The 61,838-nt window shown below is 35.4% G+C and overlaps 4 protein-coding genes and 2 long non-coding RNA genes across 8 annotated transcripts; 1 reads left to right on the top strand and 5 right to left on the bottom strand.

Annotated features, from left to right (window-relative positions):
- Positions 1-1,102: 1,102 nt before the first annotated feature.
- LOC117336374 lies at positions 1,103-4,187 on the top strand. Its single transcript, XR_004534590.1, has 4 exons — positions 1,103-1,158; positions 2,193-2,261; positions 3,259-3,339; positions 3,987-4,187. It is a non-coding gene; the product is annotated as an uncharacterized LOC117336374 (long non-coding RNA).
- A 1,275-nt stretch (positions 4,188-5,462) lies between these two features.
- On the bottom strand, positions 5,463-9,873 carry LOC117335773. Of its 3 annotated transcripts, none has more exons than XR_004534494.1 (4): positions 9,228-9,873; positions 7,404-7,541; positions 6,967-7,228; positions 5,463-6,935 (listed from the first exon to the last, which is right to left on the bottom strand). XR_004534494.1 is itself a non-coding variant. In XM_033895955.1 (4 exons), exons 1-3 carry the CDS (start codon positions 9,448-9,450, stop codon positions 7,017-7,019), a joined length of 573 nt encoding a protein of 190 aa, XP_033751846.1. In that variant the 5' UTR covers positions 9,451-9,873; the 3' UTR covers positions 5,463-6,966; positions 6,998-7,016. The 3 variants fall into 3 exon arrangements, 2 of the variants coding, with proteins under 2 accessions (XP_033751846.1, XP_033751844.1); XM_033895955.1 differs by having other exon boundaries at positions 5,463-6,966; positions 6,998-7,228; XM_033895953.1 differs by having other exon boundaries at positions 5,463-7,228.
- A 2,284-nt stretch (positions 9,874-12,157) lies between these two features.
- Positions 12,158-17,258, bottom strand: LOC117335895 (sporozoite surface protein 2-like). Its single transcript, XM_033896154.1, has 2 exons — positions 17,245-17,258; positions 12,158-13,253 (listed from the first exon to the last, which is right to left on the bottom strand). Exons 1-2 carry the CDS (start codon positions 17,256-17,258, stop codon positions 12,158-12,160), a joined length of 1,110 nt encoding a protein of 369 aa, XP_033752045.1.
- Positions 17,259-21,394: 4,136 nt separating this feature from the next.
- Positions 21,395-27,028, bottom strand: LOC117335772. Its single transcript, XR_004534493.1, has 2 exons — positions 26,699-27,028; positions 21,395-26,310 (listed from the first exon to the last, which is right to left on the bottom strand). It is a non-coding gene; the product is annotated as an uncharacterized LOC117335772 (long non-coding RNA).
- A 7-nt stretch (positions 27,029-27,035) lies between these two features.
- Positions 27,036-32,430, bottom strand: LOC117335771. Its single transcript, XM_033895952.1, has 3 exons — positions 32,318-32,430; positions 28,004-28,501; positions 27,036-27,562 (listed from the first exon to the last, which is right to left on the bottom strand). Exons 2-3 carry the CDS (start codon positions 28,491-28,493, stop codon positions 27,246-27,248), a joined length of 807 nt encoding a protein of 268 aa, XP_033751843.1. The 5' UTR covers positions 28,494-28,501; positions 32,318-32,430; the 3' UTR covers positions 27,036-27,245.
- A 26,056-nt stretch (positions 32,431-58,486) lies between these two features.
- LOC117335894 (C-type lectin domain family 4 member M-like) lies at positions 58,487-59,878 on the bottom strand. Its single transcript, XM_033896153.1, has 3 exons — positions 59,779-59,878; positions 59,086-59,256; positions 58,487-58,737 (listed from the first exon to the last, which is right to left on the bottom strand). Exons 1-3 carry the CDS (start codon positions 59,876-59,878, stop codon positions 58,487-58,489), a joined length of 522 nt encoding a protein of 173 aa, XP_033752044.1.
- Positions 59,879-61,838: the final 1,960 nt, after the last annotated feature.

Raw genomic sequence — 61,838 nt, 5'->3', positions numbered from 1 at the left:
CAATGTAGAGGATAAGATTGCTTCTGATTGGAGTGATAATTAATGTTTATGAAAAGCAGTAAGTCTTGAGAAGTTGAAACTGGACGTTTGAGCTAAAGATGGTGCTATTACTATAAAATCATGAATCCCCAGGACAATGGCGATGTTGTATATCATAGTAAATTGGTGATGTTGTATATCATAGTAAATTGGTGATATTGTATATCACAGTAGAATGACAATGCTCACGTACGTGAAGACATTGTTTGATTTGTTTACCTGTTTTCCCTTTGACAAGGCGATATAAGAGATTACAATAATACTATATATTACACATCCGTTTTGAGTATTATCAGATGTTATCTTACGATATTTCATTTCTTAATAGATGATGACGGGATACAAACAGAATTAATGAAATGCACGCCCAGTGCCTTGCCTGGTTACGGTTAGTAAAACTAAAACACAAATAGAATGATTGACAGATACATAGACAATATTCCAAAAGTCCTCGAAAAATAATATAGCTTCTGTTCATAATTTGCTCCAGTTTTCTTGCTTTTGAGTAAGAATAATAGATTTCCTGATATTTTGCAAAAATAAAAATAAAAAATGTATTTCTTTTTCTTGCGGGGGTGGTGATGGGGAGGGGCGGCTGACTTTAAGTCTTTGCACTCATATATCGAAGAAAAAACCCTGAATAATAAAATCCGTAAATGTGTTTTGTATATTTGTAGAGCTATATAGTTTACCTGTTAATTGCTACAAAAAAATGACAAGAAGTAATCGGGCGAAACTAGAAACCTGCAAACTAGTTTAAAATGAAACAGCTCTATAGTATTTTATCGATTATGTTACATTATTGCATGAAATGCCAAGATATTTATTCATGTTTTATTTCATGCGACGGTGACCTAGACGGAGATAAATTCCTATTACAGCTGAAAAGGAATGTAGTGGACAGGCGCGACCTATCCATCGACGATTCCTTACAAGGTCATATATGAACAAGTGGCAGTAAAAGGACATTAGGAATGTCATATTAAGATATCAGTGTAAAGATAAATATTTGGATCAAGGGGATGAGAAAGATAACGACTATATATATATGTGTTATATTTGCAGGAAAGGACGATCTACTCCCCAAGAGAAGAGTCGAGAAAAGAGACGTTTTAGATGGTAATAATACCGTTGTAGTATACCATCACGGCCAATTAAAACAATATTAAGTAATATGGCGTTTGATAAAAAAAAAATATGATTTTCAAAGAGTGCGATGAAAATAGAAGCGAATGTTATATAGCCCTGTTCAGAATTAGGAGTATATATATGAATAAGAGAAAGGGGTACGGAGTGTCGCTAAGGTAGCAGTGAGTGTACAGTAAAAATGCCCAATTCTGAAAAATATGGCACATATTTTAAAGATATGTAAACATTGCCAGTTAACCCTACATATTAACCTCTAATAAAGTATATATATTTGTAATTCTTTACAACATTTGCAATTTCAATACAGCTCTAAAGGATAAGTAAACTTATTTTTTCTGTGATTTTTAGAGCTTTGAATACCATGGTAACAGCTTAAAAAGTGCTCAAAAATTGCAAAATATTATGATATATGACCCAAAATGACACAATTCTCTACACAATTTTTTTTCTGAAACCTATTTAAAATTAAATATCTCTATCTTAAAGACAGAATTAATCTAATTCAGACATATGTTGTAAATTAAGTTTTCCTGCTATCATACCTCTTCTGTGGGCTTCCATTTTTCGCTGTAGGCTAAACTAAATTTCCTATGTAAACACACCTTCGGCAAATCCGGAAATTTAAAATCCGGAATCAATTTATTAATTTTTGTTTTTACAAATGTGAAGCCTGTATGTACTACCTAACACTGAATATACCAATTATAGTGTACATTTTTTTTTCACTTGTTATGCATATCATTATACATGAGTTATTTACTTAACAAAAAATTTGCCCACGGCCAGCCTCTACTACTGTAATCTGCCACCTAAATGGTAGGACTGGCTACGAGGAGTAATGACTCCGGGTTATGTGAGGTGGAAGGTCGGTCGGTCCGGTTTACTCCTCTTGATATCATTACCTCAACAATAGACAGAAGATTAGTATTTTAAGATCAAGAGATACGTATTGTTAAGACAAATAGTAATCTTCGTTTTTAATCATGTATTTCTATGTATTATAGGAGAGGAGCGTTGGAATCCAGATCTTAAAGCTGAAATAGTCAAGGAAAAACACGATTCTGATTATGAAGGTAAAACAATTTATATACACGTATACTAACTGTTAAAAAAACATATAGCGAGAAGAGCAATGGCATCCGAAACTGAAAGCTTCCAGAGGCAAAGAAAAACGCGAATCTGATTACAAAGGAAATGCAATGTGTTTATAATAATAGCTTAAGTTATTTCAAGGTCAATAACAAAATAATCGATATAACAGGGATAGGTAATTGATTTCAGATTTTGTCATAGTTTTGTTATATCAATGTTATTTGAGGACAGGACTCTGCAAACTGTCACGTACTAATGTGGCCGTCGTTATGTCGATTGGAAGTGATCAATAGTGGTTAGGGACTGTGGTAGGTCTACTATGACTATTGCAGGGATGTTTTTCTATTACTAAAAATTGGGTTATGGAAAGGGGAAATATGTATAACCTATTACACGTAGGTATTATTGAAAATTAGAATGTGGATTATGGGTAGAGGGAATCTGCAGTGTCTACTACAAGTAGATATTATTAAAACTAGAAACCTATACATGTTGTTTTAAGTCCGATTGTTGTGCCAGTGCCAACAAAAGTATTCAATAGCCATTGGACTGGACATCAAATGTGTCCTATTTAATAGCACAAACAATACAGTTGACATGATAGGTGATATTGGAATTCGGTTTTGTCTGTTTACTTATCATATTTAACTGAACCTCACCATAATCAAACATGCGCTGTTTTTAAAGGACACTAGTAATGATGGATATTACATTTTCTGATTTTTATGCATTTTGATTCTTCGATTACAAACAGAGAGGCGCAATAATAATAATAATAATAATTCAGCAATAAGATTGCCCTTAATTAGCTGGACTGGATATGAGGAGCAATGACTCCGGGTTATGACAGGTGATAGGTCTGTCTGTCTGTCCCGTTTACTCCGCTTGGTATTACGTACCTCGGCTCCAGAATAGAGATAAATGGTTTAAGATAAGGTGAAAGACAAATAATAATGTTTGTTTTTAATCTTTTATTAGTATTTATCATAGGGGACAATCTTTGGCATCCGAAATTCAAAAGTGTCAGAGGCATAGAAAAAGGCGATCCTGATCCACAAGGTAGGGAAATGTATATACACTTAGTGCTTTAGTTAGTTCTACTCCATAACAAAATAATCAATATATTATGGGATATGGTAGTTAATATAAAGGTTTTTGTTTCAAATGTGTTTTCGCTCCTTCGCCATCGTGTTTTCGCGCCTTCGCTCCTTTGCGTTTAGATCAAAGGAGCGAAGGTGCGATATTGGAAATTTGGCCCTAACGGAACACCATAGATATGGTAGTTTATGTAAAGGTCTTTTTTCAAATGTATTGTCCCAGGAGATATGTGAAGGGAAGTGATTGTGTACCGTGACTTTGTGATTGGGCCGTTAATTTTTCAACTAGAGGTGATACATGTAGATATTATTTACGGACGGTGGTAGGTTTACGATGCCTATTACAGGTAGGTATTAATGAAACAATAATTTGTATTATGGGGAGAGGAAATGAGTATTTTCTATTACAAGTAGGTATTATTGAAACTAGAATTTCGGTTATGGGGCATGGAAATCTGCATTACCTATTACAAGTGGGGGGTTGCAAGGGGTAGTGGGAGTCATATAATGATACCTTTCTCATGACACAGTTTATACATATAACAGAAATATAAGACGTCATCGAACAACACGTGTATAATTTATTTTTTTTTTTTTTTTTGTTGACAGTATCAAGAGGAGATACGGAAACACAGGGAGCGATACATTGAGATGGCTTGTCATATTGACAGCTATGACCAGTTACTGTCATCAGCTGAAAATAAAATCCTGTCAACAATATCGAAGCTTGTCAATATTTGTTTTATAATTGGAAGTCATAATCTTTCTCAAAATGTTCATAAACGCCATCTTCAAAGATTTCAAAATTGATTGAATCATGGGGTAAGTGGTTCTCTACTTTACCGTTTATTTTGTCCAACATAGTCTATCATTAAATCTATTTTGGGTTTCCTTACTTTTGCCTTTCTTGACGTAGTTTCATCAATAGACATATACTGTTTCTATAAATAAATCCATTTTGTGACGTAGTTTCATTATTAGATATATACTGTTTCTATAAATAAATTTATTTTGTGACGTAGTTTCATCAATAGACATATACTGTTTCTATAATTTAATCCATTTTGTGACGTAGTTTCATTATTAGATATATACTGTTTCTATAAATAAATTTATTTTGTGACGCAGTTTCATCAATATACATATACTGTTTCTATAATTAGATCCATTTTGTGACGTAGTTTCATTATTATACATATTATACTGTTTCTATAAATAAAACTATTTTGTGACGTAGTTTCAGACGTAGTTTCATCAATAGACATATACTGTTTCTATAATTAAATCCATTTTGTGACGTAGTTTCATTATTATACATATACTGTTTCTATAAATAAATCCATTTTGTGACGTAGTTTCATCAATAGACATATACTGTTTCTATAAATAAATCCATATTGTGACGTAGTTTCATCAATAGACATATACTGTTTCTATAAATAAATCCATTTTGTGACGTAGTTTTATCATTAGACATATACTGTTTCTATAAATAAATCTATTTTGTGACGTAGTTTCATTATTAGACATATTATACTGTTTCTATAAATATATCCATATTGTGACGTAGTTTCATCAATAGACATATACTGTTTCTATAAATATATCCATTTTGTGACGTAGTTTCATCATTAGACATATACTGTTTCCATTACTAAGTCAAATGTTCCCTTCACGTGTGTGTTTTGTGTAAAACAACCTTTTGACGTAAAATAGAAAATTTTGATTTGAATTTTAATCACTCGACGTGGTTTTACACACGTTGTCTAAATATTTATTCACCTATTCATTTATTATTTATTTATTTATTCATTTATTAGATGATGATGTTATCTGGTTGTCAATTCTAAATAAGTTTGTTCGACACATTTGATATAAGTATTTTAAAATATGTACATATTTGTAAGTTGTTATGTTTAAACTATAGTAGAGTGGCTGCAAATCTGGAATAGTACACTGTATGTCCCTCATTGGTTCTCTCCCCCCCCCCCCCCCCCCCCCCCCCCCTACCTTTTTTTTCTTTCTTATTACAACTAGTGACACAGATAAGCTATGTCTGACTACAAAGAATACACAATAAAAACATTTCGTGTTAAAATCCAGCATTTTTGTTTATTGACTTATGCATTTAAACCAACCATGTAAACAATATATGAGTTAAGCAAGCGTACACATAGGAACATTATTACTACTTTATAAACTGATCTCAGTGTAAACCGTACGTTGTCAAGTTCACTGTCATTGCCTTCAGTGTATCCATGTTCATCATCAATGTTCCGGATCAATATCAGGCATAGGATAACACAAAACGTGATCATTACACAGTTATATTTATCAGGCATGGGATAACACAAAACGTGATCATTACACAGTCACATTTATCAGGCATGGGATAACACAAAACGTGATCATTACACAGTCACATTTATCAGGCATGGGATAACACAAAACGTGATCATTACACAGTTATATTTATCAGGCATGGGATAACACAAAACGTGATCATTACACAGTTATATTTATCAGGCATGGGATAACACAAAACGTGATCATTACAGTTATATTTAGAGTCTGTACATACAAACTTATTGACTTTGAAGGGTCATGATGATATTTAAATGCCTTACCACCACTAAGGTCAAAGTTCATTTGAAGCTACTCACAAATCCATAGAAAATTAACAGCAGCTTTGTGATATTTAAGTACATACGTATGTAAAAATGCACTCCATGTTTCATTACATTGTAATACAATGTTTTACATATACATGATGGAATATATTTCTCAGATAAAATCGTCTTAGATATTAAGGGCTTACAGCGCGTTTTTGTACAAAATTATGAATTAGAGCTCAAGTCTACAAATTACAATGTAGTAGCAAGTGGGGAGAATTTATTTGTGACTTTGCACGCACCAAAGAACCTGTCCAGAACGACAAAAAAATGCATCGATTAACGTATTTATAGACTAAACACCCTAGACTTCAAAAGTGTCAACTTTGACCTTTGACCTTAAACCGTGACCTAAGACCATCGCAACCTAATCTGGTGGTCTTTAATACAATGAATCGTTATAGCTCGTCATAATGACAGTACCGATATATATACAGTTCTATATAGTAATACATACATGTATGTACAATATGCACAACAATAAAAAGGTCAACCAGGTACATCACAAATGGCATAAATATCATAAAACATTATTAAGTACTAAGTGCTGTCCATTTAATTCGGTTTTGTTTTGTTTTTATATTTTTGAAGTGTTTTTGTCCAAAGATAACTGAATTACTGGCCAAAACGTTCTAATGGTACCATTTTGGCAAAATTCATTTCAAGTGTATTAATCAAGTGTCGTTCATATATAACAAACCATTCAACACACAACAGTGATAGGCTATCTAATCAATTATGTTGTGATAATAATGGTTATTTAGTTGATTACATTACAAACACTTGTAAAGGTAATGCCAGCAATGTATTGATCGATTAAATACATTACCATGTAAATGAACTAATGACTGATAAAGGTTACACCGGTTCCGGTTAGACTATTTACCAGGTTACACTGGTTCCGGTTGACTATTTACCAGGTTACACCGGTTCCGGTTGACTATTTACCAGGTTACACCGGTTCCGGTTAGACTATGTACGCTTCCTCAATGTCCCCGCCTTGTCTAGCTGCCTTCACAGTCGCGACGGCCGTCAAGGCTGAAGCCAGTATGTGTAGAAACCCAGTAAGGATATTTATTCCGAATGGGAAGTTAGCCGAGGCAGTGCCTGGTGCCAGATCGTTACTTAGGGAGTCGTACAAGGCTGCGAACACGAACGCGCCTCCAAGAGCGAACAGACCTGGAACAAGTCAAGGATAACTACAGAGTACCACTACTTTATACAAATACAAAACACTCATAACAAATGAAGACAAGCATAATATAGAAATATAGAAAACTCACTGAACTATGATGCAACGTAAGTGATAACAGATCAAACAGAAAACGAAAATAACCATTTTAGTTGTACTTACCTGCCGCGCCAAGGAGATAAATGGCGGACGATCGGACTCCTTCTTTCCTTACGGGGAGATACAACAAGTGCAGAAATAGTGCCACAATACACAAAAAGCAGGCGAACACTTCAAATATCCTGGATATGAACAGCCATTCTGTAATAATTAAGTATATCCCAATAAAGGTACGTCGACAAAACCGTGTGGCACTTAATAAGTTCATTGTATATATCAGATAAATATGCATTGACGAATCCCTAGGACAATAAATGGTTATACAATATATCTCCCAGATAAATGTTTATTGATTACATGAATTCATGATATAAATGACACTTACCGTAGTCTCTCTCGATAGAAATCACACTTACCGGAGTCTCTCTCGATATGAATAACACTTACCGGAGTCTCTCTCAATATAAATGACACTTACCGTAGTCTCTCTCTCAATATAAATGACACTTACCGTAGTCTCTCTCGATATGAATAACACTTACCGGAGTCTCTCTCAATATAAATGACACTTACCGGAGTCTCTCTCAATAAAAATGACACTTACCGTAGTCTCTCTCAATATAAATGACACTTACCGTAGTCTCTCTCGGTTTGACTGACACTTACCGTAGTCTCTCTCGATATAAATAACACTTACCGTAGTCTCTCTCGATATAAATAACACTTACAATTCACCGTAGTCTCTCTCGGTATAAATGACACTTACAATTTACCGTAGTCTCTCTCGATATTATTGACACTTACCGTAGTCTCTCTCGATATAAATGACACTTACAATTTACCGTAGTCTCTCTCGATATAAATGACACCTACCGTAGTCTCTCTCTCGATATAAATGACTCTTACCGTAGTCTCTCTCGATATAATTTTACACTTACCGTAGTCTCTCTCGATATAAATGACACTTACCGTAGTCTCTCTCGATATAATTGATTCTTACCGTAGTCTCTCTCGATATGAATGACACTTACCGTAGTCTCTCTCGGTATGACTGACACTTACCGTAGTCTCTCTCGATATAAATGACACTTACCGTAGTCTCTCGATATCAATAACACTTACCGTAGTCTCTCGATATGAATGACACTTACCGTAGTCTCTCTCGATATAAATGACACTTACCGTAGTCTCTCTCGATATAAATGACACTTACCGTAGTCTCTCTCGATATAAATAACACTTACCGTAGTCTCTCTCAATATGAATGACACTTACCGTAGTCTCTCTCGATATAAATGACACTTACCGTAGTCTCTCTCAATATGAATGACACTTACCGTAGTCTCTCTCCATATTATTGACACTTACCGTAGTCTCTCTCGATATAAATGACACTTACCGTAGTCTCTCTCGATATAAATAACACTTACCGTAGTCTCTCGATATGAATGACACTTACCGTAGTCTCTCTCGATATCAATGACACTTACCGTAGTCTCTCTCGATATAAATGACACTTACCGTAGTCTCTCTCGATATTGAGCGTTGAACCACACACTTGAGTAAAGCATTATTTGAAGCTTTAAGTAAAAATGATGCTTTCATGCGGATTATTTTTATTTTAGAATTTCCCTAAGGACAATTGATGAAACTGTGGTCTTTGGTATTAATAAGAATCTCGAATTCTCCTACGTATGTCAAAGTTTCGGTATTTGACTTGAGTGAAATGTAACAAAATTTGCTTGGCACTTACCGTAATCTCTCTCGATGTTGACATGGTTCGGTATGTGACAGAATTTGTTTGCCATTTACCGTAATCTCCCTCGATGTTTACATGATTTGTTATTTGACTTGAGTGAAATGTGACAGAAAATGTTTGGCACTTACCATAATCTCCCTCGATGTTTACGAGAGATTTTATTTCACATTTTGGGAGACACTCCACTGTCTGGTACATTCCCACAGTCTTGGTTCTGACGACAGAAGTGGAGCTGACATGTCTATAGGACCACCAGTCAGGGTAAAAGAAGGCCAGGTATTGTAGTGTCACGGAGACAGCAGTCACCACCAGGGCGACGATATCTAATGCAGATGGACGCAAGAACACCATTGTACTCGGCTTACAAAACACGGAAGTAGAGGTTTCACCGGATAAATCCTTCTCCCGTGGAATTTAACGGAGAGTTTTTATTCTTCTCCGTCGTGTTTCACTGGTTTAAATTCCCACCGATAACTTTTGCTTACCACGTAATTCCAAATATAATACCTTTCAAAAAATAGTACAAATTTACACTCCACTTGTGCGGCGTTTGCAAGTTTTTTTTTTCATCCAACATGTGATCGTGCTTGAAAATGAACGTGCAGATAGAGCTATATGCAATTATGTTAGTCAACAGGAGTTATCCGACAGGAAAAACCTTTACAACGCGAGAATAAATCATTTTATATCCGTCGTTATTTTCTGTCCATGGATAAGTGTGTCCTTGTCCCTCGATCGTTCCCTAACTTTATGACGTCATCCCGGACTAGTCGTATTTTGTAAACAATGCTCATTTGTACACAGAGTATACACAAGTGGATCGGAAGTCTAAGTAAAGACCTCACCAAGTTATATATTTGTTTTGTCGTTTTCATGTAAAGGACGGCTTTATAGGTTTTCTTAGAACTCGGAACTGGTCTTTTCCTTAAATGGGTCATTTTCCTTTCGAGTTTTTACGTTTATATTTTGTACATAATGTTTTGATGTCTGCGAATACAGGTTTGATGTCGCTAAATCGTTGATATGTCCGGGTCGACTATTCTGTCATTCGTTGTTGTATCAATCGAGCAAAAAATAAATTTCACTTGACATACCGAAGAAATTACCCGAAGTTACATGTCGCCATCCCATCCTCCCCATAACAGCAGTTAATTATCGATTAAAACTTGTCCCAGCGTACGGGAATCAAACATTTCTCTGTCTTGGACCTACACACCAGGGTTGAGCTAGTATCGGCGAAGCGGAAGTTTGGAAACATCGCGACATTGTTACCGTCCACTCCAACTTTCCGGAGTATTAAGTGATGAGTAACAGAGCCGGAAGGTGTTCGCGTTGGCAAGGAGACGTTAAAACGGAGAAACAAATCGTAATATCTCAACATTGTCGATATATCATTATAAACAATAGAAATGTAAACTTTGTTTATTGTACAGTACTACGAAGTTATAACGAAGTTATATAAACTTATATTAATCACTCTTGTTGGTCCAGGTGGAAGATCTCGAGGAGTCGTACTGCGGGAGTAAACCGGAGAAACCCGGAGAAAACCGACCTGGTGGACACCGTACCTTTTCACGTCCGACTGGGGAATCGAACCCCCGGCCGCCTAGGTGAAATGCAAGTGTATTACCACTGTGCCACCAATCCACCCATAAGCAGTGTAATCAAGATATAAGCAATACGCACTTAAAAGGGGAAATAAGCCTTTGGGGCGGTGAGGGTCGATTTTATTACTGTCTCGGATTCAGGCAAAAAAATAAAACCTATTACCGTACTAATCATAGCGATTTCTATAACGAATTACCTCAACATTCGCCGTCAGAGTAAACTATCAGCGCATTTTGTGATAGAATGATGGTATTATTTGAAAAAAAAAAATGTACGTATATAGCATTACAGATGATGTATACTGTCCGGTAAATGACGAATCACGATACATATGAGTCCACGTGACATAATCGAAGTAAAACATATCGGCGTGACCCGTTTTAATGTTGGTTTGTATAATGATAGATCAGGCAAACAACCCCCACCCCACCTCAGGGAGTGAGTCAACCCCCACCCCCACCTCAGGGAGTGAGTCAACCCCCATCCCCACCTCAGGGAGTGAGTCAACCCCCACATCATGGAGTAAGTCAACCCCCCCCCCCCCCCCCCCCCCCCCCCCCCCCCCCCCACCTCACGGAGTGAGTCGCCGGGATCTCCCTAGGGAACGCTAGACCGTGCTTACACATTAAAAACCCTCCACTTAACCGCCGTCCCCGCACTCTCGCTCCCTCGCGTAAGGATACAGTACGCTAGATGTTTATATATAATTACGCGAGGAAGCGGGAGTGCGAGGAAAGCTGTTAAAGGTATAATCTCGCATTCTCGCTGTCGAATTTTCGCATTCTCGTTCTCTAGTCGTCGCGTTTTCGCATTCTCGTGTAAAAGGTCGAAAACGCGAGAATGCGAGATTTGATATTTGACCCTTAGGAGCCTCCATACTAACGAGCCACTTCTGAATATTGTACGTAAGGAAAGCTGAAGGTTTTTGTTTCCGGATAGAAGAAACAATGATACGGTGTTAAACCTGGTTAAACCAAGTATGGGAGTATCAAATATGATGATATAAAAACTGGTCGATCTAAGTAAAATTAGACTTGTAATTTCCATTCATCTACGATCCTCTACGATACACTGCAATACACGTACAAGTACCGTAAAGGAGCGATACTTTCAAGTCTAATCTTAATTTGATTAGAAATCTAGTATATTTATATATATATCTTTTTTTTTCTTTTTTGCGTTTGTTTTGTTTTTTATCCGTTGCTTTATAACATAAATCTGATAACTCTCAGTACTGTTATGAAAAGACAAAGAGCTCGCATAAGACAAGTGGAGTCGTGATGTTATCAAGTTAATGAAGTAGAATCTTATACTAATGTAAAGGATGCATGCTTTGTTTATAACATCCGGATACAGCGATGATCCATGTGACGGTACATTGTACGTAGTCACCAGTTCATTGTTATGTATTGTGTTTGGTTTACTGGGATAGCGAGTCACCAGTTCATTGTTAGGTTTTGTGTTTTGGTTTACTGGGATAGCGAGTCACCAGTTCATTGTTAGGTATTGTGTTTGGTTTACTGGGATAGCGAGTCACCAGTTCATTGTTAGGTATTGTGTTTGGTTTACTGGGATAGCGAGTCACCAGTTCATTGTTAGGTATTGTGTTTGGTTTACTGGGATAGCGAGTCACCAGTTCATTGTTAGGTTTTGTGTTTGGTTTACTGGGATAGCGAGTCACCAGTTCATTGTTAGGTATTGTGTTTGGTTTACTGGGATAGCGAGTCACCAGTTCATTGTTAGATATTGTGTTTGGTTTACTGGGATAGCGAGTCACCAGTTCATTGTTAGGTGTTGTGTTTGGTTTACTGGGATAGCGAGTCACCAGTTCATTGTTAGATATAGGTTTTGTGTTTGGTTTACTGGGATAGCGAGTCACCAGTTCATTGTTAGGTATTGTGTTTGGTTTACTGGGATAGCGAGTCACCAGTTCATTGTTAGATATAGGTTTTGTGTTTGGTTTACTGGGATAGCGAGTCACCAGTTCATTGTTAGGTATTGTGTTTGGTTTACTGGGATAGCGAGTCACCAGTTCATTGTTAGGTATTGTGTTTGGTTTACTGGGATAGCGAGTCACCAGTTCATTGTTAGGTATTGTGTTTGGTTTACTGGGATAGCGAGTCACCAGTTCATTGTTAGGTATTGTGTTTGGTTTACTGGGATAGCGAGTCACCAGTTCATTGTTAGGTATTGTGTTTGGTTTACCGCGATAGCGAGTCACCAGTTCATTGTTAGGTATTGTGTTTGGTTTACCGGGATAGCGAGTCACCAGTTCATTGTTAGGTTTTGTGTTTGGTTTACTGGGATAGCGAGTCACCAGTTCATTGTTAGATATAGGTTTTGTGTTTGGTTTACTGGGATAGCGAGTCACCAGTTCATTGTTAGGTATTGTGTTTGGTTTACTGGGATAGCGAGTCACCAGTTCATTGTTAGGTTTTGTGTTTGGTTTACTGGGATAGCGAGTCACCAGTTCATTGTTAGGTATTGTGTTTGGTTTACTGGGATAGCGAGTCACCAGTTCATTGTTAGGTATTGTGTTTGGTTTACTGGGATAGCGAGTCACCAGTTCATTGTTAGGTATTGTGTTTGGTTTAGAACCTTACTGTAAACACTACCAAAACTAAAGTAATGGTTTTCCGAAACGGTGGTAAATTAAGAAAAGAAGAAAAGTGGTTATATGACGGATGTGTATTAGAAACCGTAGATGAATTTAATTATCTGGGGATACAAATGAATTTTAATGGTAAATTTAAGAAAACTCAACAAAAAATTGCTGAGCAAGGAAGAAAAGCATTATTTTCAATTTTTTAACGTTGAAACCCAACTACATGTTTTTGATACATACGTCGGTAGTATATTTAACTATGGGGCTGGAATTTGGGGTTTTCATAAAGCACCGGATATAGAGAAAATCCACTTACAGTTTTTAAAAAGATTATTGGGGGTTAAGAAAAGTACTTCTAATTGTATGATTTACCAAGAATTAGGGAGATTACCTTTTGTAATAGTGAGAAAATTTAGAATTTTTAAATATTGGTTGAAATTAAAACAAACCGATAACTGTGTGTTAAATGTTTGTTATCAAGATATGTTAGAAAACGGGAATGGATGGTTGAATGAAGTAAAACAAGAACTGTATAGAATGGGTGTTGGGTATATATGGCAAGATGGGGATATTTATACAGCTGATTATATTATGAATATTGTTAAATGTAGACTATGTGATATATTTATACAAGAATGTAAAGAAAAAATCAATTCATCTTCCAAGTGTTCACTGTACAAGTTTATTAGTGAAAAGTTCTACTTACAGCCATATTAATCAAAACCAATAGGTACTTCTAATTTAAAAGAAATAGCTAGAATTAGATTGTCATCACATAAATTAAATATTGAAATTGGTAGATTTAATAACTTAGAAAGAAATCAAAGAATTTGTTCCTATTGTAACAGTGGAGACATTGAAGATGAATTTCATTTTATTATTAAATGTGAATTTCATTTAGACCTAAGAAAACGTTTTATTAAGAAATATTATTATAATAAACCTAGTATGTACAAATTTATTCAACTTCTAGAAACAGTTAACAAAAAAGATCTTTCAAATTTAGCAAAATATATAAAATACAGTAATAAACAAAGAACAGATTTTTTATTAGTATAAAAAAATGTCCTTCTACACTCTACCTGTTGTACAATGTATGTGTTAGTCCGGTTGTGTGTGTGTGTGTGTATGCGAGTGTGTGGTTTTTTGTATTGTATCATTTCTGTACATGTATATATTTGTTGAACCGATGAGCCGTAAGGCTCAAGGAAATAAAGAACTTGAACTTGGTTTACTGGGATAGCGTTGGGTATGGCGTATATAGAGGACATAGGTGATTATATTTATTGAAATTACTGCTCGCTGAAATCAACCAGAATAAACTTATAAAACTTTATTAACCTTACCTGAATCCACATCCCCAAGATAATGTTAAGTAACTTTACCTGAATCCACATCCCCAAGATAATATGTTAAGTAACTTTACTATTATCAACATCCCCAAGATAATATGTTAATTAAGTAACTTTACTATTATCAACATCCCCAAGATAATATGTTAAATAACCTTACTATTATCTACATCCCCAAGATAATATGTTAAATAACCTTACTATTATCTACATCCCCAAGATAATATGTTAAATAACCTTACTATTATCTACATCCCCAAGATAATATGTTAAATAACCTTACTATTTTCTACATCCCCAAGATAATATGTTAAATAACCTTACTATTATCTACATCCCCAAGATAATATGTTAAATAACCTTACTATTTTCTACATCCCCAAGATAATATGTTAAATAACCTTACTATTATCAACATCCCCAATAATATGTTAAATAACCTTACTATTATCAACATCCCCAAGATAATATGTTAAATAACCTTACTATTATCAACATCCCCAAATCATCATGTTAAGTAACTTTACTATTATCAACATCCCCAAGATAATATGTTAAATAACCTTACTATTATCAACATCCCCAAGATAATATGTTAAATAACCTTACTATTATCAACATCCCCAAATCATCATGTTAAGTAACTTTTCTGCAATCCACAAATTAACCTAATAATCGAGGAAGTTCAAATTATTCAAATTGTCGTCATGTGAAAACGCGTTTTTTGTTTTTGTTTATACTGTATATAATCACCGTTGCTCCATCAAGCAAAACAGACCAGACTTTCCTGTGGCAAGGCATTTCAATTTACCTAGTCACAGTTGGAAGGATATGCAGGTGGTCGCCATTGATCACGGTCTTACCTGGAATGAAACGAAACGTCGTTCCAGAGAAAGATACTGGATCACCAATCTCCAAACCTGCTACCCTCGGGGTATGAACGAACGTTAAAGACGTCTTCTGGATATACTCTCCATCTGACCATTATATCTGACTATTCATGTAGTTAATTATTCAATTTGTTAAATTTTTCATAATTGCTGTACTTTTTGGGGCATCTATTCATTGTTGTTCTTTGAGACTCACATTTAGTCGCCTCCCGCCATCATGCAACAGCATCTTGGTCCGAGTTGGTCCGAATCGTCTGTTTCCCGTAGCGTCCTGTAGGGACACTTCAGCATTCGTATTTCTTATATTTTCAGTCTTGATAAATATTTGTAGCAGTTTTTTCACACCACTCTCTATAATTCTTATGATCCAACACATATTTTTCTAAAGTTTTTCAGACTTTGTACACGATATTTAATCAATCACTGTAGAGACGATAATGCAACATTTTTTATATAAATGCAATGTCGTCCACTAGCAGTGTTTAGGGACGAATCGTCTTTGAACTCTTCGGAATACTTTCACGTGCGGGGGAATTCAAAATATCTCTGCCGTTGGTCGCATAGCGTCTAGTGTTTGAACATGATGCAGTCACACTAGTATCCGCCTTCGGCCCACGTTTGCCTAAGGGTTCATTGTGGTTTCTCCAGTTACTAAAACATTGTATTTTATTGTATTTCCAGTACTTCTTATATATATTATGTGATTGTATTTGTGATTTTTTGTGTTTTGATAAAGGGGCGGATTGCCTCGAAAATTTAACAAACCTTATTGTTAACACTGTTTGAATTACTTCTTTGCCCCATATAGGCCTATATATATGAAATACTCAGTCACGCACAGTTTTAATGTCTAACGGGAAATGAACACTCACGCCTAACGATAGGTTTTGTTAACCTCCTTGTTTAAACGTTTTCGTTATAGGGAGCCCCTCCCTGTATGAAACAAAATGCGACATAAGAATCATACTGTAGAAGGAGAGGCGGAATTATATTTCTACATTTTTCTCAAAGTCGCCCAGATAACCTAGTTCAACATTTGCCGAGATTTGTCACTATGGATGAAACATGGGTCCATCATTTTATCCTAGAGGCCTAACAACAATCGAGGAACTCTGTCCCTCCCCCGTCAAAGAAGACAAAAGCTGTTTCATCAGCTGGGAAGGTTATGGCCTCGGTTTTCTGAGATATACATGTAGATGGTATTCTGCTGATAGATTATCTCCAAAAGGGACAAACAATTATATGCTTCACTTCTAAGGTGGTTACGGGGAAATATTAACTTAAGCTCACTAGGGGTGCGTTATTTCACCAAGCGATTGCTCCTGTTCACAAGTCTGTCATTGACATGACTGTCATTCATGATTGTGGCTTTAAATTGATTGAGCCTTATTCACCTGATCTCGCTCCATCAGACTTTCATCTATTTCCAAAACTGAAAGCAGCTATTTCAAGCACCCACTTTCAGTCCGATGATGACGTCATACATACAGTAGATGACTTTCTGAACAGCCATGAAAAGGAGTTCTATAAAAGTGACGTAGAGACCCTTAAACAACGCTGGCAAAAACATAGAGATACCGAAGGAGATAATATTGAAAAAATAATACAATATGTCCAGCAAAATTCGAATCCTTCAATATGTGGCTCAAAACATAGCAACCAGCCCTCGTATATCACCTTCATTCCAAACCTTCGTTCGGCCATGGCAAAAGGCGTTAGACAGTCAAATGTCTGGTACAACAAAAGTCTGGTACTACAAGAAATATAGGTGATGTACCTGTGACTGGTGTCAAAAACAATACCCTGGTATCACAAGGAACGTATACCAATTTCCTGTCTGGTATCAAAAAACTCCAAAAAAGCCTGGTATCACAAGGAATGTGTGCCAATTCCCTGTGCCTGGTACCAAAAAACCAGAGGGATCTTGGCGCCCACCATTGAATGATCTTTATAGGTTCCATGTCAGATTGATCTTTTCTCTACTTTTCCCTTCCTCTAAGTCTTACTAATCTGTGTAAATTCAGAAACAGCCCTCTAGTACTTTTCAAACAAGGGGAACCTATATATAAAATTTAAGATTTAGCGATAATGGCTGTCTGTCGGCCATGTTGCTTTCGGATTGGTACCAAAATGCAACACCAGGGACCAAGGGGAACCTACATATGAAATTTGAGAAAGATCCCTTCAGTACCTTCTGTAAAATAGTGATAACAAACTTCAATTGTCAAAATACAAGATGGCTGCCTGTCGGCCAGGTTGTTTTCTGACTGGTCTCAAAATCCAATATGCATAACTAGGCACAGAGGGCAACCTACAAATGAAAATTCAGAAAGATCCTTTCAGCAATTTTTGATAAATGGCGATAAAAAACTTCAATTGTTAAAATCCAAGATGGCTACCTATCGGCCATGTTGTTTTCATATTGGTCCCAAGATGCAATATGCAGAACTACAGACAAAGGTGAACTTACAAAAAAGTTTGAGAAAGATCCCTTCAGTACTTTCTGAAAAATATCGATAACAAACTTCAATGTCAAAATCCAAGATGGCTGCCTGTCGGCCATGTTGTTTTCCGATTGGTCTCAAAATGCAATATATATAACTAGGCACCGAGGGAAACCTACATATGTAATTTGGGAAAAATCCCTTCAGTACTTTCTGAGAAATAGCGATTACAAGTTTCAATTGTCAAAATCTAAGATGGCTACCTGTCGGCCATGTTGTTTTCCGATTAGTCTCAAAATGCAATATGCATAACTAGGCACTGAGGGGAACCTACATATGAAATTTGAGAAAAAATCCCTTCAGTACTTTATGAGAAATAGCGATAACAAGTTTCGATTGTCAAAATCTGAGATGGCTACCTGTCGGCCATGTTGTTTTCCGATTAGTCTCAAAATGCAATATGCATAAGTAGGCACTGAGGGGAACCTACATTTGAAATTTGAGAAAGATCCCATCAGTACTTTCTGAGAAATAGCGATAACAAACTTTAATTGTCAAAATCCAAGATGGCTGCCTGTCGGCCATGTTGTTTTCCGATTGTTCCCAAATTGCAATATGCATAACTCGGTACCAAGGGGAACCTATATATGACATTTGAGAAAGATCCCTTCATTAGTTTCTGAGAAATAGCGATAACAAACTTCAATAGTCAAAATCTAAGATGGCTACCTGTCGGCCATGTTGTTTTCCGATTAGTCTCAAAATCCAATATGCATAACTAGGCACAGAGGGCAACCTACAAATGAAAATTCAGAAAGATCCTTTCAGCAATTTTTGATAAATGGCGATAACAAACTTCAATTGTTAAAATCCAAGATGGCTACCTATCGGCCATGTTGTTTTCATATTGGTCCCAAGATGCAATATGCAGAACTACAGACAAAGGGGAACTTACAAAAAAGTTTGAGAAAGATCCCTTCAGTACTTTCTGAAAAATATCGATAACAAACTTCAATGTCAAAATCCAAGATGGCTGCCTGTCGGCCATGTTGTTTTCCGATTGGTCTCAAAATGCAATATATATAACTAGGCACCGAGGGAAACCTACATATGAAATTTGGGGAAAATCCCTTCAGTACTTTCTGGGAAATAGCGATAACAAGTTTCAATTGTCAAAATCTAAGATGGCTACCTGTCGGCCATGTTGTTTTCCGATTAGTCTCAAAATGCAATATGCATAACTAGGCACTGAGGGGAACCTACATATGAAATTTGAGGAAAAAATCCCTTCAGTACTTTCTGAGAAATAGCGATAACAAGTTTCGATTGTCAAAATCTGAGATGGCTACCTGTCGGCCATGTTGTTTTCCGATTAGTCTCAAAATGCAATATGCATAACTAGGCACTGAGGGGAACCTACATATGAAATTTGAGAAAGATCCCATCAGTACTTTCTGAGAAATAGCGATAACAAACTTTAATTGTCAAAATCCAAGAAGGCTGCCTGTCGGCCATGTTGTTTTCCGATTGTTCCCAAATTGCAATATGCATAACTCGGTACCAAGGGGAACCTATATATGACATTTGAGAAAGATCCCTTCATCAGTTTCTGAGAAATAGCGATAACAAACTTCAATAGTCAAAATCTAAGATGGCTACCTGTCGGCCATGTTGTTTTCCGATTAGTCTCAAAATGCAATATGCATAATTAAGCACTGAGGGGAACCTACATATGAAATTTGAGAAAGATCCCTTCAGTACTTTCTGAGAAATAGCGATAACAAACTTCAATTGTCAAAATCCAAGATGGCTGCCTGTCGGCCATGTTGTTTTCCGATTGGTCTCAAAATGCAATATGCATAACTAGGCACCAAGGGGAACCTATATATGAAATTTGAGAAAGATCCCTTCAGGACTTTCTGAGAAATAGCGATAACAAGAATTGTTTACGGACGGACGGACGGACGGACCACGGACCACGGACGCAGGGCGATTTGAATAGCCCACCATCTGATGATGGTGGGCTAAAAACACAAACGTCTGGTGTCACAAGGTATAGGAATTGAATGGTGATTTATATCAAACACGTCTGGTGTCACAAGGTATAGGAATTGAAAGGTGATTTATATCAAACACGTCTGGTGTCACAAGGTATAGGAATTGAAAGGTGATTTATATCAAACACGTCTGGTGTCACAAGGTATAGGAATTGAAAGGTGATTTATATCAAACACGTCTGGTGTCACAAGGTATAGGAATTGAATGGTGATTTATATCAAACACGTCTGGTGTCACAAGGTATAGGAATTGAATGGTGATTTATATCAAACACGTCTGGTGTCATAAGGTATAGGAATTGAATGGTGATTTATATCAAACACGTCTGGTGTCATAAGGTATAGGAATTGAAAGGTGATTTATATCAAACAAATCGTTGAAATACTGTAACAGTTACTAAGAAAATAAAAGTCGAGATGTGTTGCGACGTCGGTAACTATGGCAGCCACGGTTGCTAAGATAATATAGCTCCAGTAAATCTACGTAAAGACACCAGTATAGTTAACAAATTTTAAAGAAACAACTCAATATTTTTGCTTAATATATTTTACGTTTTCAACATCCATAATTTCCGTTTCGGATTAACTAAGGTTCTCAAGCACAGCGGGTATTGACATAAATTTAGTAGTAATGTAGTCGAATGTTCAATACGAACTTGACGCTTCAGCCATTTGTTATTAGCTTACCTCCTGGAGAAGTTCAATATTTACTCATTTCCGCAATCTTCAGTTAAGTTTTTTGACAAAATGCTCACTTGGCATTGTACAGAGATCAACAGGTAACAGGAGAAAACGCTAAATGGCGCCGTCTAGTTGACGTCCGGTAACGTCACAAATAGACGACGTCATGATTAAGTTACCGATTCCCGCGCTTATTAATTTGCTGAGCCTTTTTTAACTGCTTTACGCTAATTTTAACGCAGTCAGAGTTTTCTAAGCTGAAGAGGGGAGAAATGTAAATATACATATTTGAAACCTGTGACCTTGAAAACTGGTCCAGACCTTGAACCCCTCTATCCAAGGACGCTACTTGCACTATATCATGACAATATGGGCCTCTTGGTAACTGAGAAGTTGTTTAAATGTATTTAACACATTTGACATTTGTGACATTGGAAGTAGGTCAGGGTAATTCATTCAACAAACTTGTCCTTCATTCAAGCAAACTATGGCCCAATATTGTGACCCTAATGTCTTAAGGTTATTAAAAAGATGTTTCAACTGGAAAAGTTGATATAAAGACAGCCAACGGATGCCACACCATGGCTAGGTCTACTTGCCCTTAGTAGGAGAGCTACATGTATCTAGAGGGTGTACAAAGTAAGCAACAAATCCAAAGCTAATTTAAAAACATTTAATGGAATAAAAAATATTGCCAAGATAATTTTGTTGCATCATTAAGTATTTTAACTTTAAATTATCAATGATCAATCATACATCCACAAATCAAAAATTGTGATGAAATTGGAACAAATTTTAACTCCAACAATGCCTTCAAAAATGACACAATATGGATTAAAAAAATAGAACCTTCCATAGTGTGGTGACAAATGCTGTAGACAAGACAAAATTAATAACTATAACCATATATGGGCATCTTATGTCCAGTCTTCATAATACAGCATATTAACTCTACAATTCAACAGGACTTTGATCACTTGATATTGTAGATACCATATGACCTTATAGTTCAGAATTAAAAACAAGAGACCCCTGGGGGAAGTTGGCGCTCACCTTTGAAATATCATCCTTGGGTCCACGTAAGACTGTTTGTTCACTACCTTTTGATCTTTCTTCCTCATAATTAAACAATGGAAAGCAAGTGGAACATACAGATATGTAAGCAAGCTGAGGAAAATCCATCAAGAACTTTTTGAGAAGTTATTACAAACATCCTTAAATACCAAAAAGTTCACCTGTCAGCCATTTTGTTTCAAAGGTCTACCTGAAAAACAACTTTGTAGAAAACCTTTCCTTTAATTCCTAGAAATAGCGATAACAAACTTCCAACATCAAAGTCAAAGATGGCTGTCTGTGGGCCATTTTGCTTCCCTGATCAGTAAAAGTTGTTCAGGGACAACTAGAGATCAAGGAAAACCTACCAATGAAATGTTGGAAATAGGCTTCAAGTATGCCTCAGATATAGTAATAACATGTACTAAAGTATTGTTTACAGGCAGACGACGACACACAGATACATATATGGCGATCTGGATAGCCCATGCCCTGATGATGGTGGGCTATATAATTATGTATTATAATTGCTTCTTGGATTTATTACAAAGACTACAACTACAACATAAGGGTTGGTTAGATCCAAACAAATAGCACTATGGCCTAGTATTATTGTGTTTATTGACACAGTATAGCACCATCAATCGTTACACTATCTACACGTACCGGTCACAGTAGTGTGACCTTCTTCTGGAAGACAGCTTCTAACATTAACAACAAAAACATTAAACTACAAATGTATGAAGATATTTCTTTCAATATCAGGAAAAATAAAAGGTACAACTGTAAGATGCTTTCTTAAACAGTGAAAACTTAACACAACTACACTAAAACTAAGATTAGAGTTTGTGTGTCACAATCCCCTTCTGCCGCTCCATTAGATGAGAATGAAATCATATCAGACAAACCTATGGTCTAATAGCTATATATCTAATGATATCAACACATACTGTCACATAGTAAGATTCAGCTGTGACATGTTCCCTTACATTAAAGATCACACTTGATCAAGTCAAATGTAATTTGTTAAACATATAGGACTTCTCTGATAAAAACGTCTCGCATCAAGTGTGACTCGCATACCTGGTATGTATTATAATGAAAATGCAACTTTTAAATAACTGAATATTAGAATCAAATCAAAAAAATAATCCACTTTTTCTACAGAAAATAAATCATGAACGGGTGTCACATACAGGTTTTCAATTTTTTAATTTGAATGAAGGGAAGCAACTCTTTTCACACAACCTTCTCATAAATTGTGCATAGTGGCATTTTGAAATATGGAGAAATAAATGATAAGCAATGTCTTCCTATGTGGGCTTGAACCATGTGACTAGTGACAATGTCAACATTGATAATTAATTTTAAATTTAAATGTAGGTAAAACTCATACCAGTCACGTGCACTTAAACACATAATTGAAATCTGCTGTGAATATCTTAAAATCAATAATAATATACAGAAAGATTCTAAAACAAGATACATACCTGTACAGTGAAAAGGTGTTTGGTTACCTCTACCTTAACAATTAATAAATTATTAATATACAAACTGCTAATTGTAATTCAACAACATATTTAAGACTTACAACAATATAAGCACATACCATAATGCAGTATACTTTAATATAGACACCTTGGCAAAATAAATGAACACAACCAAAGTGGACCAGAAACAAAACTTATGAGTTAGTGAGTTCATATCCCTGTTAACATAAACACAACTCATATCCCTGTTAACATAAACACAACTCATATCTCTGTTAATATAAACACAACTCATATCCCTGTTAACATAAACACAACTCATATCCCTGTTAACACGAACCTGTTAACATAAACACAACTCATATCCCTGTCGACATAAACACAACTCATATCCCTGTCGACATAAACACAACTCATATCCCTGTCGACATAAACACAACTCATATCCCTGTCAACATAAACACAAGTAATATCCCTGTCAACATAAACACAACTCATATCTCTGTTAACATAAACACAACTCATATCCCTGTTAACATAAACACAACTCATATTCCTGTTAACATAAACACAACTCATATCCCTTTTAACTTAAACACAACTCATATCCCTGTCGACATAAACACAACTCATATCCCTGTCAACATAAACACAACTCATATCCCTGTCGACATAAACACAACTCATATCCCTGTTAACATAAACACAACTCATATCCCTGTCAACATAAACACAACTCATATCTCTGTTAACATAAACACAACTCATATCCCTGTCGACATAAACACAACTCATATCCCTGTTAACATAAACACAACTCATATCTCTGTTAACACAAACACAACTCATATCCCTGTTAACATAAACACAACTCATATCCCTGTTAACATAAACACAACTCATATCTCTGTTAACATAAACACAACTCATATCCCTGTTAACATAAACAAAACTCATATCCCTGTCGACATAAACACAACTCATATCCCTGTTAACATAAACACAACTCATATCCCTGTCAACATAAACACAACTCATATCCCTGTTAACATAAACAAAACTCATATCCCTGTCGACATAAACACAACTCATATCCCTGTTAACATAAACACAACTCATATCGCTGTCGACATAAACACAACTCATATTTCTGTTAACATAAACACAACTCATATCCATGTTAACATAAACACAACTCATATCCCTGTTAATATTTAAAAACACCTCATATTCAAACAAAACCATTGTGTGCATTATTTTGCATTGCTGTAACTAGAGAATAATATTTACACTAAATGAGAGTAAACTCAGTGAATTAATTGTCAAGAAATGTTTAAACAAGCAATTTAGGCAGATAGTGTGAGCTAAGTTACCTTTGATAGAAATGGTGATCGATAGTGGTAATTTACCCTGTGTATATAAAATTAAATATTTTGTAGCTATGACTTATAAATATTCAGCATTATTTTCAGATCAGTAATTTGTGTAGCGTAAAACATAGCATGTACATCTAAAATTAATGAGATTAAACTCCTTGCAAAAAATACATATAAGACAATATTGTTAACGTGAAAAAAAAAACAATTAAATAAGAACTACCATTATGTCAGGATTAATATTTCTGAAAACACCTTCAGAACGTATAATAATCTGACCCAAGCCAAATTTACAAGTCTTCCCTAAATGAATGTCCAAAATCAAATGAACATCAACACTAAACATCAAAATGATAAGACCTACATGTTTTGGCTAAAATGAAAGATATTCAAGAATTAAGATCATTTTTGCTAATTTGAACTAGGATTTTACCTTTTGTTAACTTCAGTTTGAATATTAAGAGAAAGGGCTTGTTAATATCTAACAAGAAATATCTTTAAAAAAGATAAACGACATAGTTTTAATGCTGGTGGTATAATGTCAAACTGCTGGTGAAATAAATTAATGAACTAATTGCGTTTCAGCACAGATAACACAATTATATCAGTTTGAATCATTTTCGTTGATAATAAGACAACATTTGAATCAGGAATATAATTTTATTATGTGTCATTTGAAAAGATACATCCACTTATTCAGCTTGAATTCAATCTTAGCTTTGTTTCGTTTTTTGATTGCATATCTGCATTTCGCATTTACCGCTACATTGACCAATCACATACTTCATCCTGACCAGTAACGCCACCTGTCGCGTCATATCCGGGCCAAAGGAATATTAAACGGCTATGCTGAAAAACTGAAATATTTCTGTCACAACTGTCTATATTTCATTGTTAGTTAAGAGTATAATTATGCATCAAATACAAGAAACCATCAACACATAATAAAATACCCTTAATAAACCTGAAACAGTGTGAAATTGTGAAGGATGTAGTGGAAAGGAAATGACATGCTGTATGAAAATTCTGGACTATCTTCTGACATTTCTAATAAATCATGCAGCGGATCTGGGTCTGGATAACAAAGTTGGTAGAGCATTAGGCTAATGTAACACGTTAAACACGAGTAACAGATCGGAGGTTCACTCCACACCTGAGTTGGTTTGTGTTTCTTAGATTGATAAAAGATAACAGACCGTTCGTTGCTGTTATGTCCTTGGGAGAGACACTTTACCCTGATTGATCTGTATAGTTGTTTAATGAAGACACCACAACTACAAGTAGACACCTGTTTAAAAGTGACCCTGGCTGATGACGGTGATAAACCTGGCAAACAACCAGAAATCACCCTGACTGTTGACACAGTGATCAACCTAGCAAACAACCAGAAATCACCCTGACTGTTGACACAGTGATCAACCTGGCAAACAACCAGAAATCACCCTGACTGTTGACACAGTGATCAACCTAGCAAACAACCAGAAATCATCCTGATTGTTGACACTGTGGTCAACCTAGCAAACAACCAGAAATCATCCTGACTGTTGACACAGTGATCAACCAAGCAAACAACCAGAAATCACCCTGACTGTTGACACAGTGATAAACCTGGCAAACAACCAGAAATCACCCCGACTGTTGACACAGTGATCAACCTAGCAAACAACCAGAAATCACCCTGACTGTTGACACAGTGATCAGCCAAGCAAACAACCAGAAATCACCCCGACTGTTGACACTGTGGTCAACCTAGCAAACAACCAGAAATCACCCTGACTGTTGACAGTGTGATTAACCTAGCAAACAACCAGAAATCATCCTGACTGTTGACACAGTGATAAACCTAGCAAACAACCAGAAATCACCCTGACTGTTGACACAGTGATAAACCTAGCAAACAACCAGAAATCACCCTGACTGTTGACACAGTGGTCAACCTAGCAAACAACCAGAAATCACCCCGACTGTTGACACTGTGGTCAACCTAGCAAACAACCAGAAATCACCCTAACTGTTGACAGTGTGATTAACCTAGGAAACAACCAGAAACCGGCCATAGACAGTGTATTCAATCCTGCAAACAAAATATTAAGTCACTTTTGACCTAAATTGATCTGTTTGTGGAAACCCTTCAAATGCATTAATCAGACTTGACATTTTTGTTTTTATGAAAATTTAAAACAAACATTGATAAATTAACCCGAAGATTTTGAAAATCATACAAAACAAGAATTATGTGTAGTCCACCTGCAATGCTGTAGCATGTATGCAGCTAATTTTACATTAAAATATATCTCTAGCTTAACTAAGACTTGTTCATACAATTATAATGTCTCTCTGACATAACACTAAGACTTGTTCATACAATTATAATGTCTCTTGGACATAACAAACTTAACCTCATTCATTTCAGCTCTCAGAGTAAAAAATCATTGTACTTGTATTATACAAAGTCTTGAATTTTTCAACACACATACTACCTCTATCATTTAAACATATATACACTGTTTTCCATCTCCAATCAAACACTCTAGAGATCTTGACTTTAAGGTCGGATTTCTTATCATACACATAGAAATGTTTCCATATTTTAGACATCCCCATCGGGTGTCTCTGGAATTGTCTGTAGATGTCCCCTGACCCCAGATGTCCTTGACCCATCACTATTATCTGATTCAAACACATCATCAACATACTCATTGAGAAGTCTTCTCTGAGGGCGATAATTGTTGCGGCGCGGCAGTCTCGAGTATCTGTCAGGCCCCCGGTGATAATTATTGTGGGACAAACTTTCTAGGAGAGGCGACACAGGTGAACCTTCCGAGATCTGGTTAAACTCCTCTAAAGATGTGGGGATGTATCCAGAAGGACGTCGATGTATAACAACATATTCCCCCTCCATTTCACCTGTAAAAATATTAACTGATCAATGTATTACATACGCCATGCATACCTGCATGAATTAAAATACATCTTGAAATAAGTCGTGATCTAAAATTATCTGGCCTCAGTTTCATTATCCTTTAATATCAGGAAACTCAAACTAAAAATTTTCTGTAGGTCCATATATATGGGAAAGCATAAAAGAATTAGGAAAGTTCCTTGACTAAGAGTTTTTCCTTAAATACAATAATGTTTTCTATGTTCCCTTAAATTGAAACTCGGCCTGTTATATAAGTGTGTTCACCATATTTAAACACACCTGTCTACACATATACCAGCTGATAATCAGGTGTTACACATAGTCATGAAAAGCAATTCTTTGCTCTTATGAAATTAAAGCTATTAATGATAAATATGACCACATTATCACTCCAACATAGAAATAGTCTAATAAGTAACAATTACCTCTTTCTGAAATTGATTGTCGCCGTGTCTTAGCCTGACGATACTTCAGAAATCTAGCGTATGTCACAAATACGATAACAGTAGCTACCACAACCAGTAAACACAATACCCCTATGAGGGAGAAGGCCAACTGGCGCCAATGTTCCATGTCACTTTTCTCTACGAGGTCAAACTTCAGCAGTGTTTTATTATTATATGCATTGTCTTCTGGCAGCACTTGCTGGGATCTTTGTGATTCCTGGAAAGAAAAGCCTAAAAATGGCCCACATTTTGTGTCTGTTTTTGGAGAACACAATTTAATGACGATCAGATCTGGTGGACATTCAGTGCAGTTGACACAGTTTTTATCATGGGTCCGATAGCGATTTCCGCTGCATTCTACCGGAGGTCCTACATCAGGTGACTCTCCCAACTGTCCAAGCACTAGTGACGTGTCCAGGACGCCCAGGAACAGGACTAGCAGGGCAGCCATTTCAAGTACACTTCTCATTTGGTATTCTAATAAAAGAACAATAGGTTATCATAGTCATATAAATCTTTAACAGAGATATTGTTATTGGTTATTTTATCACATTATCAGTATAAGTTATAAGTGGTCTGAGCATGATCTACCCTGTAATATGTCATTATGTCACAAATTTGGTAGAGTACATGTGCAATAACACTACTGTTACTTCACCAATAATGGATGTTACAATTTTAATGTCACACAATTATATCTCTGTAGATAAACATGTCATCTAAGTCCAAATTTTCCTGTCTTGCATTTGAATTGGATGGAGTTTTTATTTACACTCTAATATCATATAACTTACACCTGTGGCTATAAACTTTACTGAACTCATTTAAATAAATTCCATATACAGTGCATTCCGCTTAATCGGGTTGCCTATTTGCGGGGGCTTTTTACCCGATTAACCGACTTACCCGATAAGCCGAAATGCACGTCGCCATCTTGGATTTGGTCCGTAATGGTTGTCAGACTTGGGTCGATTTTGGATGAAAATATTTGCGTTATTATTGTTAATAAACGGTGTTTTTGTTTGTGCTTTTACTGATGTCAAATTGTCAGATTACTATTACTAATTGTATAAAAATGTGTGTATTAAAATAACAAAACCTTAATGATTTTCTTATTCGCGGCACAGTACAATCGTAGCACCTCAAATCAGGGGGTCATACATCCCTATTTCATCCATGTGTTCCTAATTTGACATACGATCTAAGGACTCGCCGACAATTACAGCTAAAATCATTTATGTTTATCATAGACATTCTTATGTTCGCTTTGAAGTTTAAAATATTCCATATTATTTCCAATTACCAAAGCACAGAGATCGGAGAAACCGAGTTTATACGTCGTTTCCTGTGGTATAAATTTATACGAACTTGACACTGGCAGTCACTGATAAAATAACACGAAATCCAAGTAATGTTTTTTATTAACCAGTTCCAATCCTTACCTGAATAGGAATTATGCTCGCTACCGATTTTTAACTCACCTGTGTACCGGTGTCGTCACATTTCCCCGTGGCGAACCCCTCACTTTGGATTCGCCACATACAGTTAGCGGTGATATCAATCGATCTGTATCAATGTCAGACCCAGGTCAAAACCTATTGTTTTGGTTTCTGCTTCGAAGAATTTACATCCCAGACGTAAAAGTTTAATTGTCTAGTCGCTTAATTATGCTTTTTAAACCCCATTACGTTTTGCCTGCTGCTGACTCTAAAAATAACATTTAATTTTACCCACAATTCTTAGTCGACTTCCTGTTGGGGAAAAACCACACGAGGCAGAATCAACAACAACACAGTTCTGAACATGACAAAACCCCGACATAACATTACCGTTTACGGTAATATTTAATCGTTTTTTGACATTTTAACCATCAAAATTACACTATTTGTTGATAAAAGTCTAAAACTTAAAGAAATACGCGATGACTTTCGTGAAAATCGGAGCATTTCAATTTTTTGTCCCGATTGTTCTATTCGAATAACCGAAAAATACGACTTTTCCAACCCAATTAAACGAATTTTTTTAACATGATTTAAGAGAAAATGGTTTTGGTTTTTGAAATTTTACCCAATTAAACGAAATACCCGATTAAGCGTTACCCGATTAAGTGGAATGCGTAAATGTGTAAATGATAACATTGCCACTCACATCAGATCAAATTTAGATTTGCACCAATGATTTAAAGCACAACGCATAATTCCAATGTTTCTGTTCAGTATATTAACAAATCCTCGGAATATGTGAATATTATGACACGAGTCCCTTTAACTAGAATCATACACTGACCAATATCTACTGCAACAATGTCAGAGGTTTTACACGGCGAGATACTTTTGACAGGCGCCGTGTAACGTCGCAGTCGGCAAAATAATATCCGATAGAAAAAGAGCCGACCAGCGGCCTCTTATGTTAAAGGAGTAACACTGACCCAACTTTTCAAGCTGGCCAGCCCAGCTGCCTGCAGGTTTAAACTGAATGTTGGACAAAGATGGCTGTACGCGTCAGCTTAGACTGGCCCCGTCTCTAGAATATTAAAATTATAAATAAAATGGAGCTTTATGATTTTGTTCCCTTGCATATGTCTGATTCTATACTAACATGACCCCTTATGCATTAATGCCGTTAGATGTTCATGTAACGTAGTGAGAATGACCATCTAGATTTTAATAAGATTGTGTTTTTCCTTAAATATATATGGTGGATATATGTAAAGAGTTAAATTGTTTGGCAACAATCAGATGTTTACAATAGGATGCATATGTAAAAGTTCAAGGAGTAGTAGTGTGCAGCCAGCCGGGATCAAACCCGCGACCCTCGGCTTACTGATCCGCCGCTCTACCGACTGAGCTAAAGGGAAATTCCCCCTAGCCTGAACCTAGAAGGCAACCATACAACTATATACAGTATTTACAATTAAACCCCGACCTGCTACACTACTTCCTCCTTCAAATGTGTTCGCCTTCGAACACACAAACCCAGGTTCTATCTCCAAGGAAGCCTCTTGCTTTCACTTGGAGTGGCTGTGGCACCAATGTGAAAGTTCAAGGAGTAGTAGCAAAAGGGAAATTCCCCCTAGCCTGAAGCTAGTAGGGGACCATACAACTATGTACAGTATTTACAATTGTAACAGGAGAGGAGAAAATGTAGCAGCCAGACTGGGGTTCGAACCCGGGACCCTCCGAACTCTAGACGGACACTCTACCACTGAGCTACCTGGTCGCCAATGATTGACCCAGTCCAGTTCTGCTACACTCCTCCCTCCTTTTTCTCAAGTCTTCGCTCCTGAAGACCACAAGTTTGAATATCCCCTTGCTAAGCATACTCCCAATGCTTTAAACAAGGGTAGGCAAGCTCGCCAATTATGTAACAGGAGAGGAGACGATGTAGCAGCCAGACAGGGGTTCGAACTTGGGACCCTCCGAACTCTAGACGGACACTCTACCACTGAGCTACAATTGTACCTGGTCGCCGATGATCGAGCCAGTCCAGTTCTGCTACACAATTAAAACCTGGCCTGCTACACACATCTATATAATGGATGCTAGAATTTACTATGCTTCTACTATACCAATGATTATACATAAAATGAAATAAACTTTAAAGTCATTAGAAGAGTCCAAAGCGGTATTTGCAGGTATCCAACCTCAATACCTGCTCTAGCTCTACACATGCTACTCCAACAATGTTAGAGGTTTTACACGGCGAGATACTTTTGACAGGCGCCGTGTAACCTCGCAGTCGGCAAAATAATATCCGGTAGAAAGAGCCGACCAGTGGCCTCTTATGTTATAGGAGTATACACATGCATGCCATCAAAAGAAGATTTAGATTTACTTCGAATGGAGTGTAGATGGAGTTTATACCTCTTTCTGTATGTAATATTACAGAATGAACATATCTAGTTATATCAATGCTAACCCTTGCTTTTGATGTATGTTTTATTATGTCGATTTTAAAGCTCACCAAACGAGCTTGTGTTGTCATGTTTTAAATATATCGGCGTTAAATAAAATTTTCTTAAATTTAACTTACTTACAACTTGCGAGGATACGAGCTTAGGACGAATCGTATACAGCAAGTATATCGCACCAATGAATTGTTTTAGAAAATAATAAAATATATAACGTGTTCGACAAGATAGCAGCACCGAAACCGGAAAATATCGGAACAGTCAAAACGACAGACGAATGGCTATCACGTACACAGACTTAAGTCTGTAAAACGGCCTACAGAGGGGAAGTCATATATAAAACTACGAATCAAACAATTTGTATTAGATATGTAGCCGTTTACCTGTTGTAACCACATGTTTGTAGTGTTTACATCACGTTAAAAAACTCCAAATCTTTAGAATTTTTCCCGACTGGAAAAGTTACCGGAAATAGAGGTCACGTGGTAGATATTTTCTAAATTCCAAAACATATAGCGGTGCGCGAGGTGCCGGATGTGCCATATTTCAACAAAACTAAACTAACGTGTTTTTAAAAACGGATGCCTTCACCACATTCCTACCATTCTTTTTTTTTAATGACTTTTTTATTATCTTTACCATGCATATATTTGTTGCCATGCCAAAATTTGCATTGTACAAAATAACACCTCATTCAAAGAGCCAAAAAATGTTTAAACTTGATTATGTAAAATCTGTCTTACTTAAAAAAAATACATTATCTGGCAGCGGCTAAACATCATCTGTAGAGATAGGATGGTGGAAAAGTACAGGGCATAGGGAAATAAAATAAGTGTGTTATATAAAAATGTCAGGGCATAGGGAAATAAAATAAGTGTGTTATATAAAAATGTCAGGGCATAGGGAAATAAAATAAGTGTGTTAAATAAAAATTGTTAGGGGATAGAAAAATAAAATAAGTGTGTTATATGAAAATGTCAGGGGATAGGAAAATAAAATAAGTGTGCAATATAAAAATGTCAGGTGATAGGAATGTAAGATCTGTGGGTTATATAAAAATGTTAGGGGATAGGAAAATTAAATAAGTGTGCTATATAAAAATGTCAGGGGGTAGGAAAATAAAATAAGTGTGTTATATAAAAATGTTAATGGAAAGGAAAATAAAATAAGTGTGTTATATAAAAATGTCAGGGGGTAGGAAAATAAAATAAGTGTGTTATATAAAAATGTCAGGGGGTAGGAAAATAAAATAAGTGTGTTATATAAAAATGTCAGGGGGTAGGAAAATAAAATAAGTGTGTTATATAAAAATGTCAGGGGGTAGGAAAATAAAATAAGTGTGTTATATAAAAATGTCAGGGGGTAGGAAAATAAAATAAGTGTGTTGTATAAAAATGTCAGGTGATAGGAATGTAAGATCTGTGGGTTATATAAAAATGTCAGGGGGTAGGAAAATAAAATAAGTGTGTTATATAAAAATGTCAGGGGGTAGGAAAATAAAATAAGTGTGTTATATAAAAATGTCAGGGGGTAGGAAAATAAAATAAGTGTGTTATATAAATATGTCAGAGGATAGGAAAATTTAATAAGTGTGTTATATAAAAATGTCAGGGGGTAGGAAAATAAAATAAGTGTGTTATATGAAAATGTCAGGGGATAGGAAAATAAAATAAGTGTGTTATATAAAAATTGTCAGGGGATAGGGAAATTAAATAAGTGTGTTATATGAAAATGTCAGGGGATAGGAAAATAAAATAAGTGTGTTATATAAAAAAGATAGGGGATAGGAAAATAAAATAAGTGTGTTATATGAAAATTGTCAGGGGATAGGAAAATAAAATAAGTGTGTTATATGAAAATGTCAGGGGATAGGAAAATAAAATAAGTGTGTTATATAAAAAAGTTAGGGGATAGGAAAATAAAATAAGTGTGTTATATAAATATGTCAGGGGATAGGAAAATAAAATAAGTGTGTTATATGAAAATGTCAGGGGATAGGAAAATAAAATAAGTGTGTTATATAAAAATGTCAGGGGATAGGAAAATAAAATAAGTGTGTTATATGAAAATGTCAGGGGATAGGAAAATAAAATAAGTGTGCAATATAACAATGTCAGGGGATAGGGAAATAAAATAAGTGTGTTATATAAAAATGTCAGGTGATAGGAATGTAAGATCTGTGGGTTATATAAAAATGTTAGGGGATAGGAAAATTAAATAAGTGTGTTAAATAAAAATGTTAGGGGATAGAAAAATAAAATAAGTGTGTTATATGAAAATGTTAGGGGATAGGAAAATAAAATAAGTGTGTTATATAAAAATGCCAGGGGATAGGAAAATAAAATAAGTGTGTTATATAAAAATGTTAGGGGATAGGAAAATAAAATAAGTGTGTTATATAACAAGAGATCCCAGAGGGATCTTGGCGCCCACCATTGAACGATCTTTATAAGTTCCATGTCAGATTGATCTTTTCTCTATTTTTCCCTTCCTTTTACTAATCTGTGTAAATTGAGAAACATCCCTCTAGTACTTTTCAAACAAGGGGAAGCTATATATGAAATTTGAGAAAGATCCCTTCAGTACTTTCTCAGAAATAGCGATAACAAACTTCAATTGTCAAAATCCAAGATGGCTGCCTGTCGGCCATGTTGTTTTCCGATTGGTCTCAAAATGTAATATGCATAACTAGGTCCCAAGAGGAACCTACATATGAAATTTGAGAAAGATCCCTTCAGTACTTTCTGAGAAATAGCGATAACAAACTTAAATTGTCAAAATCCAAGATGGCTGCCTGTCGGCCATGTTGTTTTTCGATTGGTCTCAAAATGCAAAATACATAACAAGGCACCAAGGGAAACCTACATATGAAATTTGAGAAAGATCCCTTCTGTACTTTCTCAGAAATAGCGATACCAAACTTAAATTAACAAAATCCAAGATGGCTGCCTGTCGGCCATGTTGTTTTTCCATTGGTCTTAAAATGCAATATGCATAACAAGGTACCAAGGGAAACCCACATATAAAATTTGAGAAAGATCCCTTCAGTACTTTGTGAGAAATAGCGATAACAAACTTAAATTGTCAAAATCCAAGATGGCTGCCTGTCGGCCATGTTGTTTTTCGATTGGTCTCAAAATGCAAAATACATAACAAGGCACCAAGGGAAACCTACATATGAAATTTGAGAAAGATCCCTTCTGTACTTTCTCAGAAATAGCGATACCAAACTTAAATTAACAAAATCCAAGATGGCTGCCTGTCGGCCATGTTGTTTTTCCATTGGTCTTAAAATGCAATATGCATAACAAGGTACCAAGGGAAACCCACATATAAAATTTGAGAAAGATCCCTTCAGTACTTTCTGAGAAATAGCGATAACAAACTTCAATTAACAAAATCCAAGATGGCTGCCTGTCGGCCATGTTGTTTTTCGATTGGTCTCAAAATGCAATATGCATAACTAGGCCCCAAGGGGAACCTACAAGTGAAATTTGAGAAAGATGCCTTCAGCACTTTTTGAGGATTAGCGATAACAAGAATTGTTTACGGACGGACGGACGGACGGACCACGGACGCAGGGCGATTTGAATAGCCCACCATCTGATGGTGGTGTGCTAAAAATGTTAGGGGATAGGGAAATAAAATAAGTGTGTTATATAAAAATGCCAGGGGATAGGAAAATTAAATAAGTGTGTTATATAAAAATGCCAGGGGGTAGGAAAATTAAATAAGTGTGTTATATAAAAATGTCAGGGGATCGGAAACTTAAATAAGTGTGTTATATAAAAAAAAAATCAGGGGATAGGAAAATAAAATAAGTGTGTTATATAAAAATGTCAGGGGTAGAAAAAGATTAAATAAGTGTGTCATATAAAAATGTTAGGGGATAGGAAAATAAAATAAGTGTGTTGTATAAAAATGTTTGATCATTTGTTCATGGTTTCTTTATTCTATATAATTTGAATGACAAACTTTCTTAGATTTTTGTCTCGCTTGCGACGGAGTCATGAAGCAAAACAAATGTATTATTTTTCCGCAGTGGCAGCGGCATCGTTATTTGTGTTAAACTCATACACGTTATTATAATGACACATGGAATATAATTTTAAATATATAACCGTCACAACACACATTTCAGATTCAGAACTTCAGCTAAAATTTACCGTTAATTGGACTTAGCTAATTGATTGGGACAAAGTAAAGTTTTCTGTTTAACTGGAGGTTGAGTTTAATTTCTCAAAGTAATTTTGCTATCATAACCAAACCTGTAATATAATTTTATCTATACATGGGCATCCATAGTTAGCAGCATTTCAATTTAGGTCATTTCATTACACTACACCTAAAAACAGAACACACGTCGACACAAAACAGGTCAATTCATTCTTAGAATAGCTTTTCTTATTGTGGTAGAAATAGGTCACACAAACTCGTGGTTGTTGTGTAAGGTATTTCTTTGACTCTAGTTAGTTTATTTCTCTTAAAGTTGCACAAAATATTCTCTAAAGCCGGAGAGAAATACCATATTCAACAACGACTCGTTGTGTAACCCCTATTTCCGCAATAATTTATAAAATATGCAAGTGCAATTTTCATATTAAGCATAGATTTTCATTAACATGCATTTTAATTTACGAGACAGAGATTGGGGGGGGGGGGGGGGGGGGGGGTAGAGAAGGGGGATACAACCGTCATCTTTTTTCTTTTTTTTTCTTTTTATTTAATTCTTCAAATCTATTGCTGGTTTTAGTGAAATTTTGAATTTGTAGGAATATTTCTGAATTAGATTCAAACGACAAATCTTCATCGCCAAATAGAAATAGTTCTAAATCACCTGGTATTTCTGAATTCATATCGTTCAAGTGTTACAAAAGGACGTTTCTCTCAATTCTAAATAGGTTAAATTGAAAAAGTTATCAACACTTTCCAGGTATGTATGTCAATAAGTAGAGATACTTGTTTCAGCAAGGTTTATCCCATCTTCGCTAACCAAGGGTTACCCTACGCTAAACAAGGAATGGAGCTTAACCTTAAAGTAACCCTTGGTGAGCGAAGATGTGTTTACCCGGAATAAGTCACACTTGAGCGAACTATACTGGTGTCTAAGCTTTGTATGTGTAACATTTAACCAACGGTCCCCAATGCCAAAATAGGAAGGAGAAGATGAATCATTAGGTTTCAAAGATACACAAGAACACAGAAAGCAAAAACGAGATTGATGACTTAAGAGATTTTTGGAGTTATACCAACAAAGAAGTTTAAAAGTAAAAAAGGAACTGTTTGTTGTTGATAGTCTGAAAACGAGGATTCCATAGTTACCTCTATTTCTTAGTGAATAGCCGTCTTGATCTTGTACTGTGGAAGGAAGAAAGATAGTATGTTTGATGAATATGCATTCTTTAAAGAGTTGCAACTTTTTTGTCTTTTCCTCTGACCACTGATGTTTCTCGTAACCCGTTTCAAAATGTAAAGAATGTGTACTGACAGAAGATGAGAAGTCCCGTTATGATTCTAGCAGCTTCACGTTGCGCTATTTATAATTTTTCAGATTCGGAACTAGAGCAACCATCCCATACCTCACATGCATATTTTAATACGGATGAAATAAATGTTTAGGCATATCCTTAAAAGGGCATCTCTCTTTAATAAAAAGAGTTCAACTTTCTCAAGACATTATTTTTTTTCATTACTGAAGAAAATATTTCTTCGAAATGATCCCCCCATTTGACACTGGAACTGAACATTACGCCTCAGTGCTTATGACGATCTGTAAAGTCTAGAATGTAACTGTAAATTCTAATTCAACTAAATCGTCAATATCATTTCTATTTGAAATAAAAAGAATATCAGTTTTATCGGGAAATATCTTAACCCTAACGTTCGCACTGATGAAAGAGAAATGTTGGCTTCCCAGCCACCTTCCATATTCAATAATCTTTTGGAGATATAACATATGCTATCAAAGCCGAATTCTTCCTTTACTCCGTGTCGCTCCTCTCTGCATGATACAGATTGTAAAGCCTGGGCACAGTTTCTACAGACCCGTGTACGTTCGCAGTTCCGATTTAAGCGTAGCGTTTCCGTAGCACTCCCGTAGCATTACCGTAGCATTACCGTACCATTTCCGTAGCACTTCCGTAGCATTACCGTACCATTTCCGTAGCATTTCCGTAGCGTTTGCGTCCACTTACCGTAGCATTACCGTAGCATTTGTGTTTACCTATTTTCACTCGCTGACCGTCTCATAACCGTTCGGTAGAAAATTTTGCGGAGTGTATTTTTTATCGAAACGAAATTTAGTTAAATATACTTGCAGAACGTCACTAAAGCATAGTAGCGACAGCAAATAATTTAATAAGGAGGTGAGAATTAAATATATATGGTTATACATCTTTCTGTATCTTTGTTTAGAAAAAATAACACTCTCACAAAAAACAAGTCAAGTCACATGGTCCATCGATCTTAGTGTGATAAAAAAATGGCGGATCCTAGTATAGTAGTCGACGCATTACGATGGAAAAGAAGATGAAGATCGTGTCAAATAAACAATATTTCCTTTACTGTGCTGTAGTCAAACCTTTAAAACAGTTCCATGTAATATGCACTGGTCAGGCTACATGTATAGGGTACAAATGGTCCAGACAGTATCACACAGGTAAACTAGGGTAGTTAGACTTAATTGTCAGCGATGATACAAACAACACAGCATGTTGTACACTGGTCAACTAAAGGTACGGTATTCTGTGGACCAAGTGATACTAGGTGTGAAAGGTAGAACAATAAGAGATAATTATGACCTACAGGTAAGGCTATAGACTGCTTCATAAAACTTGGCTTCCAACATTAATGAGAATGTCATCGTGATCTACGGAGTTATTCATTATTTATTTCAGTTTTAAAACCCAAAGGTCTAATCACAAAATTGATAACAAATTGATAAAATCAGAGACCGTATAAATGTGATATATATTTCTCTCGGTAAAACTACGACAGGAAATTCAAATCCATATCTTCGGATCATATGTGATATATATGTATGTATCTGATAAAGTATAACAAGAGTAAATTAATTACAAAGTAAGAGCAAATACGGTATATAAAGTGCATACACATGTGAAATAGAACTGATGTCCTAAATAGAAATCATCCAGATAATCAAGTTAGTCTTGTTATGAACAGTAAAAAAGAGACTTAATTCTGAAAACAAATCTTCGTCCGACATAAATCTCTCAAGTGAGACGTTTAAAAACTGTCAGGAATAGGACAAACGTAGTTTTAATCAATTAGGACTCTTTTAAGAACATTACAATTTCTTACAATAATCCAGAATTTACAGGGATAAAGCAGGGTTGAGCTACTCGACCTAGTCAAAAAAAGATTTGGAACTAAAAAGTTAAATTATCCTGTACAAGTTCGATCAAACAGGCTATGTAAAGATTTGAATAAAAATATATGTATTAATGCCTACATACCAGACTAGGTAAGTTGAATTGTGTACAAAACATGTAATATAGACTATGATCGTTTAATTTTGATTTAAAACACGTCCAAGATGTAAAAGAGAGGGTGAATCATTTGAATCGCGTAGTTTAAGGACTGATATTATACAGATATTTTTTGTATCATCACACTAACATCATCGTCAAAGTTGGAATAGCAAAAACTTTTCTTCGTGGCAACGTTGCTTTACTTCATTAAGAAACACATCCGCTGCTAGTTTGATAGAATTTTATAATTATTGGTATGCACAAAAAAATATTTGCTTTGGTGTCTTTTCTAAAATGTTATTTTGTAAAAAAAAAAATAAAAAAAAAAAAATAATAACACACACACCCTCACACATATATACAGATGTAAATAACAGTCATACAAGACACTTGTTAATACTTCTATTATAAAAAGCATATATTTGTAATTTAAACTCTTGAGATGGTGATAGTTTCATGATATATGTAAACTTAATAAATTTCGATTTTTACTGTGAATATCTAAGATTTGTTATAAGTAGCCTCTATAAATTCATTTGAATCATTACTGTATAAGTCATATTCTACTTGACATTTTCATATTTTCTTTCATGAAAGTAAGAACAGGCTACTGCTATAGTTTAAACTCACTCAGGTGTAAAATTTGACATGTTGGCCAGGTAATACAGGTAAATTTCTGTATGTTGGCTAAGTGAGAATAAGCCATAATTGGACCCCGGGGGGTTAATTGGGGACAGGTCACCTGGCCAGGTATACCACGTGCCAGACATAAAAGAGCTAGACTGATCGGCATCTTACAGGTAAAGTGTGATAGGATGCATGTCCTCAAGGCTGTGGGGTTGCATATTGCGCCCAGTTGGCCATTGGCTACAGGCCTTTCATAGATGTTTGGCTTCAATGTAATGTACATGTGGTCTGGACATGTACATGTCGACAGAACATACAATGTATAATATCATATAGATGACTTGTACTGTAAAAAAAACTTTCAAGTTGAGAATAACAATGTAAAAGAAACTTTAGTAAATTAACATTCAATTAAAATTTAAAATATTAATATTTTGTCTGACAAAATATTTACATGAAGTATATGTACACATGAGTCAGCCATTATTAGGCCTCTGACACAAACTGATGTATTGTAATAGAAGCATGTAAATGATTAAAATGATCGCAAACAGTATCAAAATTAATTTCAAAAGTAGATTCTTCACTCTACACTGTTGAAGTCTTTATATATTGAATCAAAGTATAACCGGGTTATGTCCTTTGTGATAATAAGTTTAAAAAAAAACTATTGTGCACTAATTATACGTTTACTTCAGTACCTTAAATCTCGTGCACTCCTCACTTCTCCTAGGGTGCAAAGGTTAACTGATTGTCACTCAACTGTAGTTGTAGTCCATTAATAAATATTTTCAGAGTGTTATTCATTATCACGTAAACATACAGAGTCTGCTCGATTGCAGACGTGTGATATCAGAGACATACATGTCTCAGGTGATATACACGTATCTGATTGCACATGTACATTGTATAGTCTTAAGTATATAATTATTGATGTTTTGTTTTTAGTTTTTATCCCTCCCCATGCAGCCAGAATTTCCTCTGATCCGACATCAGACTTTTAAACAAATCGTCAATGCTTACACACCATTAATATTACCAGTGATTGTTATATATAGACTTGCCAGGCATGTACATGTACTTGACTTAATTGTCCCCCTTACTTGTTGCCATGGGTACTAATCCCCCCCCCCCCCCTCCCCACCACCATCAACTCCACCTGATGGCCATGGATATACACTTGATTAGGAGTCACCGGGCTCAGGTGTGTAAGTCATAACCACACCTGGTCAGTTTCTCCTTTTTACAATTAGCCCTAGGCGGGTCTATTCATAGCCTGGTCAATCTGTGTTCAGATTTCTTGATCTGTTTACCTGTACCTAAATTAACACTTTGGTACAAGTTTTACAATTCAATTAGTTTATTACTTAAACCTTAGGGTTTATCAGTACAAATGCGGTGAATAAATGCAGTGAAAATATAGATAAATACATAAAAACAAAACGATAAAGTTCGGACACACAGAGACAACACATACGCGACCGCAGCGCTAGTGTAGAGAGTGATTTTATTTTAAAATTAAATACTATCGTCTTTTGTTGTCGAGAATAATAAATTATGACCTTAATATTTCCGGTTTCTAAAAGTTGTACAAATTCTCGCAAACTGAGGTTTTCTATAGTACTTAGTACAGTTTGATAAAACGTTCTTCCACTTCCCGATACAACATTCACTCCATCAGACACCTTTCACTGTCGTTTCTACGAGTTCGCTTCGTCTAGGATCCGCTTTTTATAAGAACCAGATAATTTATTCAGAAACGGTCGATTATTTGTGAGCGTCAACCGTAGCATTACCATATAGCATTACCGTAGCACTTCCGTAGCATTACCGTACCATTTCCGTAGCACTTCCATAGCATTACTGTACCATTTCCATAGCACTTCCGTAGCATTACCGTACCATTTCCGTAGCGTTTGCGTTTAAGACGGAACAGCGAACGTACACGGGTCTGTAGAAATTCCTTCACGTCGTTTTCTATTGATACCGGTATTTACACTCCAAACCACGTGGGCGCACTAACTTGTTATATGCAAAAGTGAAGACGGAAACAGTGTTCAACCCTTGTTAAACATTCTGGAGCACAACACGATGTTTTAAAAAGCATTTTGTTTGGCAAGCTGTCGACTATCAAACTTGACGGCACATATATTTTTATTCCTAAGAGTTCTGATCAGAAGCTCAGGAGAAGCTCCTATCGTGGCCAGACGAAGTGGAACTATTTGAAGTTCATAAGCATAGCCCTGCCTGTTGGTTACATTCTGGACGCAGTTGGACATTTTACTTGAAGGGATAACGGCGAGAAGATTACTAAAACCACAATGAAGAGTATTTCTTGGCTGGAGAAAGATGACAATGTCGCACCATATTCGGATTCACAACAAGGACGCCGCCTTATCTTAAACCCTGGCCGACACATGACGAACTAACGCCAACCTTGATAAATCCATAACTAAATCAAGATGGGTAGTCAGATTCAGATTCTTTATTTGCTGAAGTTTTTTAACGCATCACAATTACATAAGACATAATACAATATTTACATACACGAACACATTAACTTTTCATACAACAGTAAATCTAAAAGTATAGACATTTTATTTCAGTTCACATTACAATATTTCAATGCAAAACAGATTTTCACTTATGCTCGTTTATCGTTTAAAAGATACATAACAATATAGTAAAAAAAAAATAATTACTTTGCACAACACTTTTAATTACTAGTTTGGAGTAATTTATACCATACTGTTTGGAGATTATTTAATAACGAATTGACTGCAATAGAAAGTTGTGTTTTTGACCTTCAGAAAATTTGCTTATGTAAAAAGAGCATGCTCTTGCTCAAAATCCAGTTTTATCTCCTGTTCCTAATGTATTCAAATTTTTTTTTTTTTATAATTTTTTTATTTTCAAAGACATTTCATTTTGGATTACAAGGCAATAAACATCACATTCACACACTTCACATTCACACACTTCACATTCACACACATATATACTGAAGAAAACCAAACTGTCAATTAATGGGTTTTTTTTCATTGTATTATGTATTATGGAATAAATTTAGTATATATGAAATTGTCAAAAGTCAATTGATCTATAATATTGAGTATAGTTAATTGATTAAATGACATAATAGTCACTATATTGCTAAAGAACTTTTAAGTACATATAAGTTGTCCAAAATATTAATGCCATATATAAAGTTATATGTATATCCAAATTACTATATAATATCCACAGTAACATGTAACATAAACACTGTACGTAATATTGCACAATCAAGAAACATACATATCTCTTTCATATATAGTTTTCCTTTTTTAAATTATAACTTTTTTATGTGTGTGCATACATATCTCACAAACATATACACCTTTACATCCATTCACCATACATACCAGGATAATACAGTAGACAAACATTGAAGAGATAAAAATTAACTGTATTAAATTGAAATAGTAACACTAAATATTGTAGGAGACAGAGACACACACAAAATAGAAAGAGAACAATAAAGAGAGAAAGAGAGAGAGAGAGAGAAAGGGTGTAGGTAGGAAAGAAAAGGAAGTTAGAGGTCCCATAGCTAAAATATCCGAAATATATTCAAAATTCCTTGTATAATTTGAGTATTAATAAAACATTACATTTTCGAACAATAGGCAAAATTCAGAGCATGCGATAGCATTAACAATAAAAAACATGTAAGATGGGCATACAGTATTAATAATATTATTTGTACTACTGTTACATTTCAACAATGGCTTTCCATTTCTTCCAATTAATTTCAAATTTCCTTTTCATGTATTCATTTTTGCTGCTGATGATATATTTCTGAACAATGAAGTGGTCTTTAATGACATTGATAAGAGCATTCAGACTCAAAGATTTATGTAGACATCTACTTTTATAGATGTAGTGTTTTATAATTACTAAAATTTCGTTATCAACCATATTTGCTTGAGATGATAGTATACCAAAAAGAAAAGATTCTTTATTTATAAAAATAGGAATGAAGAAAATGTCGCATAAAGTTTCAAATCGCTGTAGTAGTTCCTGCACTTCTGTGCATTCCCATAGACAATGGACAATAGTTTCTCTTTCCATGTTACAGAGTGTACATAAAGGACTAGGGTATATGTTTATTTTAAAAAGAAAAGTGTTAGTTACTAGAATATGATGTAAAATTCTAACTTGAAACCATTGCAATTTAGAACTTTTCGTGATAGTAAATGGAAGTTTAAGTATTTTAACCCATTTTTCACGATTAAACTCAAAGTCAAATTCTTCATTCCATTTTCTTACCCCATTTGGTGTTGAAGGTGCTGTAATGATGCAGTTATAAAAGTCTTTAGATCCCTTTTTACTCTTATAAAATATTTCTATGTTTGATGGTAAAAATGGTAAGTCTGGTCTTTCTATCATAAACTCAAATCTTCTAAGAAAATGCTTTACAGCTGTGACTAGACCATGATATTGTAGAAAATTTGTATTTATTCTATAGTTTTGACGGAATTCATTAAGGGAATAAAAAGTCATATCACAAATATTTTTGACAAGGTCATTTATAGTATAAACAGTGGCTTTAAACCAGTGTGGATAGAAAACAAATTTATTCCCTATTTGGATGTCATTGTTATACCAAAGTGGTGTTTTTAATATAGAATCTTGGCGTATCACCCTCATATAATTTGAGTTATTCAATCTAACCCAACATTTGAAGATTTCCTTCCAAAATTTATTTTTACAATTAGAAACACATGTACTAATATATTCCTTGCCACAATTTTGTAATTTTTTTATATCAACAGTCAAATTTAAAAGTACATTCCATTTCCCTGATGACTGAAAAACTCTCCTGACCCAACTTAGCTTAAGGGAATCGATAAATGCATGCAGATCAACCATTTTCAAACCTCCATCTACATAATCTTGAATAACAACATCCTTTTTTATTTTATGAGGTTTACCACCCCACAAAAAGTTGAATAATATAGAATTCAGTTTAGTAATATATTTTTCAGGTGGACTTGGTAGGGTAATAAATAGATAATTAAATTGAGAGATTAGTAAGGATTTGATTATGTTAATTTTACCAAGAGGTGTAAAGTTCCTCCTACTCCATATATTGATTAGAGATTTAAGTTTCACCAACTTTTTGTCAAAATTCATTCTAGGGATTTCACCAAGATCCACAGAAAAGTCTATTCCTAAAAAAGTGAATTTGTCTTTTCCCCAAATCAGATTCAGTTCGGGTAAAAAAGTTTCCTGACTGTATTTTTTACTGCCAATCCATATTACCTGAGTTTTATTAGTATTAATATTAAGCCCTGAAATATTGGCAAAACTATTTAATTCAGTAATTGATTCTTTTAAAGACATCTCTGAACCATCTAGAATTAATCCTGTGTCATCTGCATATTGTACATTCAGAATATCTATATTTTGGAGTTGTATTCCCTTGATGTTTCTATTGTTTCTTATTCGTGCTGCTAAAACCTCAACACAAAGGATGAAGATATATGGGGCAATGGGATCCCCTTGACGACAACCACGCTGTATGCTAATTGATGAAGAAATATTACCACCCTGATTAATTGAAGAAAAAACATTATTATGAAGAATATTAACCCAATTCCTTATATCTGTCCCAAAGTTAAAATATTCTAATACGTTATTGATAAAATTCCATGAAACTGAATCGAATGCTTTTTCAAAATCTATCATAAGTAACATACCTGGGATGTTGAGATCCTCTGCATAGTGCATTATATCATATACTGTACGAATGTTTTCCCCAATGTAGCGCCCCGCTAAAAATCCTGTCTGATCTTCATTAATGAGCTTTCCTAAAACTGATTTTATTCGATGGGATATAATTCCAGAAGCTATTTTATACGTGATATTTAGGAGTGAAATGGGTCTCCAGTTTTTCAAAAAATGACGTGACTTATCTCCCTTAGGAATACAAGTTATAACTCCTTGTCTTTGTGTGATTGACAGTTGACCTACTGAAAAACTATAATTAATTGAACGAACAACAAAATCACCCAGGTAATACCAGAATACCTTAAAAAATTCAGCTGTAAAACCGTCAGATCCTGGACTCTTATTATTTTTCATATTTTTTAAAACATGGCCAGCTTCATTCAAAGATATTTTACCTTCCAAACCATTTGCATCATACTCGCTTAGCTTTGGAACACCACAGCCTTCAAGAAACACATCAAGATTAACATCATCAACTTCTCTAAATCTATATAATTCCTCATAAAATAATCGCACTTCATTTAATATTTCATCCTGATTAGTAATTACAACATTATCTTCCTTCTGTATCTTCGGAATGATTTTTGAAGTAAAATTTCTATTTTCTAGGTTAAAAAAATATGATGTTGGTTTCTCCCCCTCCTCAATCCATTTTGCTCTTGATCTTATCATGCTACCTCTAATCTTTTTCAAACGAATAGACTCTAATTGCTTTTTCTTATCACTAATTTCATCCTGGTCAGAGTCTGAATTACCTTCTAAAGTTTCTATTATTTTCTTTAACTCTTCTTCTCTCATATTCTGTTGCTTTTTCCTAAAAGATGCATATGAAATAGACTTTCCCCTTATTTCCATCAGCAATGTTTCTAAAAAAATAATTGATCGTTAATTAGGAATTGAATATCACTATTTGGAATGTTAGACAAAGTGTTAAAGTTATACACAGGCGGGCAGTATTGTAACTTGACAGTCTCAATAGTTTGTTTTATCATATCTAAATAATCTGGTTCATTAAGCAAGGAATTATTCAGTTTCCAAAAACCCCTCCCTCTTTTGAATTCGTTTATTTTCAGAGATAATATTACGGCTGAATGGTCTGACCTATAGCTTGGCTCAATATTAGACTTGTTAATACTAGATAAAAGATTTTCTGAAACCAGGAAAAAATCTAGTCTGGCTTGTTTTATTGGGTTAGTTCGACGCCAAGTGTATCTTCTACTGTTAGGATGCAATTCCCTATAAATATCGATCAGGCTATAATTTTCAATAAATTCTAAAATCTTTTCCCTAGAGGCACTATTATTGTGTAGATTTCTGTAATTATCATCATAGTCGAAATCTGGGTTCAAAACAAGGTTAAAATCCCCACATATTATTATCTTATCATTATCAAAAGTCTCTATTGTATCTGAAATTAGATCATAGAAATCTGGGCTGTCTCGATTCGGGCCGTATAGTGAGATAAGAGTTGTTCTGGAACCTTCAATATCAATGTCAAGCGCAAGAAAATTACAATTTAAGTCTCTCTTCTCTTTATGAACTTTGCTTTCAAAGTTGTTATTAAGTAAAATAGTAATACCCCGTGAGTTGGATGCAAAAGAACTAAAGTAGCAGTCATAACCCCATTCATTTCTAATGATATTTTCTTGGTCTGATGTAAAATGTGTGTCCTGTAAGCAAAATATACCGTACTGTTTGTCTCTCAGGTACGAAAAGACATCTTTCCTCTTTAATCTATCCCCAAGGCCCTGACAGTTTGCCGAAAGTATGCAGATATTACTCATGTTAGTTCAGAAATTCCATTACAAATCATTAGTATGAGACCTCCTAGAAAACAGAGTGAGACAGAAAAGAACATAAAACATAAAAAGAGAACAAGAAAACATAAAATCATATACATAGGTCAACGTATAGATGACCACCACTCAGCACTTACATGACCTTTTCATCGTTGAATATTATCTTATTCTGTTAGTCCGCGGAGATCTATGAACAGAATGCACAGTATGCCGGAAAAAGAACCGGATGAACGTATTGTAAACTAACAAGAGCGATATTGGTCTCAATCAACTAAACGCTTGCTCAATCCGATGAGAGACTATAAGCTTCCCATTGATACAGACCAAATTATATATATTTCCGGAAATTTATGTTAAAAAAATATATATATATATTATATATATTTTTCTGATACTACTAAGTAATGTATTCAAATTTGTAATTTCTTGCTTTGCATGTATGATATCTAACATATTCATATCAACATGTTCATGTAGCATTTCCCCAAAAAACATAATTTTTTTTTTTCATTTTTGGTACAAAAAGGGCTGTGTATTCTTCAACTCAAATGCCTATTTTGTTAACGCAAGACTACAGAGGCCACCGATAGCACATATAAGCTATCGTATTTGATTCTTAGGCCATTTTGAAATATCACCTTTCAGAAATAAAAAGCCCGTATGAGAGTATAAATTGTACGATGCAAACATTACTTCCCCTTTCGGGGAATTTTTAGTTTGCTTCTTGGCCGCCTAGATATCAACACTTAAGACCCATGACACCGATTTAAAAAATAATATGAATCATTATTATTTGGACCATATATATCTATAAGACTCTATCATATTTTTCATGTCAACTGCTATTACCATCGAAAGTTGTAATTAAGTAACATACATTTGATCGGTAAAAAATAAAGAAACATCGAAAACCCCATCGTCCTTTAATGTTTCTCTCCTGTTCAACGGCAAAATGTGTGCCCTGTAGACATCGAAACTCACTAAAGTTTGATTTTGAATAGTTGATAAAAATCACATCGTTTGTCTAAGTCCTCTAAGATTTTGCACAGTACAACCAGAAGCAATAATGTTTAACATATCTAACAGGTTTTGGGCTCGTGTTTAAACTGTTTGTGTAATAGCAATGTATATTTTCCAGAAGAAGGCCCGTTCATTAGCATTTCTTGATAGTATTTTCTCAACTTTATTTATCAACGGATTAACATATACATGTATTACAATATTGTATTGACATGGTATATTGTGGCACATTAGGGCTCGGTCATTAGTACTCTCTTCTTGTCCTCTTACCAATATTTATTCAACAAATCAAATCCTAATACTAAACATGTGGACCAATTTCAAAGAAACCTATGATTAAACTTGTGCATTTTCCATAAATACATCTTTAAGCAGCGAAAATTATTTTCCTGTGGTAACCAGTGACGGGCGTAACATGCTCCCGCTTGCGGAGCTCTTGTTTGACATACTGATACCAAATTATTGTTAATAAGATTCCCCTCATTTTCTTTTCATTATTCTAGTACATGCATATGTATTTCTACATTTTGTTTGGTTTTTGTTTAAACATATATACAAAACTAAATATATAAATATGGCCCAGTTACTTACAAAGATATATGCACTATCGACAATTTGAGTATACAAATACTCTTAAACAAAAGAAAACACATGTAATTTGAATGGGTTTTTTTTTCGCTTGATCAATCAAATCTACTTTAAATAACCGATGCCATGTAAGAGAATAAATTTAATATTTTTACTGACATTCAAATCATCAATGTTTTTACCTTTGGCTGGACAGCCAATCAGTGTTGTACAAACATAAGGCACAAAAATACATCATATTGTACAAAATACAAAGGATAACATATGCATATGAACATACAAGATATAAATATTACACTAGATGACATCAATATAAGTCTTGTTTGACTTCTGTATGGTGGCGTTTTCCTATAACTTGAACTACATAAGGCTATCATATAAATATCAATTAATATCGAAACACGTGCAATATAGCTAAACACATACCATATTGACACGAGGAGCTGAAGTTCTAGTAGTTTGAAAATACGATAATAATGAATAACATTGTAAAGGTTTAAACAGTATTTTATTGTTCAAATATTTACATAGAATACTACACAAACATAGAATAGTAAATAATTCAGAAAGAAGTACTTTCGTACTTATATAAATCCGTCTTCTCTTTGAGACAGGCAGATAACATAATAAGCAGATATCATGGTGAGCTACAGACATACAACTTGTACGTACAAAATGTATGTAGATCGGCATGACTCTGGCCCGTACGCATATGAATAAAGTAATCTCAGCAGAGAATTTGCAATACTGTCGAAATTAACATACAATGGTAATAAACAGTAATTACATTAATACATAGATTAAGAAATTATCTCATTAATACTAATCTATTTGAGTAGTGGGTGAGCGGAAGGGGAGGGGCATGGGGAGGGGGGGTGTAGGTGATGGTGGTAGAAGAATAGGAATGTTAGTGCAACATTTTCCGTGAGTCCTCATAAAGAAGTGACAACGAGGGACATGGGTTTCAGTTTTTGACATACATTATATTCTTAGAATAATATATATGTTTAGATATCTTATAGTGAAAGGGATATCATACAGACTCAAAGCGTTTACTTTTAATAATAAAAGATTGGACAGAATTAAAAATATTAATATTTTTTGCTTCGGTGCGCAGTGAATCACCGTAAAGAAGCAAGTCTAGTGACAAGTTGTTAATAGGATATATGTAATGATGGCGTATCATGTTGTACATATTACATTCCAGGAGATAGTGATTTGTTGTTTCAATTTGACCGCAGGTACAATACGGATTTTCAATAAGATTTTTATGAAATAGATGATCTCAAAGAGAGCTACATTTTAAACGAAGTCTGGCATGATAAACTTGCCCCATTCGTTTTCCAGACAAATAAAATGTGGGAATATTCAATTTTCCAGAGTTGAGATACAATTTTAGGCGAAAAAGGGAAGGATTTTCTTTTATATTCGGAGGTAAACTATTCCATAGGGTAATAGTAGAGGGAAAAAAACGAGTTGTTATGGTGATATTTTGAGATTGGCGAGTATTATGATTGTGCAATTCGTGATTCTATTTGGTAATATATCTGTTAAATAACTACATGTAGGTGTCTGCCCATGGATAATTTTATGAAGCTGTGTAATTCTATGCTTACGTCTTCTTTCAGATAACGGCTCTATACCAGTTTCCCGGTAAAGGGAATCATGACTAGTCAATTTAGTTGCACCACATATTATCCGAATAGCTTCGATTTGGATACTCTCTAAATTTTAATTTCCTGAAAATGTTGATACGAAATGACGCTTTAGTAATAATAGTATCGATGTGCTGTTTCCAATCGGCATTGTTTGAAATAGTAACACCAATATGTGTGTGAGAAGTCACTTCAGAAATAGGAGTATTATTTAGATTTAGGACCGGATGAGGATGTTTGATAACTTTTTTACTTACTACCAGACTCTCCGTTTTATTGGGATTAAAGTCAACCAACCATTTATAAGACCATTCTTGTACTAACATTAAATCACTTTGTAATATATGTGGGGGGGGGGGGGGGGGGGGGCGTTTAATCTGTTGAATCTACTACCGGGGTATAACATATAAAGCAGTATCATCAGCAAACAAATTGATTTTTGCTTGAATGTTGTCAACAATATCATTAATATATATTAAAAAAAAGAAGGGGCCCAAGAATTAATCCCAAGAATTGATCCCTGGGTAACACCTGCATTTATATTTATCCAAGAAGATGAACTACCGTTTAAGACAACTCTCTGTTTCCTATTAGAAAGAGAGTTTTTAAACCAATTTAAAAGAGACCCACGAATTCCCACTGAAAAAGTTTACTTAAAAGACCGCGATGCAACACGCGGTCGAATGCTTTGCTTACATCGCAGAAAACTTACTTCTTTACCATTATCAACCGCTTTACATATGTCATGCGAAATAGCTAATCGCTGATTTACAGTAGGGTCACAAGCTACAAAACCCGATTGGTGACTTGTAATGATACTATTATTACTTATAAAATTATAAACATGTTTGTAGACACATTTCTCCATCAACTTTCCAGTTATACTAAGTAGTGAGATAGGACGATAGTTCTTAATATTGCTACGATCAGATTTTTTTGTGAATAGGAGTTACATTCGCTTTCTTCCATAAATCTGGAAAAGAACTGTTACATAATGATTTGTTAAATAAAACGAACAGAGGATAACAGAGGATATGTGAAGCTTCTTTAAGTAGTCGCGGACTCATGAGATCAGGACCAGCTGCTTTAGTGATGTCCAAGCAAGATATTGCATCTTTAATATCTTCTTCAGATATATTGATATTGTTTAAAATGTTGCTAGGTAGATGATAGAGGATTGGAGTAGGAATACCCGAGTCGTTTACAACGGACTGGGAAGACAAATAAGCATTGAAGGCATCGGTCTTACTGGCATCGTCAGTATACTGGCGGTCTTCGTGGTTGATACTAGGTATAGATGACTTGGAGGAGTTAGCGTCTAAAAGAGATTGGGCTATTTTCAACCATTCCTTTTGGTTATGTGCACTGTAAAGTTTAGAAGAAAGTTTATTGTAGAACCTTGACTTAGCTTGCCGGACACAGTTGACACATTTATTGCGAATATACTTAAAATTGTTCCAAGCTACAACAGTATTCAAGTTTTTAGCCTTCCTATATAACCTTCTACGTTTACGAATGAGTTTTCGAACTGTGTTACACATCCAAGGAGGATCACGTTGCCTAATATTTACATATTTATTGGGAATACATTCCCGGGCAATGGTAAAAATAACGTCATTAAAGACTTGGACGGCTTCATCTAAAGTCGTTTTATTTAAGGTTGTGTCCCATGATATTTTACTAAGTTTCTCGCGAAATGTATTATAGTTGCCTCGATTAAAGAGCCAAATGTGACGTTTAAAAGCGGGTGTGTTTGTGTTTTGGGAAAGTATAAAAAAACAATAAGTAGGGCAGTGGTATCTGAGAGGTTGATCAAGGAAGTTTTCTCCTACTATAACCTCCTTAATGATATTAGCATTATTGACTAGAATGAGATCTATTAATGAATCGGAAGTACTTGTATAATGGGTGGATTCTGTGACCATCTGCACAAGATTATAGTTTGTTAAAATATTATTCAAATAGCGCGTGTTGGGGTTTGGTTTAGAATAGTTGACATTAAAGTCGCATGTGATGATGATATTGATAATTAGTGTTAAAAGCAAGATCTATCGAGTGTTCAATGTTTTGCCAGAGGAACGTTGGGGAGTTAGGTGGCCTATAATAGGCTCCAAATAATAAAATTTACCAGAAACATGCATTTCGACCCATACCGATGCGATAGATGGGATCTCGAGATCTTGTCTACGTTTCACATGGACATTGTCCCGAATATAGACAGATACTCCGCCTCCGAGTCTATCTGATCTACAGTTGTGGAATGCAGAGTGAAAACACGGAAAATCAAGTTCTTGTGTGAGGTCAGTGTCCTTTAGCCAATTTTCAGTAAAGACGAGAACAGCGTGATGAAGTAGTTCACATTGGAGAGTCTCAATTTTAGGTAAAAGACTTTGGATATTAAAGTTTACGAAGGAGAAATATGACGTAGCAAGTAAGGAAATGTCGTCGGTAGAGTAATCAGACGAGAGGATACTGGACTCGTTCGAGGACAAAGATGAAGATGACGATGGACCGGGATTAGACTCTATATCGCCTGACAATAATATCAAAAGTATTTCAATATACATGTTATATAGAAAGTAAAGATTGACAACTTTGGTAGCTAGTCTGCATAGAACAATTAATCGGAATGCGAAGTGCAAATGATGATACCATTCACATGACGGTTTTGCATTAATGACGTCAAATCATCGACGGTTAGTTTGAAATTGAAGCGAAGGCAGGAACAAAACAATACATGGGTTAATCCAAGTAACAACATTAACATTAGTCTTAGTAAGATAAACTGTTGTTATTTCATGATCACACAATGTCGGGCCAGGATTCTTTTCAACATCTCCACAGAGATATAACAAGTTGACTAAAAATAACACATATAATGTTAATACTACACCAACGAAAATATACAAAAATAGGATATTATAGCTGCTACGTTTATGAGTTATTGACCTATTTGGATCATAGGAGTTCTGTATGTATCCATCATTGGTTAGGAATATTAACATAACAATGGGAAGCGATTTATGTTGATAACGGCTGAACAGATTTATCATCAGCAGAAAGAATAGTGTGACCAGTTTGTTGGGATGCGGAAAACGAGCTATAAAAACATGCAATCCGGTTCTAATGCGGTGACATAAAAAGTCAACAGGCATCTTAAGTTATACGGTAAGTGTAGTACAGGTAGATCCGCATGTGAGAATCGGGATGCATGGTGAGAACACATGGAAAAAACGACATATTATCACTAGATATGGAGGAGGTTTGAAACAAATGTACCAATATAGGGATTTGGGAGGACGGGGGTTGGGGCGGGGTTGACAAAGAAGGAGAAGTTAATTGGTAGGGTTTTAGCCTATAAAGAGTAAAGAATAAAAATGGTTAAGGTAGGAAGATGTAAATTTTGGTAGTTAGTGCGCTATAAGATTATCGTATATCGGTTAATATCGAGGTGAATAGTAATTTTTACAAGATAAAACGTTTTAAATGCCATAATTTCATAGCTGGTCGACATAGATATCGAGTAATATGATTACTGTAGATGATACCAAAACAAATGACAAAAGGATTATACATACACAGTATACGATGGAAATCATGTCGTGAAGATGAAATTTAAATTGCCTGACACAACGGAACACTGCTTCAAGAGAAACATTATAGAGAAAGATTACTTTACACTGGGTATGAAATATGAGAGTTGGAACTCTGACCACCATGCTACTAATACTGACTACACACTCAATTAACTTTTTATACTTGTACATAGTCTTTGAAAGCCATTCCAACACCAGCTTCAGGGAACACACAATATCAAGACAGGTAAACTCGGTTCGGGTATCACATTTGACTAACTGGTGGTCAGAGTAACGTTGACTGACTGATATAGCGAGTTATTATGACATAATATGAATAAGTAGTCGTACCACCTCACGTTAGTAGACAATGCCGTGCAGAACAAATATGCAATATATTGAGATTTAAACTTGATGTATCAATTTATCGTTAGGTAGTGTATAATCCATCCAGCATGGAGTTAAACCACTCAGCAATAACTTAACATAACAGGCGGCATGTGCTAATAATTAAACAGTGAAGATAACACGAGAAAAAATATGTATTTACAAGTATGCGTTTAACAATGTACACTGAGCACGTACGTGTAGATGTGTAAGCAGTAGCAAAACACATTTTAAAATACGTGATTGAAGGATAAGTGACGACAATATATACGATATAAGCTGCATGTGGTACGTGTACAACTAAGCAAATTAGAGGTGCGTATACATAAGAAGTGTAATAGGCGTACAACGTAATGGTATAGATAAATATATGCGTATACATGTACATGTACGCATGTGTGTACAACTAAGCGATGTACAGAGACCTTTGAACAAATAAGCTATATAGAGACACATGCATGAACAACTAAGTGATAACGAGACATGCGAGCGTGTGTATACAACAAAGTTAATTAATCAATCGAAAAGACTCGTGTGTAGAACTAAACGAAGCCATGGCAGGTGTACAACTAGCCGGTATAGGGGCGCGTGCACACTACCCAATTGCAGACGATAAAAAAACTATGTGTTTAAAGAAACCAAGCTTACAAATAAGCTATAAAGGTGCACATGTATATACTACATACATAATGTATATAAGCGATTGACTTACCGATGCAAGGGAACATATTCAAGTAAGCATTGTAGAGGCACGTGTACTACTAAGATATACAAAAACGCATGTACTAAGCGATATAAAGGCAGGTATGTATACTAAGCGATATACAGGCACGTTTCTAGCATTTGCACAACATTGAGTATACACGCGTATTAAACATATGTCGTCGCCTATATGTTACGTGCGAATGACTTTTTTGGTGAGTTTTACACATGAACATGAATAGTGCTATTTACATTTGAGGATTGGTTAGGTACATCAATACCACCAAGAGTTAAGTTCATTCATTAATACAGAACCGTAGCAACAATTGTACCGTAAAAACTGTATTATTTAGATGTTTTTTACTCAAGGGGAGTAACGTAACAAACAAAAATAGTATGATAATTAAAGTTACTTTCCAATTTCGTGTCCAAATTTGCACAGATCGGTCTCCCTCTGGATAATATGGTCTTGGTCACGGAGGTCCCTCACGCGGATCTTGCCGTTTGTAGTCCAAGTCTTTTTGATTAACTTCGCCCTAAAGAGTTGGCGCGCATGATAAAAGAGCGTGTCTCTCATCTTGGTGAGATCTTCCTTGACCGATATTCTGCCTCCTAAAGATTTGAGCTTGGAGCTGTTCATGAGGAGTGTCCGCTTTGTATCTGTAGATTGTAGACGGACTATGATCTGGCGTGGTTTAGGGTTTCCGGGTCTCGGCTTTCCGACGCGGTGTGATCTCTCTATGTCTGCCCTTGAGATAGGAATTTTGGCCTTTACACATGTATCGACAATAAGCGCGGTCGTATCCTCTTCTTGTTTCTGGCCAGAATTACTGAAATCGTTCGTATTACTGGGGGTGGGTTCCACGAAACCAGAAAACCGCACAAGAGGGCGCCGCTGATATTGATCAACTTCGTCGATGATCAGGCGGAGCTCTGCGTTTTCCCTCTCCAGAGTTTCCAGTTGATGATGTATAGGCGATACCTCGTCTATTATCATTTGGCGTAACTTTTCCTCGGTCTTTTTAAATACTCTATCCGCTATTCTGTCTATTTGTTCGTCAGTGAGTGTGACGGCTATAGGTATATTTAGGGTGGACGGTAGGTACGGGATGTGATTGTTGCTGAAACTGGGGCTGCAGATGACCAGGGTAAATATAATGACCTTGTGGGTCCATTATGACCTGAGAAGCTGGAATGCCGCCCTCTCCTATTGGAATATTAAAAACCTCAGGAGAATTCGGCAGAATTAAACACGTAACTAAAACAAGATGATTTTTTACTATCAGGCAAGTCCGAAGATGATGATGAACTTAAGTCACTTCTCGTTCTTTTAGAACTGTCGATATGCGTATCACGACTACACATGTCAATAAGAACGTCGAAACAGACGCTAAATATAGTAGAATGTGGTGAGTGATGAGTGATGAATGATTTCCTCGTGCGGTATAAGTTCAATAGGCGTTGGTCAATCGTGACGGTGAGCACATAGCAAAGCAGTTTCAAAACACGTTCAATCTGTTATTAAACAGGTTCAATATAAAAGTTTACCTTGAATAGTATGCCCAGCATAACCATCAGTACTTTGGGTATCACATATCCACCTGTTCGCAACGAATCAGAGGCACTAAAGTCCAAATATTAACATTTTTAGCGGAGGTCTGTAAATCTCTGCTAACACTGCCAAGGGCAGATAACAGCACCTTTGAAATGGCCATTGTGTACTGTTTGTTATTTAGTGTTTAATGCCCGTGATGTCGGATGCTAAGTCTAGTAGATTATCGCTGGCCTTGTAGTGTGTTGTTTAGACTTGCAGTGAAGGGCTGCCGTGATGTCGGATGCTAAGTCTAGTAGATTATCGCTGCCCTTGTTGTGTGTTGTTTAGACTTGCAGTGAAGGGCTGCCGGGATGTCGGATACTAAGTTTAGTAGATTATCGCTGCCCTTGTTGTGTGTTGTTTAGACTTGCAGTGAAGGGCTGCCATGATGTCGGATGTTTAGACTGTGCGACTCGAGGCTAGTGGTATACGGTTGTCGTTAAACTACATTACGTTTCGGGTTATAGACATGTGAACGCCAATATATTGGGAAATAACATGAACCGCTGTTCAAGTTTAAGTTTCCTGTACTGAAGTGGGAAATAGCATGAACCGCTGTTCAAGTCTGAAGAATAAGTAAATTTATAATAACATGGCAACAACTTAAAAATTGCTTAAACATTGCAAAATATTATGATATTTGACCCCAAATGACACTATTCTCTACACATTTTTTTTTCTTAAACCTATTTAAAATTAAATATCTATATCCCAATGACAGAATTAATCTTGTTTTGACATATGTTGTAAATTAAGTTTTCTCGCTATCTTATCTTCAATGTGAGCTTTCTTTTTTCGCTGTAGGCAAAACTAAATTTCCTGTGTAAACACACCTTCGGAAAATCCGGAAATTTAAAATCCGGAACCAATTTATTTATTCTAGTTTTAACAAATGCGAAGCCTGTATGTACTTCTTCATACTGAATATACCAATTATAGTGTACCTTTTTTTTCATTTTTTATGCATATCCTAATACAGGAGTTATTTGCTTATAAATAACAAAAAAAATCGCACTGTAGTGTGCTACCTGAATTGGAGGAACAGCCAGATGCGCGTGCTCCCTTTCCGCGTTCTCCTGGAACGGAGAACTTGAAATAAAGTCTGAGAAAAACGGTTAGTGTAAAAAGAATATCGTCATGAATCAGTTCATTCTTTTCTTTTGTTTGTACTCTTGTTATCTTAAAGTTTTGTCATCACATTGGGACAAGTTGTCGTTATTATGAATGTCATTGCTTGCGGATGCATTTATGCTACACGTATCTCTGTAACGTGCCATCTGCATTCAACAATTTTCTCTGTAACTCAAACTGTGTCAACCGTATAAAATAGTTGTTGTTGTGATTCAAAGTAACTGTGGTCTTTCACACACAAAGATCATGTTGGCTTTACAGTTACTATCAATAATGTATTTGGAGTACTGGTTAAGTGCCGCACAGTCAGCGCTGAACGGCTCGCGGGGGAAGCCAGAATCATAGCCATTAAACTGTACCAGGTGCCAAACCGAGGAACTGAAGGTGCTGCCATCTACCCATCGCCAATTGCTGTTCTTGTCAGGGTTAGATAATCCAATCCAGAAAAGCCTAGGTAAATTTCCTGTAATGACGCAGGTTTTATAGATAAAGGATTGTTTTAGTTTTATAAAACGAGTCTTAGATATTTTTTCTGATTATCTGATCCTTCGCAAGAAACAAAATTTAAAACTTTGAGACGAGTTTCATAAAGCTCCAATAAGATATAGTGGACAGTAATAGTTGCAGAAATACATTACATCATACAATAGTTGTGATCTTATAAACTAGCAACAATCATTACTATCTATGAGAAAGAACGAACTGCCTGCTCGATAGACAAATAAGTGAAATGTATGCTTAATAATAGATAATTACAGGTTGTATATTGTGACCGAATTGCTATTAAAATCTTATACATATCATTACTTACCTATGCCTAGGTTCATGAAATATTCTGTCTGTATAGAGTTCATGAATACGATAAGTCGGCCATGATCTTCTTCACATCTATCCCTGGAGTCATGCCATGTCAATTTTGTCTCAAACACCTTGAAGCAAAGTTGTTCGGCAAAAGCATGCGTATACCCAGATCGTTCACAGTCTAAGATAAAAACAGAGTATGAGGCGTCATTTATATTAATTTTATCAACAAGGACTAGATATGATATTTCAGCAGGTTCTGTTTTCCTCAAACATTAAGCATCTATTCGTTACTTTGATTCATCTGTACACAATTTCATTTCTGATATTGAAGCAATGAATTACTGTGTTACAATGATGAACGTTAAAAGGTTGCGATTTACCGACACAAGAGTAAAAATTAAGAAGGCGAAGTTATGCAACAGTCCAACTGGGCAAACTATGCGAATTTTGTAAAATTTTATCTAAAAAAAAGCAATTTCAAATGCAAGCAGATATTACGAATTGTTGCTAGGACATCTATTGTTGACATTGTTCTCACTTGAAAGTCCCTTATACGCCGTAAACGATGTCCAAGATGGCGCCTGTGTTCTGTTGTGATAGGTCAGTCCGGAGAAGAGATGGCAAACATCGCTAATGTCATTGAATACAAACATGAAACACATGCCAACTCGTCCTAAACAGTGTGCAGCACATATCGAACGGGTAACACCATCCAGTACGCTGGCCACGTCCCCACACACCTGATCGGGGGTCAGGATATCCCCTATCAAGTAGGTTTCAATGGTCATTGAAGATACCATGATCGTTGTCACCTTAAATATGGACAATATTTGTCTTATTATCGATATTTGCAGATTCATTGACGGCATACATACGTATATTTTCATTCTCTGTTGTATTTGCCTAAATGTCGTCACTAAACCAAATAACAGATATGATACTGTATAATACAATTTGCAATGATGTTGAGAATATAGGAAAACAGCTCCAGGTGTTCTGGATAAAACATACAATACAACTGCCAGAGACCTCGGTATTAATAAGCCTTCAGCTCAGTAGAGACCTTTTTATATTTATTCATATCAACCAACACAAAATAAAACATGAAATAACCTCACAAGTTAAGACGTTTTAAGATTATAAGAAATGTAGTTGTCACAAAATTGTTATAAGCGCTATTCTAGGAATGACATTGCCAAACTAGTCAACGTCGTCACATGAGTTCGGTTTCGAGTTCTGAGAGTCTAGCATTTAGAAGAGAAAAGAACCTTGTAAAATCGGAGTATCGACATGGTTTTCGACATTAATTTTAGTTTTGTGGCTCTCCACTGATGCCAAAGACCTACCTTACACCAAATTCCGAAACCGAGCCTCTGTGAATGTTATCTGTAAGCGACAATGATCTCACCAATTAGACACTAGTCAGTTACTCTGTTTCAAATGAAATACATGTACATGTATCATTGGGATCGGTGTCAACTACTGTCAGGACCACTTTCAGTTAGAAATGACGTAAATCCACTCGATAGAAACATTTCCGAGAAAACATCGAATCTATCCAGTGCAATCTTGTTCAACGTCGCGTCACTTCCAAATGATAAAACTATCAATGCTAAAAAATCGGCTTTGATAAAGATGAATACAAACCTCGTATTATCCAAAGTTCTAAAAAATATAGCAACCCAAGTTGTCATTTATTCGCGGAGCAATGTTGATCCGGTATTTTACCAAATTATATAATGTATCTTATATATTAAATAAGATACTGTATATCTTTTGTGAGACATCTTATATATTATATAAGATATCTTATACAGAAACGTTTATAAGATATCTCATTTATTATATAAGATATATCGTATCAAGTTTATAAGAATTAGCTGGTATCAACTAGCCATCGCTACCTCAGTAGAGAGTACACGTAACATATATTTACCTGTTTTCGCTAGTTTTGACAGAAAACTTTACAATACAAGGTTAATGGAGACCACGGCAAAGGTCCACATCATGATCTCATTTTGATTTTTTATTTTTTCATTTGCTTACGCGATATGAAGTCCGACGTGTAGGATGTTGAATTATCTATTAGTTCCCTTGTCACCACCCTAACTCTCATTTGAGATAGCGACCCGAATTTAACCTAGATTTTTATGACGGCTGGCGTCGATGAAGCAGAGGACGTTTAACCTTCCGGAGTATCATTCCGGTTTCCCTTGTACTTTTACGTGAGTTTCTATGCACGTTTCGGTTTCCCTTGTACTTTTACGTGAGTTTCTATGCACGTTTCGGTTTCCCTTGTACTTTTACGTGAGTTTCTATGCACGTTTTGGTTTCCCTTGTACTTTTACGTGAGTTTCTATCCAAATCTATGTTTTTTGTATTTTTTGTCATCATTTAGTCGATTTTTTTGTTTAAATTACGGTTTAGTTACTATGTTATTACAATAGTTGATTTATGTTTTCCTCGGTCGTAATCGATCGTTTGAGACTAAGTAAAAATTGATGAACTAGGCGCTACATAGATGATAAGCCAATAATCCGGGTCAGTAAGCGCATTTAAATATCTATTGATATTTACTTGAATCAATAAAGTCGAACTAAGTATTTGGATGCGATCGACTACAATGTTGCATTTCTACAGAAGTGTCACATGTTTTGTATTCTTTCAAAAGAACAAAAACATCATTTTTTTGTCAACAAATTTAAAACATTGTCAATTAAAAAATCCATTGTTTTAAGGTAAATCATTAGGCACAAGCCC

This window comes from Pecten maximus, chromosome 10, assembly GCF_902652985.1.
Source record: "Pecten maximus chromosome 10, xPecMax1.1, whole genome shotgun sequence".
Classification (NCBI taxonomy): domain Eukaryota; kingdom Metazoa; phylum Mollusca; class Bivalvia; order Pectinida; family Pectinidae; genus Pecten; species Pecten maximus.
The sequence above is the reverse complement of the archived record's forward strand: the minus strand, read 5'-3'. Positions and strand labels throughout refer to the sequence as shown.

Bases quoted from the DNA above. Each gene is read 5' to 3' on its own strand.
- LOC117335773 (XM_033895953.1), bottom strand. From the start codon at position 9,450: ATGGTGTTCTTGCGTCCATCTGCATTAGATATCGTCGCCCTGGTGGTG. The intron at 7,542-9,227 runs GTAAGTGCCAAA...TAATTATTACAG, and splicing joins AAACATCGAGGGAGATTATG to AATGGCTGTTCATATCCAGG. The intron at 7,229-7,403 runs GTAAGTACAACT...GACTTGTTCCAG, and splicing joins TTATCTCCTTGGCGCGGCAG to GTCTGTTCGCTCTTGGAGGC.
- LOC117335894 (XM_033896153.1), bottom strand. From the start codon at position 59,878: ATGGTATCTTCAATGACCATTGAAACCTACTTGATAGGGGATATCCTG. The intron at 59,257-59,778 runs GTTCGATATGTG...TTTTTATCTTAG, and splicing joins CGTACTGGATGGTGTTACCC to ACTGTGAACGATCTGGGTAT. The intron at 58,738-59,085 runs GTAAGTAATGAT...GCGTCATTACAG, and splicing joins TTTCATGAACCTAGGCATAG to GAAATTTACCTAGGCTTTTC.
- LOC117335771 (XM_033895952.1), bottom strand. From the start codon at position 28,493: ATGAGAAGTGTACTTGAAATGGCTGCCCTGCTAGTCCTGTTCCTGGGC. The intron at 27,563-28,003 runs GTAATTGTTACT...ATATTTTTACAG, and splicing joins ACAATCAATTTCAGAAAGAG to GTGAAATGGAGGGGGAATAT.